This window comes from Hevea brasiliensis, chromosome 8 (assembly GCF_030052815.1).
Source record: "Hevea brasiliensis isolate MT/VB/25A 57/8 chromosome 8, ASM3005281v1, whole genome shotgun sequence".
NCBI classification, from domain to species: Eukaryota; Viridiplantae; Streptophyta; class Magnoliopsida; order Malpighiales; family Euphorbiaceae; genus Hevea; species Hevea brasiliensis.
The window spans coordinates 14,875,173-14,947,261 of NC_079500.1; the positions used below are offsets into that span (position 1 = coordinate 14,875,173).

At 37.1% G+C, this 72,089-nt stretch overlaps 1 protein-coding gene and 1 pseudogene across 1 annotated transcript; one reads left to right on the forward strand and one right to left on the reverse strand.

Annotated features, from left to right (window-relative positions):
* Positions 1-4,627: 4,627 nt before the first annotated feature.
* On the forward strand, positions 4,628-33,266 carry LOC131182308 (uncharacterized; annotated as a pseudogene).
* A 19,160-nt stretch (positions 33,267-52,426) lies between these two features.
* On the reverse strand, positions 52,427-57,597 carry LOC110647205 (probable receptor-like serine/threonine-protein kinase At4g34500). Its single transcript, XM_058150704.1, has 9 exons — positions 57,537-57,597; positions 56,899-57,182; positions 56,335-56,417; positions 56,095-56,159; positions 54,358-55,074; positions 53,998-54,108; positions 53,836-53,909; positions 52,976-53,098; positions 52,427-52,555 (listed from the first exon to the last, which is right to left on the reverse strand). The coding sequence occupies exons 1-9, from the start codon at positions 57,595-57,597 to the stop codon at positions 52,427-52,429; spliced, it is 1,647 nt and encodes a 548-aa protein (XP_058006687.1).
* Between the last annotated feature and the right edge of the window lie 14,492 nt (positions 57,598-72,089).

A 72,089-nucleotide genomic window follows, 5' to 3' on the forward strand; every position in this document is an offset into this window, starting at 1 on the left:
AGAGTTCATCAGTTTTTGATGGGCTTGGATGAAGAAGGATACGGAACAGTGCGCTTTAATATTTTGAGCACTGAACCCTTACCCAATTTGAATCGTGCCTATGCTATGGTTGTTCAGCAAGAGCGGGTGCGAACTATGACACGAACCAAGGAAGAAAGAGGCAATCCTATGAGTTTTGCAATTCGAGCAGGTAGTCGAAATTCAGGGGGGGATAAAGAAAAATCCTCAATTTGTTCTAATTACAACCGAGAGGGACATGATGCTGAAAGTTGTTTCCAGCTGATAGGTTATCCAGAATGGTGGGGTAATAGACCACGTCGAACTTCTGCTGGACGAGGAGGTGGTCAAAAGCGTGGCAATGGAGCAGGACGTAGCAAGGGAGGAGTTGCTTGTGCCAACGCCACACAAGCAACTGGAGTTGATAGTGGGTGTGGAATTGTGACAGATTCAGATCGAAAGGATCTTAGTGGATTAAATGAAGAGCAGTGGGCTACTTTGCTGGGCATGTTGAATTCTTGTCAGAATGGTGGCAATGAGAGGCTGACAGGTACGCAGAGGATATTTTCTTGGATTATTGTGTGATATTATGCCATGCTCAATCGAGTTACCTAATGGAGAAAAGACCTTGGCGGTGAAAGAAGGAACTGTGTTGCTTGGAGGAGACTTGAAATTGCAACGAGTCCTTTATATGCCAAATTTGAATTGCAATATGATCTCTGTATCACAACTACTTAATGATTCAAATTTGGTTATTCAACTCACTAATAAAATTTGTGCTATACAGGACCTAAATTCGAGGAACCTGATTGGAGTGGGTGAGTAATGCGAGGGGCTGTACTTTCTCAAGGGAGTGACTTCGGTACATGCTTGCAAGGTAACTGATGTGGGGTCTTTTGAGCTTTGGCATAAGAGAATGGGTCATCCTTCTTATAAGGTGGTAGAGTTAATTCCAGAAGTTGGTAGCATAGTTAGGAAAACTAATAAAACTTGTGAAGTTTGTTTTAGAGCAAAGCAAACAAGAGAGATTTTCTTTTCTAGTGACAATAAAGCTGATGGTTGTTTTGAATTGATACATTGTGATTTGTGGAGACCTTATAGAGTCCCAACTTCTTGTGGAGCAATTTACTTCTTAACAATTGTTGATGATTACTCTCGTGCTATTTGGATATATTTGCTGAATGGAAAACAAGAAGTAGCTTGTGTTCTTAAGAAATTTGTTTGATGGTTAAACGCCAATTTGAAAAAAATGTGAAAATTGTCAGAAGTGATAACAGAAGTGAATTTATGTGCTTGAAAGAATATTTTGATGAACAAGGGATGTTGCATCAGACTTCCTGTGTAGGAACACCTCAACAAAATGGCCGAGTGGAAAGAAAACATCGCCATATTCTTAATGTGGCAAGAGCCTTGCGTTTCCAAGCAAATTTACTCATAGAATTTTGGGGAGAATGTGTACTATTTGATTAATAGGACTCCATCTATGTTATTAAATGGTAAAACCCCATATGAAATGCTCTTTGGGAAAGTACCTTCTTACAAACATGTTCGGGTTTTCGGTTGTTTGTGCTATGCGCATAATCTGAATCAGGATAAAGATAAATTTGGTAGTAGAAGTTGTAGGTGTATTTTTGTTGGGTATCCATTTGAAAAGAAGGGATAGAGATTGTATGATTTAGAAACTAAAGAATACTTTGTATCAAGAGACGTGTTATTCGCTGAAACAGAATTTCCATATGCAAATGAGAAAACAATGGGTGATGAACTCATTAAAAATGGAGTTGAGGAGTTGGGTGATGAAGTTGATGGTTTAGAGAACAACTTGGGAAAGGAGCACGATGAAAGTGTGGGTAGAGAAAGTGAGGTGAATCCCGAAACGGAAGAATTGATCCATGAAAATTGTGAGGGAGTGGATAGAGGTGAAGTTGTTGAAGAGCAACTAGGTAGGGGACAAAGGGCCAAGTAACCTAGTATTCGTTTGAAGGATTATGTGACAAACGCCATCAAAATAAGCCCCTCGGTATGCTCACCTTCCCAATCTGATTCCTCAGGTACGCCTTACTCTATAGCACATTATGTGGGTTATGATAAATTCTCTGCACAACACCGATATTTTTTGGCAGCCATTACTACAGGACATGAACCAAGCTCTTATGCAGAAGCAGTTAAGGATGAATGGTGGAGAGCGGCTATGAGAAAAGAAATACAGGCTTTGGAGGATAATGGTACATGGACAGTTGAAAATCTGCCATTTGGGAAGAAAGCAATAGGAAGCAAGTGGGTATACAAAATTAAATACAATTCTGATAGAAGTGTTGAACGATGCAAGGCGCGGTTAGTGATATTGGGAAATAATCAAGTTGAAGGCATAGATTATCAGGAGACTTTTGCTCCTACAGCAAAAATGGTTACTGTGCGCACCTTTCTTGCCCTTGCAGCTGTAAAGAATTGGGAACTCCATCAGATGGATGTCCAAAATGCTTTCTTACACGGTGATTTAGAGGAAGAGGTTTACATGAAGATGCCGCCTGGATTTGCTCCTCAATCACCAGGGAAGGTTTGTAAACTCCGGAAATCTCTATATGGTTTGCGGCAAGCACCTAGATGTTGGTTTGCGAAATTGGCTGCATCTCTGAAAGCTTATGGATTTTAGCAATCATATTCAGATTACTCTTTGTTCACTTTTCGAGCTGGGGCTGTTCAATTGAATGTGCTTATTTATGTGGATGACCTTATTATCTCCAGCAATGATGTTTCCGCTGTACAAAAATTCAAGAACTATTTGAGTCGTTGCTTTCATATGAAAGACTTGGGGAAGTTAAAATTTTTCTTAGGGATTGAAGTAGCCAGAAACTCGAATGGTATTTTCTTGTATCAACGTAAGTATGCATTGGATGTAATTTCAGAAGTTGGATTACTGGGTTGCAAGCCGGCTAAAACTCCTCTTGAACAAAATCACAAGCTGGCCCTTACCGAGAGTGATGATGTGGATGACCCTGCTCAGTATAGGCGTCTGGTGGGACCGCTTATTTATCTAACAATAACTCGGCCCGAGTTGTCTTATTGTGTGCATATTCTTGCTCAGTTCATGCAACAACCGAAGAAAGCTCATTAGGAGGCAGCTGTTAGAGTTGTGCATTATTTGAAAGGAAATCTAGGTCAGGGTATACTACTGCATGCCAATTATGATCTCAAATTGTCTGCTTACTGTGATTCTGATTGGGCTAGCTGTCCTTTGACGAGACGGTCTTTGACCGGTTATTTTGTTCTTTTGGGTAAATCTCCTATTTCGTGAAAGACTAAAAAGCAACAGACAGTGTCTCGCTCATCCGCTGAAGCTGAATATCGGTCTATGAGTACTACAACTTGTGAACTTAAGTGGTTGAAAGAATTATTGAATTCTCTTGGTGTGGCGCATACTGAACCTATGAATTTATATTGTGATAGTCAGGTAGCTTTGCATATAGCTGCTAATCTTGTCTATCATGAACGTACCAAGCATATTGAAGTGGACTGTCATTTTATCCATGATGAGATATTGAATGGTAACATTCGAACAGATTATGTACGTAGTTTAATGCAACCTGCGGATATCTTCACAAAGGCATTGGGAAAGGATCAGTTTGACTTTCTTCTTCATAAGTTGGGCATTCGAGATCTCCATGCTCCAACTTGAGGGAGGGTATTGGAAAGGCAGCTGTTAGCTGCCACTTATTTTGCATTTATTTAGGACATTTGTTTATGAATTTCTGTGTACATATCTATTCTTACCTTTTGTTGTATGATTCTGATACAATTTTGATAGTTTAGCTTGATTAGGAATCTATTTGTTAGTTGTAATTTTTTATATATATCTTTGATTTGTGGGGCAATAAACATAAGAATTCTTATTCCAAAATTTCTTAGTTCTTTTACAGTGTCCCTTGGTTGGCTAAGTTTTATATGTAATAACTTAGCGTTTGAATTGTATAGTATGTGGTAACTTGTTTTATTTGCATTTCTTTTATGACATTGTTGACTATCAGGTGATTCCATGATCTCTTGGATATGTCCAAGATAATGAATCTTATACTCTTAGACTTGCATGGGAATCTTCAATATAATAATAACTATTTTATGTCGACTATCATATAGTTGTGATAGAAACATGTATTATTGTTATTATTATTTTAAAAGAAATATTGGATTAGAAAATATAGTCAGATAATGCTAAATCAATCAAAATTTAATTAAAATGTTATTAATTTAATACTGGCTTCTCAAAACTGAACCAGGGGAGCGGTCATGGGAGGACCAAGCCTCCAGTGGAGCCACGGAGGCATAACCAGCTGGGACGGAGTCAAAAACAAGCAAGCCCAGAAAACCTCAAGGCCGTGAACCTCAATGAGCTATGCTCCTTCTGCCACTCTGTGCTCCTCGTGTTGTTGGAGTAACTGTACTCAAAGAGCGCTGGGGCGGAACCACTCAATGGCTCCAAAAATTTTTTAGAAGCTCTAGGCTACATACCCAACATCCAAGCCCAAAAAGAGATGAGCCCAAGCCCAAAACATACCATTGCAGAAAACCTCAATTTGAGTCAAGCACAAGCGGGTCGTAGAGTGCTACATACGACATATCGTGTTAACGCAAGAACAGAAAATGAAAATCTTTAAACCCAAAGCAAAAGTGCAAAACCCTCTAGAAAGGAAAGAGAGAATTCCAGACACCTAAGCAGGAATAGAGAGAGCTGAGAGCAATAGACCCAGAAGACATTGCTCAGCTAATGTTTTAAGTTGGTTTTTGGGAAATGCAGATGCAAGTTCTACTACCAATGCGACCTCGTTTTGCTGAGCTCTTGAGTCGTCAATGGCTTAAACCTTCCGGCCTCCGTGCATTCTCTTCTTGATCAGATTACTCGAACCAATCCCGTGGCGGCCTCCCTCGCTTCTTCTCCGAAGTTCTTCCTTCTTCCAAAGTACTCTCTCGCTCTCTGTCAACACGCAATTCATTTTTATTTTGTGTTTCAGGCTATATGTTGAATTGGGAAGTGATTATTTAGATCAAGGTCGGTGTTATTGCTAGTCAATGTGGGTTTTGAGTGAATTTGTTGTTTCTGCACAATTTTTTGGCCTTTAAACTCATGGTGCAATTTTGAGTATTCAATGTGAACTCTTTTGCTAGTTTTTTTATACTTTATTGGGTGGTTAAGGGGTTTCCTTGTCTTGAAAAGCTGAAAATAATATTTCTCTTGGTAATTATTCAAATGTCTATGCTATTTCAAATCCAGTGCGAATTTGATTGCACATTTTGGTCTGGCGAATTAAATTGAACCCTTATCTGAAAAAGGAGTTTTAGATTGGTTGTGAGATTTGGCTTTTGCAACAGACTGAGTTTCCAATGACTGTAGTCCTTGTAAATCCATAACGAGTATACGAAGGTTTTTCTCCATATTAGAAGCCACATGAATCAAACACATCATGTTAATATGAGGATCAATTACGGAATCAATGAGAAAGCCATGGGTGGAATGGAATGGTATGGTGTCAGATGGATATGCTGGCACAATTATTGAAAAATGGAATCTTTGCTTGATAAACTCTATATGACATGGATTTGTTTGAAGTGATTACCTTCCCACTGCTAATCAATGGTGGGGTCAAATAGTTCAATGAAAAGGCAAATCCTTTTGGTCAGGTAAATTAGGCATGCTAAGTTGTTCTTTTTTTTTTTTTTTTTTTTTTTTTTTTTTTTTTAATTAGAGTAAAATTTCCATGCTAGTTCAAGTTAAACAATCAGACATAGCCTATATAGTCTGCACAACTCCAATATTTTTTTCCAGTACTATTTTTTGATGGTACCAGTTCTCTTACCTAGGAATGATTCTTTTTTTTTTTTTCAATTACTTGTCATAAAAGATCAAATATATTGTCAATTTAAACTCTTATAGCTGATGCACTTTTGGTAGCTAGTTCTAATTGACATCTCAGCAATGCAGGGTCAGAGGTTGTTTTGTAGAATATAGCTAAACTTTTACTTTTATGGAAGCATATTAGTAAATTTATATTGATTCAATGCATATGGCATTCTTATTATTTTCCAAGATTATGCAGGGTGATGTTGTTCGTATACAAGATGATGAATTCTGGCATATGACTAAAGTTTTAAGGTTGAGCAAGAACGATAGGTACTTTTGATAATTATTGCTTTTGAGTTTTATCTTCCAGTACATGCACCCATGTCGCTATAGGCAATCAAAATCACATTCGTCATATCTATGACATTATTGGCATGTAATTCTTCCGTTGCTTACATCCGATGTATTATTGTTGCTCTAATTCTTTTAAACTTTCTTTCTTAGTTTGATTCTCTGATTGTTTTATCAAGTTCTATTGTGCTTCCAATGGGGAAGAATCGAATTTTTCATCCTTCTCTATGGCATTCATCATTTTAGAAAAGGTTAGTGTCGCAAGGTATTTTGCGGTCGCCTGGACGAAAGCTCTTCACTGAAGTGGGAAAGAGTGAGGAATCGCCACTTTTATTTTGAGGGAAATTAAAGAAAACCATTTATGAAGATAAATTAAAAGAAAACCACTTCGAAAACAGAGATTCTAGGTTCAGGGTCCATATACGGGCGGGGAAGGTGCTAGGCACCCCGCCTCGTCCCTCAATGAGGGCAAACAGATTTAGTGTTATGCACTTTCATAAATTAAAAGGGTAATTAGGGAATTGGGATAGTGATGATGTTAATCCTTTGTGCAAAAATAAGGAATATTTGATATTTCACTCGTTATAGATTACCCAAGAACACGAGTTCATGAGATGACCCTTTAGTGAATAAGTGTTCGAATTAAAATAGCCTTGTGTATTGTAGTTGTGTTGTTAAATTTGAATTTTGTTAAGAGAGCTCGGGGTGGAATGTCTCCCGATCCCTAGGTATGTTTTAAAAATTTTAAGCTGGAGATTTCGGATAAGAACTCTCCTCCGATCTCCGTGTTTTATTTGAATGAGAATCGGGTAAGAACTCTTCCCCGACCTCTTAAAGTGTTCGGTTTAAAATTTTAATGAAGAATTTCGGATAAGAACTCTCCTCCGATCTCCGTGCTTTATTTGAATGAGGATCGGGTAAGAACTCTCCCCCGACCTCTTAAAGTATTCGGTTTAAAATTTTAATGAAGGATCTCGGATAAGAACTCTCCTCCGATCTCCGTGCTTTATTTGAATGAGGATCGGGTAAGAACTCTCCCCCTACCTTTTAAAGTATTTGGTTTGAGATTTTTAATGAAGGATCTCGGATAAGAACTCTCCTTTGATCTCCGTGTTTTATTTGAATGAGGATTGGGTAAGAACTCTCCCCCGACCTCTTAAAGTATTCATGACATAAGATCGATCTTTTCACCGATCTCGTATATGACTACCTTGTCCGAACCCTTTGGCTGGCTACATCCGACGTCTCTCGGTTACTAGTCTGAGATCCAACCTTATTTCGGTTCCCACACTAATATGCTATTTCCTAGACTTGTTTAGTAACCCGAACTCACGACTTTTCTCCTGATTCTCTATTCATTCTTTGATTATTTTGCTCATTTCAAAAGACACTGTCACGTTAGGATATTGCTACCAACACTTTGCTAAATTACCTAGAAGTTACTCGTAACCGGAACAACTATATTCGAAGGAAATAAAAACTGAGAACAAGTAAATAACGTGAACTGGAGAATAGAAAAAGTAAACTTAAGAGAGTAACTATCGGCCTGAAGAATCTACGTGGGGATTTTTAGTATAACTGAGCTTTCGAGAATAAAAACAAAGAAAGTAAAAACGCGAGCATTCGGCAAGGTGACCGTTTAGATACTTACCTATGTGAGGTCGAGATTATCGAACTAACTTTGGAGGCCACAAATATTGTTACGTTGAAGGCTGATGGTTCCGAGACCAATGCTTACTTTCAGATTGCGAGAACCAGGTTGAAATGCAGTTAAGTCGAAGCTACGGCTACCTGGTCTGAATAAGGTCAAACTGAGAGAAGAATATGTAGATGATGGGGTGATGAAGACAAGACTGAATGAGAATGGTTTGGCAGAGTGATGAACAACTGAAAATGAAGGATTTCAGGGTTCGACAACTCTATCAATGGAGACACTCGAGAAAACTAGTTTCTGAAGTTTTTCAATTTTTATGCAAGTTTAGAATGGCAAAGCAGCAAGACTGAATTAAGTTTCAGAGCTTTTGCACTATAATCACCACCACTTTCTTTTTTGTCTGTCCCTTCTACAATATTGCATGCAGGTATTTATAGGGAACGGGTGCTCCCAATGAAAGGTCAGGATCTCTCCTGTGGAGATGGAAGGTCTGGATTTCAAAGGACATGATCCGATGTCCTAGAATTAAAGAGAATGAAAAATGGATGGTTGGGATCTTATACAGAATATCTGTCATTTCTCTTTCTAATCCAACGGCTCAGGGTCTTGCCTTACAAGATGTATCCGAGGGCTGAGAATAAAAGGCGCCGGACCTGTCGCCTGTTTTTGATCCAAGGGTTCCGAGTCCGTCCTTGCAAGTATGATCAATGGTGGGGATTGTGATGTACAGAACTGTCGTAACTGTTTTGGCGTCTGTCAGCAATGTCGGCGATTCTGCAAATGAGGCATGCGGTGAATATTTGATTACGCCTGCAACGCTTTAACTACCTTGGCTCTGATTATGTAGAGAGTTATTGGAAGTTATCTCATCCTCTTCGTGCTTTCCGATCTCTTATTCGTTCCGATCTCTCTATTATGACCCTTTTCCGATCTCTCATATCGGGCCCCTCTCCCGATCTCTCCCATTCCAGAACCTTCCCCTCTATCCGAGCTGCCTTAATCCTTCGGTTACCGATGCATCCGCTTCGATTTCCGCTAGTAATAAATGCTCAGACCCCATATATATATGCCTCAGCGGGGCATCTCTCCCACATTCCATTTCTCCTTTTTCCATTTCTCCTTTTTCCATTTCTCACTTCTCCTGTTCTAGTTTCTCCGGCAACAATCCCGGCCATGGTGACCGCTTTTGATCTTTTTCCGACTGTTCACTTTGTTCCTCGACTGAAAATTTATAATCCCGGTGATCGGAGAATCATGATAACCACATCTGATGACAGTGAGAGAACCAGACTAATTTACCGATCAAGATCGAAAATATCGATCGTGTCGATCTCGAGCCGGTCTACCGATATAATCGGTGAACCGATTTCGGGCGAGAAGACTGCTAATTTCTCTCTTAACATCGGTGACCGCCTTTTGAAGTTCATTTGGCTCCTCACCATATCGGGCGTCCCGACTGCAGCTCGGTTCTGGTCGATGACATCGATGATGACTCCACTCATCATCATGAGAGTCATAGTCACTCCATCTGAGCTGCACATCTATCCAATGCCTATGGCTGGCTTTCTGATCAGACACATCTTTTGATTCAGCCACAAGACTAGGCTTTGACATAGGTCCTTACTAGGTAGAATGTAGTGCCGATCTTTAGAGATCACCCAAATGATGTAATCTGACCTTTAGAGGTTCTTAATGATGTAATCCGATCTCTTGAGATCGCCCAAATGATGTAATATGACCTTTTGGAAATGAAATGAAATTTTATTTGACGGTTATCATTTAATTATTGCACTGGTTGTTTTCCGATCTCTGATGTTCATATCCGATCTTGTTTCTAACTAAATCATCCTTAGCCCATCTGTGGCTCTAAACATCCGCCTTAATCCGACGATCTTAGCTAGCCGATCTCCTTTTATTTTATTTATGGTGTTTCTGGAATCTTCCTGCGACGTGTCAGAAAAGCGGGCGGATTTCGCTAACCAATGCGTCGCTTGGGACACTGTGAGCATTGAATGCTCAGACGGGTATAAATAGGGGAAGGGTCAGTCAGTTGCTCTCTTATGTCATTTTCAGCACTTTGCGAGCGATTTCGAAATTCTTTCGTTTCTTCAAGTTTTTCCGATACCGATCACATTCCGGTAAGGGTTTTGATCTTTCTTTAGTTAAACTTCTTTGGTCTCTTTGAAAATTAGCGCCGAGGATCAGAGAGCTGCGAGTCTGTCTCCTGTGCACGTTTCGTGGACCTTGGAAGAGGGTGACGTGATTAGATCGGGTGGTCAAGCCAGCAGAGCCCTCTTCTCGGTAACTAGTTCGGGTGCCAGACCGAGGCGGGGGGCATCTTTGAGAAGAGACAACTTGCCAATTGATGCGTTGTCTTCAGTCTTGAGGGACGCCGATCTCCAATCTATAAGCCAGGAGTACAATCTGCGGATCGACTCCTTTGAGCTGATCAAATGCCATGGCGATCATCGGGCCGACCATTTCTTTGATGAGGGCGATCTCATCATGGTGTATGAAGAGCAACTGAAGGCCGAACTCCGCTTTCCCTTGGACGAATTTTACAAAGCTGTCCAAAAATTCCACCATGTCTCGGTAGCCCAAGTGCATCCGAACTCTTGGCGGACTCTAATAGCCTTCCGGGGCCTCTGCCGAGCTAAGGGACTAGAACCCACAGCAATGAGCTTAGGCTTAGAGGCCATTGCAAACCAGCATATGCTCAGAGAGAAAGCACATGGCTTGAAGAAGGAGATCCTCAAGGTGGTCCAAGATGCCTCTGCCGCACAAGCTCAGCTCTCCTTTGCTAACGAGTACATCGCCAGGATGGAGGATCAAATGAAGCGTTATGAGGAGAGGATCATTGAAGTGGAACGAGAACTCGAAGACTCTCGGGTTAGTTGGTCTGCCGATCTCGCTCGCTTTGCTGAAGACCTTCGGGCGAAGGAGGAAGAGCTCCGAGCCAAGGATGAAGAGCTTCAAGCTAAGGAAGAAGAGAGCACAACGAAGGAGGCCGGGGCTTATGTGAATGCTCATAACGACCTTATGGCCGAGCTGAAGAAACGGTATCCTGAAGAGGATTTTTCCTGGATGAACGAGCTCGCCCCAGAGGCCGAGGACGAGAGCGACGAGGAGCCCGAGGTAGATAGAGAGGGTGAGCGAAATGTTGATGTAGGACAGGCTGGGGGTGATCCTCCAGTCGAATGATTTGTACTTTTTATTTTGAAATGAAATGAAATAACTTTTGCTCAATTTCTTGATGAGATCGGAAAGGATCCAAATTGTACAAGCGCTTGATTGTTTGAACATGTTAGAACATCAAACTTAAAAGCGATTATTAATCTAAGTATGAGAGATCGGAGAAACATTGTAAGCACAAGATCGGCCTAAGGCGGAACCAAACACCGAGTAGAACTTTAGATTATTATAATTGGAAACTTGATTTAACTTCATATGCTCGGAAACACCATTAAGTCGGACTGCAACCTTAACTTTATTAAATGATTTTCCACAATATTTATAAAGGAGAGATCAGAAATAAGACTGGATGACACGGAGACCTGATATTGGTTTGATCTCTTTTGACGAAAGATTGAAAATGAGATTGGACGGCATGGAGACCTGATATTGGTGTGATCTTCTTTGTCGAGAGATCGGAAATGAGATTGGACGGCATGGAGACCTGATATTGGTGTGATCTCCTTTGTCTAGAGGTCGGAAAGCATTCGATTAGATGCGGGATCGGTTTATTTCCTGATCGAGTTACTTGTAACCGAAGAATGTCGGTTGGGGTCAATTTTCAAAGTTCATTGATTTCGGTGATCGGCCAAAATATGGTGTCGACAGCTGCCCCTCTTTACATAATTTCTATTGAAGGGAATAAAGTTTTTCCGTATAGGAATTATGTAAAGATTCAGACCCATACTTTGGGTGATTGGGCATCGAAAATTAAAAACATCAAGACTCAAAATTCGACTTGGAAGTTGAAGTTGGAAACTAAGATCAACTTAGATCAAGGAATTAGAGGTTGATGACTGGAATTTAAATGTGAAAATAAAAATCAACTCGGGAATTTAAATGCACGAAATTAAAATCAACTTGGTAATTTAAATGCACGATATTAAAATCAACTTGGTAATTTAATTGTACGAAATTAAAATCAACTTGGTAATTTAAATGCACGAAATTAAAATCAACTTGGATCAAGGAACCAGAGGTTGATAGCAGGGAATTTAAATGATGGAAATTAAAATCAACTTGGATCAAGGAACCAGAGGTTGATGACAGGAAATTAAAATGCGAAAATTTAAAATCAACTTGGATCAAGGAACCAGAGGTTGATGACAGGAAATTAAATGCGAAAATTAAAATCAACTTGGATCAAGGAACTAGAGGTTGATGACAGGAAATTAAATGCGAAAATTTAAAATCAACTTGGATCAAGGAACCAGAGGTTGATGACAGGAAATTAAATGCGAAAATTAAAATCAACTTGGATCAAGGGATCAGAGGTTGATGACAGGAAATTAAATGTGAAAATTAAAATCAACTTGGATCAAGGGACCCGAGGTTGATGACAGGAAATTAAATGCGAAAATTAAAATCAACTTGGATCAAGGAACCAGAGGTTGATGACAAGAATTAAAATTAAAATCAACTTGGATCAAGGAACCAGAGGTTGATGACATGAATTAAAATCAACTTGGATCAAGGAACCAGAGGTTGATGACAGGAAATTAAATGTGAAAATTAAAATCAACTTGGATCAAGGAATCAGAGGTTGATGACAGAAAATTAAATGCGAAAATTAAAATCAACTTGGATCAAGGAACCAGAGGTTGATGACAGGAAATTAAATGCGAAAATTAAAATGCTTACAAAGCAAGCCTAACCTGACACAAGAAGTTCTTCCGCGACGAAGTGTACTTAACAGGATCCCGAAGATAAACGATTAATGGAGGACTAGTCTCAAGATTTAAACCCATAACTTTCCCTTTCTTACTCTCTTCTCAGGAAGCCCTTTCTGTTCTCGACTTGCTTATTTTCAGAAAGCGCCCTTACGTGTTTTCACCACTAGTTTTTTTTTTTTTTATCGATCATTTCTTGCAAATCTCTTAGCAAAGTGCATGAGGTTATCAATATCCAAATCCTAATCTTATGACGAAATTTTAACAGATTAATAGCGCACAAAATAAAGATGTAGAAAAAAAAAGGATAATGTCAGAATGTGGGTATATATAAGAAAGATGAATCTGAATGTAAGTATACAGTAAATTAAAGTGTAAATATATAAAGAAGATAAATTGAAGAGAAAGAATGACTTTATTACGGCTTGAGAGGAAAAAGGTACAGTAGCAAAGAAAAATGGTACAAGAATGGATCTCACAGATTCCTTGTAGTTAACTTTGAAGTCTCTTAACTGCTAATACTTCAAGTACTCTGTTGACGAACATTTGTGCCGTGGTTGCTTATTTCCTTTTCTTGGTCCCATACTCCCTTCCTTATTTCTTCATTTTCTGGTTCTAAGGGCGCCCTTTCGGGTTTTCACTCCTAGATTTTTCTTCTTTTTTTTTTTTTTTTTTTTTTTCAGGGTGCCTTTTCGGGTTTTCACCCTCCACTCATTTTACAGAAAGCTCTTTTCTGGGTTTTCGCCTTCTTTCGCACATTTTGCTAGGAGCGCCTTTTCAGGTTTTCACCCCTACCCCTTTTTTTTTTTCTTTTTTTTTTCTTTTTTTACGCATAATACCTTTTGATAGAGTTGGCATTCACGGGTCTTGGAAATTCTTCGCCGTCCATATGGGTCAAGATCAGGGCCCCTCCGGAAAACGCCTTTTTAACCACGTAAGGTCCCTTGTAAGTTGGCGACCACTTACCCCGGGCATCGTTTTGATTCAGGAGCACCTTTTTTAGGACCAGATCTCCTGGTTAGAATTTGGGCGGTGCGAACGCCTTTGTAAATGCCCTAGCCATTCTTCTCTGGTATAGTTGCCCATGACACGCTGCTGCTAGCCTTCTCCATAGTAGTCCAGAAGTATCTCGTCTCATGATTTGCTTGGCCATCATATGTCCATTAGCATGGGTTGCACAATTTCCCTCATGAGTCTCGAAAAGGATTTTTCTTGCCTCTTTCGCATCCACGCATCTCAACAGTTCGCCATTGAAGCTCCTTTTGTACAGGATTTCACCACTGGAGAAGTATCCCAAAGCCAATCTCCTGATCATTCTCTTTTCGTTTCTGGTTGCCCCTGAAGGGTATCCCCTGATTCTGACGTAGACCTGGATATCATGGTACCAGGGCTTGCCATTAATTTCTTCCTCGGCCATGAAACAGTAAGCTGGCTCACTCCTTGCTTTGATTTGCAATATTTGAGTTGTTTGCTCCTCTTCCATTTGAGCCATGACAGCTAGAGTGGCTAAGGCATCTGCGAATTGATTCTTGTCCCGACTGAGGTGAGTAAAAGAAATCTCTTCAAATTTCTTGACTAATTCCAGCAGGTACTTTTGACATGGGATCAGCTTCGGGTCCTTGGTTTGCCATTCTCCCTTGACTTGATAAATGATCGAGGTCGAATCTCCATATACCTCCAATTTCCTGACTTTCATTTCGATGGCAGCCTGTAATCCCATCACACAGGTTTCGTATTCTGCGACGTTGTTGGTGCAGTCAAATCTTAACTTGATAGCTATAGAGAAGTGTTTTCCATCAGGGGATACCAACACAGCCTCGATTCCATTACCAGACAAATTGATAGCTCCGTCAAAATATATTTCTAATACATCAGCGGTTCTTTTTCCTAACCGTCGACTTCGTTAACATGCTCATCAGGGAACTCGAAATCCAGGGCTTCATAATCTTGGATAGGGTTTTCTGCTAGGAGATCAGCGATTACGCTACCCTTTACTGCCTTCCGAGTCATATAGACAATGTCATATTGAGAGAGTATGACTTGTCATTTCGCTATCATCCCTGGCACGAAAGGGCTTTCAAATACATACTTGATGGGATCCATCCGCGAAATGAGCCATGTCTTATGATTCAACATGTAGTGTTTAAGCCGATTCGCCATCCAAGCCAACGCACAACAAGTTTTTTCTAGAAAAGAGTACCTTGACTTGAATCATTGAATTTCTTGCTCAGGTAATAAATAGTCCTCTCCTTTCGGCCTGTCATCATGCTGCCCCAAAACACATCCCATCGAACTTTGTTGGACTGCCATGTATAGAATTAGCGGCCTTCCTGCCACCGGAGGAACCAATATGGGAGGGTTTGACAGGTAATGCTTAATTTTCTAGAAAGCCTCTTGACAAGCTGAATCCCATTGAGAGGTGTTGTTCTTTCTGAGTAGTCTAAAGATGGGCTCAGCTTTAGCAGTGAGGTTGGAGATAAATCTCGAAATGTAGTTCAGCTTCCCCAGGAAACTGTGCACCTCCCTTTCTGTTTTTGGGGATGGCATTTCTTGAATGGCTCGAACTTTGTCCGGATCTACTTCTATTCCCTTCTCACTCACTATGAATCCCAGCAGCTTTTCAGATCTAGCTCCAAACACACATTTGACTGGGTTCAACTTCAGTTGATACTTTCTGAGTCTCTCGAATACTTTCCTCAGCGCCTGTACATGGCTTTTTCCGTCCCTAGATTTGATGATCGTGTCATCCACGTACACCTCCACTTCTTTGTGCATCATATCGTGGAATAACGTGACCATAGCGCGTTGGTAGGTAGCCCCAGCATTCTTTAACCCAAATGGCATAACCCGATAACAGAATACCCCCCACTAAGTGATGAAAGCGGTTTTCTCTGTCTTCTTCATCCATAGGGATTTGGTCGTATCCGGATGCCCCATCAATACGTGAACATCTATCCAATCCTGCAGCATTGTCCACTAGCACGTCTATGTGTGGGAGAGGGAAATCATCCTTCAAGCTTGCTTTATTGAGATCCCTGTAATCAACACACACCCTGACTCTCCCGTCTTTCTTCATTACCGAGACCACATTAGCTATCCACTGAGGGTACTTGACCACTTCCAAAAATCCGGCATCATACTGCTTTTTGACTTCATTTCTAACCTTGAGCAGGGTGTCGGGATTCATTCTTCTTAACTTCTGTTTTACCGGAATTGTCCCGGGGATTAGGGGAATTTTGTGCGTCACTATGTGAGGGTCTAAGCCGGTCATATCGTCATAGCTCCATGAAAATACATCCAGGAATTCTTTGAGCAAACTGACCATATTTTCTAATTCTCCACTCCTCACAACCTTAAGTTCCCTTCTTATTTCTTCTGTGTCTAGATTTATGGTGTGCGTTTCATCCCTACAAGGCACTAGGGAAGGTTCGTCTCTTTCACCCCTCTTTTCTGCAAGTTCTTCTTCAGAATCACTTGAAATAATGACAGTTATGGGAGTTTCAAAATTAACGAGGAATTTCTGAGTCTATTGAATTATTAGGCGTTAATTGATGAATGGTTCTGAAGAAATGAAAGTGGAATATATTATAAGAGTGAATTTCAAGGAAAAGATAATTGGATGCAAAATGCGCTATTAATTCATTAATATTTGAATCATAAGAAAAGGGTCTATTTACAGCATTGCACTTGTCACCATGGACGAAATGATCAAGTGTAGATAACAAAATGTACTTTACTCGAGATTAAGTTCAGGAAGGTCCTCTATTTCCCAGTTGTCCAGTTCTTGTACCTCGGCAATTGGTGAGATCAGGGCTTCATATAGGGAGTCCAGTTGTATGACATCAACAGATGGTTCTTCAGGTGATTCTTTATCCTTCTCGGGATTCTCAAGGATTGGTTTGGTGAAGACATCTGCGATTTTAGGGACAACTTTCATTTTCCCGATCCTCTGGTCAAATCTCTGATCTCGAAGCGTGTTCCTCCTCCAAAATCGCCCATCCATAAGGGCATCTTCCTCAAATCCCAGGCCGAAACAACCAATCTTTTGGATAGCCGGTATTGGTTCAACAATCCCCTGTAATGTGGCGCCTAGCCCCTTGCCTATTTCATATCCGTTCTTAAGCATCACCTTTGCAACCATAGCTATAGCCCCTTCATCTCTCAGGATAGTTTCTTGCAACTGTAGAGTCTGGAAAGAACTTTCCAAGGACTTTTCGGCTGCTTCCACATAAGGAAGTGATTACGGCTTGGTGACCAGCATGGCTTCCTCTCCCCTTACAGTGATGATTCTGCCGTCCATAATGTATTTAATCTTCTGATGTAGGGTCGAAGGTACGGCATTTGCTGAATGGATCCAAGGCCTCCCTAGCAGCATGGTGTATGCAGGTTCAATGTCCATCACTTGAAATGTGACGTTGAAAGTGCATGCACCGATTTGAAGCGGCAAGTCAATGTCTCCCAGTACCTCCCTCCTTGTGCTGTCAAAGGCTCTTACCACCATGGCACTTTGACGTATGTTTGACCGGTCGACCGGTAGCCTAGCCAAGGTGGCATTGGGCAAGACGTTAAGCACAGATCCATTGTCAATGAGGACTTTAGCAACTTTGCAGCCATTGCATTTTACTGTCACATGTAAAGCCTTAGTGTACTTTAAGCCAGCCGGGTCCATCTCCTCTTCCGAGAAAGTGACAGAACTGGATGCCTGAATTTATCCCACTATCTTCTTGAATTGTCTCGGTGTGATGTCGGGGTTTACAAAGGCCTGATCCAGAATTTTCTGTAGGGCTTGGTGGTGGACCTTCGAGCTCAAGATCAATGACAGCAATGAAATCCGAGCAGGCTTCTTCCTTAGTTTCTCGATGACATCATATTCACTCTGCTTCATTATTTGAAGCAACAGTTCCTCTTCTCCATTTGATCCAGCAGGTTCTCATTTCTCAACTTTCTCAACCTCCTCTTCCGTGCTCTCTCGCGGCTCTCCCATTTTTACTTTTCCTCTCTTTTTTTTCTTCTCGTCATCCCCGTAACATCTCCTACTTCGGGTTATAAATTCTACCTCTTGCTCAGGTGGGGAGGGGTTGCTGGTAGTGACAGGTTCGGGGTTTGATTGGGGAGTAGCATTACTGGAGGGTCCTGTGTAAGTCATTCTGAAGTGCTCATGGGGAGCGAAGCACGGTTTATGAGGTGTTAAGGGTGGGGCATGGGTAAGGCTAGGAGTTGATGTACTGCTTGATGCTCCTTGAGTGAAGACTTAGAAATTATAGTTCCAAGGCACAACATGAGTGTTTGTGATCGGGAGCTGAGTAGGGGTTCAGATGACTGTTACTGGTGGTGGTGGTGTTGGGGCGTTGGGGGCATAGAAGGTTAATCTAGGATTGGGGGTTGAGGCATTCTGGCCGAATCTGGCGGTATTTAATTCGCCCTCCACTTTTGATCTTTTCTGGCATCTTAAAATTTTGAGGGACAGCAAGTTCTGGACCTCTTGCCGGAATCCCTCACAGTCTCGCAGCTCGTGGTCAGCTGCCCCTCCATGGTAGGGACATCCCATGCCCCTTTCTGCTCCTGATGCCTGGGGAAAAAGGTAGCCCTCCCTTACTGCCATAACAAAAATTTCCTCAAAGTGAGGAACCAGTCGATCCATCTCCGCAGTTAACTTTTCATCCCCGGATTCTACCATGTTCGCACCACTGCCTGTACCATGATTGGGCAGAGGGTTCGAAGTGACGTTGGGGAGGGAGCCATTCCCTTCAATCTTCAACTATCCATTTCTAATCAGGGCCTGTACCCTTCCTCTAAGGGCCCCGCAGTTGTCAGTTGAGTGCCCGAGTGCCCCTCCATGATACTCACATCGGGCACTGGCATCATACCACCTGGGGTATGGTATCTGAATTGGGTCAAGGGGGATTGGTACTATTTGATTTATACCGACGAGGTATCGGTATATTTCGCTGAGTGGAAGGGGAAGAGGTGGATCAGGATGCCTCTGCAGTCTAGAATTATTTCGGGGTGGTCTTGGTTGAATAGGTTGAGGAGGTGGTCCAGGTTGGTAAGTTGTTGGTGGTGGATACTGTGGGCGTGGATGAGGATAATTTGGGAAAGGGGGTGGAATGTTTGCAATTGTTGGGCCATGAGAAGGTGGATATGGTCGGAAATTATTCTGAGGGAATAAAGGTTGGGTTTGTCGGGTGATGGAGTGCACATCACCTTCTTTCTTTTTGCCAAAACTGACAGTTTTCTTTGCAGGATTCTCAGTCACCTCTTGCAATCGTCCTAACCTGAGGTTAGTCTCGATTCTCTCGCTAGCTTGAATGATGTCTGAGAAGTTATTGGAGGTGTTTTCAATCATCAGATTGAAATATGGAGCCTTCAACGTCTCAATAAACAAGGAGCAGAGTTTATTATCAGTAACCGGAGGATACACCTTTGCTGCCTTTTCTCTCCACCTCTGGGCATACTCCTTGAAACTTTCCGTCTCTCTGTACCAGATTTTGGAGGTCTCTCCTTGTGGGGGCGACGTCACAGTTGAATTTATACTGTTTTAAGAAGGCGTCGGCCAAATCTTTCCAAGAGCGCAGCTTGCTCCTGTCTAACTGAATGCACCATTTCAGGGCTGCCCCGGAGAGGCTCTCATGGAAGAAGTGGACCAGGAGTCTATCATCTTCTGTCAGGGCGGACATCTTGGCAATGTAAGTAGCTAAGTGAATGCGAGGGTCTGAGTTCCTGGTGTATTTATCGAAGTCCGGGACCTTGAATTTGGGTGGTATCACCACATCTGGTACCAGTCTCAGTGATGATATATCTACTGAACCGTACATATTCAGTCCCTTTATTGCTCTTAATCTCTCTTCTAGAGCAGACAACTTCTCATTCTCTCTTACTTTACTTTCTCCTCTTACTACGTGAGCTATTCCCCCAGTTGGGAAATAAGGGGCAGGATGAACCGGAGGGATCGGGATTGAAGGGTGTGTCTCGGCATTTGGGACAGTCGGGTAGTAGGGGAAGGGTAGGTCATTATTCAGGGGGGTCGGATTGACAGCAATTGTAGGGTCCGGAATAGGTTGAAAAGTAAAAGAGGTCGAAGCTTGGTGAGAATCAACCGTTGTAGGAGGTGGGGGAGGTAGTGGTAAGTTTGGCTCTGATGCAGGCTTATTTTGGGACATCTCCCTCATTAGTTTCATGAGCTCTGAGACTTAGTCTTTCAATTCGGGAACTTGTCCCTGTAGGTTCTGGACTTGCTCCTGATCTTCCATTAGTTTCTTCATTTGTGATCTTGTTAAGTACACTCGTCTTGGTCGAACTGCTTGTTCGGTCAGGCTTGCTTTGCTTGAAGCAATGTTGATTTTCTGTGTGAGAGAAAAAGAAGTCTTTAAAATGAATTTTCGAATTTCGTAAAAATTTAAAGGTCCTTTCTTGGACAAAGGATACGGTGGCATCTGAAAGCTAGAAATGAGATCTACAGAAGAATAATTACATCCATTTTATCATGGCATCGCTCGATAGTCTGACTGTGAATGACTGGATTGAATGCGTGTCTATGATACTTGTCCATACAGTGCATTCAACTTTTCGCATAACCCTAACGAGGATAGTCCCTACGGGAGTCATACTATTCATTCACAATTTTGCTAAACAGTGACCCATAGCTATTTCATTAATTGAATATTTCATACATAGCACTCTTTACATTGGTCTGGGCTCAGGGAGACTTTTTATAATGTAATGACATCTTTTGAGATACTCATAAAGCCTTTCTTCTTGTCTGGCGGGGTCAAATATCTCCAGGGCATACTCGGATTCTAGCAAGAGCTCTTGTTTCCCCTGTGCTATCATTCTCTCCAGATGGTTAACATTTTCCCTTAGCTCTTGATGGAGAGTAGCTTGTCTTTCTTTTTCCTTTCTTTCTTTAGCACATTCTTTTAAAATGTCATTGATAAGCTGTGCCTGTTCTTTTAGTTCAAGCTTCGTCTTTTTCCCCTATTGTTTGTATTCTTCCATGAGTATCTCTTGGTATTCCATTTTCTCTTAGAGCTTGCTATTCCGAACTTCTGCCTCTCTAATTGCAGCTTGGAGGGAGATCTTTTCCCTTTCCCATCATGTTTCTTATTCCTTAAACTCTGTCTTTCCGGTAATTGCCTCTTCCCTGAGCCTTCTTATCTTTCTTTTGAGGATCCGCTGTTGGTCCTCCAACTGTCTTATTCGTTCTTGTAATTGCTGGTTCTCGGTGTCCACCTTTTGTAGAGAGTCGACCGAACGAGCACTAGCTTCTTCTGAAAGCATGTTCCGATGGGGGATGCTACCTCCGAGTTCGGTTGGATCGGCAGTTAGGTGTCCTTGATCCCTGCTGGCTCTCCATTTAAGATAATCTCCTGTGGTGCTTGGACCTTTAGGCGATCTCTCTATCATAGTGATGCTCTCCCAGGATTTGCGGGCTATTTTCAATTCTTCCTCACTACCGAGCTCATGATAGAAGTGACCTTGATGGTATTCTTCAATCACGAATACGATTGGGTTGGTGAGCGCCTCATTACCAATGCTGGGATGTAACTCGTGTGTCCGGTCACTCCGATTAGAGATACTGAACAATTACCCCCTGTGCTGAACAAAATGGGTTGACCCGACGTCCACAATTTCTTCCAGCAGTAGTCATGGCTGTTGAAGCTCAGAATCCGCTCTTGCCACTGCAGCTCATCCTTTGGGCTGATTATTAATCTGGTCATTTTCTCAATAAGAGGCTGGTCTGGGTACCAAGTTAACCCCTTTTTCTCTATAGGGCACATGTGACTGATGATCCAGAGGTGCAACAATTAAGAACAGCACTTAATGGATCCCCTGCCTTGTTGTCTACAGTAAGTAAGAGTCAATAGAGTCTCTGCAAGGATTGCCGGTATTGGGTTGACCTTCTGCTTCTCTACTGTCCAGAATATCTCCGTGACACTGCAGGTTATAATTCCCAAAGGCCCAGGGAATAAGATCAGGCCATAGATCCCCAAAGCTAGTGCTAATGAAGCTTGCTCCCATTGTTCATCTTGGATGTACAGGTCCAACTGCTTCTTGAGATAGGTCCAATACCACCCATGTGTGTTCCCTTTGGTAGTTTCTCTTGCTTTTGCTTCTTCCGGGGGAATCCCCAACATATGTGCGAACCGTTTCCAGGTCTGCCTATGCTCGAGGTGTAGGTAGATCCGATTCTGGGCCACGTAAGGAATTTCCAGTAGCGCCTGATATTCCTCCATAGTGGGGGTTGTATCAATGTCATTGAAGGAGAACACTCCATACCTGGGATTCCAAATTGACAGCATGGCCTTTAGTGCCGGAACTTGGATTTTGACTCGTATCAAGGTCGCAATCCTTCCGTATTTTTCCTCGAACCTTGCCTTGACGTGATCAGGAAGCGACCTCCAACTACTAGATAGACCCTCGAAACCGGTCATTCTGACCTCGACTTTGTTTAGGTCTAATGGGGGTATCAGGCTAGTATCTGCCCTGGTGACATCACTTTGCGGGGGCATTGAACCACGAGGCGGTCCGGACCACGAGGCGGTCCGGACCACGAGGCGGTCCGGACCACGGTTTAGCATTCTGTTCTGGTTTAGAAACTTTTTCCGCCGACTAACTCGAGGATGCCATGTTAAAATTGATGATTATTCTTTTACAGACCCTAATTCTGTGGAGAAAACTTGTTAGCAGGATAAATTCAGGTAATTTTGAATTATACTGTTGGCGGGGTGATACCTATACATTTATCAAAGTAGGAAAATATGTAGGTCCTCCTAACGGTATAATTCAAAATTGCCCTTCAAAATAAAACATGAGAAAACACAAACCGAGTAGGGTGAGAGCAAGTATGTCCCTTTTGTCCTAAAATAGGGAAAACCCTAGTACCGGGTAAGCGCTATCTGATCGGATAGTTCTATCTTAGGAGGTAGCTTGCTACGGTTTCTGGCTATTGTGATAGTTTAGCTCAAGGTCTAATTTTCTAAAAGCCACAGGTTCCCAAATTGTCCCTACTGTCACTAGTAGAGCCCCATTCCATCACCATGATACTAACGGGAGAGTTCCACGGGTATCATAGTAAATAGAACGAGTTTCAATCTAGGCAGAAGCCTTCACGGATATTAACGGGGTAAAACCCACGGGTACCGCTACATGACTCCCTCCTACTTTCCTAGAGGGAAAGAAAGCCCGGGTATAGGGCTGAAGTGTGTGAGGACATTGTGTAAGTATTCAGTGTGTGAAGGGACACATTTACCTCTTCCCTTCGTGGGGGAGTTTTTTGCACATTTTTTGTTTTGACGAAAGTTGCTGTGTGAATAAGACAAGCAAAAATAGTTAGAATAATAACAAATTGATATATTAAGACTTTCGAATTTTGCGAATAAAAAAAACCCCTAATTACGATTTCAATTTATAAGAGCATAGAACTAGATCTATTTTTGGACCTCTAAATGATGAGTAAAAAAAAACACCCCAGCGAAGTCGCCAAGCTGTCGCAAGGTATTTTGCGGTCGCCTGGACGAAAGCTCTTCACTGAAGTGGGAAAGAGTGAGGAGTCGCCACTTTAATTTTGAGGGAAATTAAAGAAAACCATTTGTGAAAATAAATTAAAAGAAAACCACTTCGAAAATAGAAATTCTAGGTTCGGGGTCCATATACGGGCGGGGAAGGTGTTAGGCACCCCGCCTCGTCCCTCAATGAGGGCAAACAGATTTAGTGTTATGCACTTTCATAAATTAAAAGGGTAATTAGGGAATTGGGATAGTGATGATGTTAATCCTTTGTGCAAAAATAAGGAATATTTGATATTTCACTCGTTATAGGTTGCCCAAGAACACGAGTTCATGAGATGGCCCTTTAGTGAATAAGTGTTCGAATTAAAATAGAGCCTTGTGTATTGTAGTTGTGTTGTTAAATTTGAATTTTGTTAAGAGAGCTCGGGGTGGAGTGTCTCCCGATCCCTAGGTATGTTTTAAAAATTTTAAACTGGAGATTTCGGATAAAAACTCTCCTCCGATCTCCATGTTTTATTTGAATGAGGATCGGGTAAGAACTTTGCCCGACATCTTAAAGTGTTCGGTTTAAAATTTTAATGAAGGATCTCGGATAAGAACTCTCCTCCGATCTCCGTGCTTTATTTGAATGAGGATCGGTTAAGAACTCTCTCCCGACCTCTTAAAGTATTTGGTCTGAGATTTTTAATGAAGGATCTCGAATAAGAACTCTCCTCCGATCTCCGTGTTTTATTTGAATGAGGATCGGGTAAGAACTCTCCCCAGACCTCTTAAAGTATTCATGACATAAGATCGATCTTTTCACCGATCTCGTATATGACTACCTTGTCCGAACCCTTTGGCTGGCTACATCCGACGTCTCTCGGTTAATAGTCTGAGATCCAACCTTATTTCGGTTCCCACACTAATATGCTATTTCCTAGACTTGTTTAGTAACTCGAACTCACGACTTTTCTCCTGATTCCCTATTCATTCTTTGATTATTTTGCTCATTTCAAAAGACACTGTCACGTTAGGATATTGCTACCAACACTTTGCTAAATTACCTAGAAGTTACTCGTAACCGGAACAACTATATTCGAAGGAAATAAAAACTGAGAACAAGTAAAAAACGTGAACTGGAGAATAGAAAAAGTAAACTTAAGAGAGTAACTATCGGCCTGAAGAATCTACGTGGGGATTTTTAGTATAACTGAGCTTTCGAGAATAAAAACAAAGAAAGTAAAAACGCGAGCATTCGGCAAGGTGACCGTTTAGATACTTACCTGTGTGAGGTCGAGATTATCGAACAAACTTTGGAGGCCACAAATATTGTTACGTTGAAGGCTGATGGTTCCGAGACCAATGCTTACTTTGAGATTGCGAGAACCAGGTTGAAATGCAGTTAAGTCGAAGCTACGGCTACCTGGTCTAAATAAGGTCAAACTAAGAGAAGAATATGTAAATGATGGGGTGATGAAGACAAGACTGAATGAGAATGGTTTGGCAGAGTGATGAACAACTAAAAATGAAGGATTTCAGGGTTCGACAACTCTATCAATGGAGACACTCGAGAAAACTAGTTTCTGAAATTTCTCAATTTTTATGCAAGTTTAGAATGGCAAAGCAGCAAGATTGAATTAAGTTTCAGAGCCTTTGCACTATAATCACCACCACTTTCTTTTTTGTCCGTCCCTTATACAGTATTGCATGCAGGTATTTATAGGGAACGGGTGCTCCCAATGAAAGGTCAGGATCTCTCCTGTGGAGATGGAAGGCCTGGATTTCAAAGGACATGATCCGATGTCCTAGAATTAAAGAGAATGAAAAATGGATGGCTGGGATCTTATACAGAATATCTGTCCTTTCTCTTCCTAATCCAACGGCTCAGGGTCTTGCCTTATAAGATGGATCCGAGGGCTGAGAATAAAAGGCGCCGGACCTGTCACCTGTTTTTGATCCAAGGGTTCCGAGTCCGTCCTTGCAAGTATGATCAACGGTGGGGATTGTGATGTACAGAACTGTCGTAACTATTTTGGCGTCTGTCAGCAATGTGGGCGATTCTGCAAATGAGGCGTGCGGTGAAGATTTGATCACGCCTGCAACGCTTTAACTACCTCGGCTCTGATTATGTAGAGAGTTATTGGAAGTTATCTAATCCTCTTCGTGCTTTTTGATCTCTTATTCGTTCCGATCTCTCTATTATGACCCTTTTCCGATCTCTCATATCGGGCCCCTCCCCCCATCTCTCCCATTCCAGAACCTTCCCCTCTATCCGAGTTGCCTCAGTCAAAGCATTTAATCCTTCGGTTATCGATGCATCCGCTTCGATTTCCGCTAGTAATAAATGCTCAGACCCCCTATATATATGCCTCAGCGGGGCATCTCTCCCACATTCCATTTCTCCTTTTTCCATTTCTCACTTCTCCTGTTCTAGTTTCTCCGGCAACAATCCCGGCCATGGTGACCGCTTTTGATCTTTTTCCGACTGTTCACTTTGTTCCTCGACTGAAAATTTACAATCCCGGTGATCGGAGAATCATGATAACCACATCTGATGACAGTGAGAGAACCGGACTAATTTACCTATCAAGATCAAAAATATCGATCGTGTCGATCTCGAGTCGGTCTATCGATATAATCGGTGAACCGATTTCGGGCGAGAAGACTGCTAATTTCTCTCTTAACATCGGTGACCGCCTTTTGAAGTTCATTTGGCTCCTCACCACATCGGGCGTCCCGACTGCAGCTCGGTTCTGGTCGATGACGTCGATGATGACTCCACTCATCATCATGAGAGTCATAGTCACTCCATCTGAGCTGCACATCTATCCAATGCCTATGGCTGACTTTCTGATCAGACACAACTTTTGATTCAACCACAAGACTAGGCTTTGACATAGGTCCTTACCAGGTAGAATGTAATGCCGATCTTTAGAGATCGCCCAAATGATGTAATTTGACCTTTAGAGGTTCTTAATGATGTAATCCGATCTCTTGAGATCGCCCAAATGATGTAATCTGACCTTTTGGAAATGAAATGAAATTTTATTTGATGGTTATCATTTAATTATTGCACTGGTTGTTTTCCGATCTCTGATGTGCATATCCGATCTTGTTCCTAACTAAATCATCCTTAGCCGATCTGTGGCTCTAAACATCCGCCTTAATCCGACGATCTTAGCCAGCCGATCTCCTTTTATTTTATTTATGGTGTTTCTGGAATCTTCCTGCGACATGTCAGGAAAGCGGGCGGATTCCGCTAACCAATGCATCGCTTGGGACACTGTGAGCATTGAATGCTCAGACGGGTATAAATAGGGGAAGGGTCAGTCAGTTGCTCTCTTATGTCATTTTCAGCACTTTGCGAGAGATTCCGAAATTCTTTCGTTTTTTCAAGTTTTTCTGACACGGATCACATTCCGGTAAGGGTTTTGATCTTTCTTTAGTTAAACTTCTTTGGTCTCTTTGAAAATGAGCGGCGTCGAGGGTCCGAGAGCTGCGAGTCCGTCTTCTGTGCACGTTTCGTGGACCTTGGAAGAGGGTGACGTGATTAGATCGGATGGTCAAGCCAGCAGAGCCCTCGTCCCGGTAACTAGTTCGGGTGCCAGATCGAGGCGGGGGGCATCTTTGAGAAGAGACAACTTGCCAATTGATGAGTTGCCTTCAGTCTTGATGGACGCCGATCTCCAATCTCTAAGCCAGGAGTACAATCTGCGGATCGACTCTTTTGAACTGATCAAATGCCATGGCGATCATCGGGGCGACCATTTCTTTGATGAGGGCGATCTCATCATGGTGTATGAAGAGCAACTGAAGGCCAAGCTCCGCTTTCCCTTAGACAAATTTTACAAAGCCGTCCAAAACTTTCACCATATCTCGGTAGCCCAAGTGCATCTGAACTCCTGGCGGACTCTAATAGCCTTCCGGGGCCTCTGCCGAGCTAAGGGACTAGAACCCACGGCCAAAGTCTTTGCCGAGCTGCATAGGCTCGCCCGAAGGAAGGATGATAAGTTCTGGTTCTTCCAAGCTAAGCCCCATTGTTCTCTCTTTACCGATCTTCCTTCTTCATTAAAGAATTGGAAGAACCGGTTCTTTATTTTGAGGAGCAAGATTCGGAACGGCTTTGAGGGGATCTCCCGGAGTTGGCAACACCTAGTCTCTCCGATCCCAAAAAGGATCACCTTAAACAAGGACGAAGACGCCGTGGTGAAAGAGTTAAATTCTCAGGCGTCCACTCAAAAATTCTCTTGCTTAGACGCAGTGATGGTCGAACTGCAGCATTGGATGATGCGGCTGGTTACTGGCGAAGAACACGAGCTTCAGCTCTCCGACCTCGACCCTGGTACTATCCATATCTCTGGTCTCTGAACCTTAGCGAACTCACTGACTTTCTTTTTTGTGCAGGTATGGCTGGCGGTGATGCTTCCAGGGAGAGCCGCAAACGAAAGAGGGAGGTTTCTAGAAAAGTGAGGGCGATGAAGGGGGCCAACACTGTCGATGCTCAGACCCTTCATCGTGAATCAATAGAGGTGCCGAGCTCTCCCCCCCGACCTCAGGAGCAACCGATCCCTGAGGTGGAAGTCCTTCCCCCGGCTCCTCAACAGGTCGAGCTTCCACCTCCCCCTCCTCCTCCGACCTCTTCCCATGTAGAAGGGGAGTCTTCCGGTCCTACGGTCAGGGCACTTTCTCGGGGCGCACAACTTCTGATCCAGTCATTGGAAAGGAACCGCTCTACTAGGGGAAACCCCAACCTAGCCAAAGTCTTGGGAGCTTCCATTTGCTTCCAAGAAGATCAGAACCGGTTGGCAGAGGAGAGCTTTGATGATCTCTTGGCTCAGACAATGAGCTTAGGCTTAGAGGCCATTGCAAACCAGCATATGCTCAGAGAGAAAGCGTATGGCTTGAAGAAGGAGATCCTCAAGGCGGTCCAAGATGCCTCTGCCGCACAAGCTCAGCTCTCCTCTGCTAATGAGTACATCGCCAGGATGGAGGATCAAATGAAGCGTTATGAGGAGAGGATCATTGAAGTGGAACGAGAACTCGAAGACGCTCGGGTTAGTTGGTCTGCCGATCTCGCTCGCTATGCTGAAGACCTTCGGGTGAAGGAGGAAGAGCTCCGAGCCAAGGATGAAGAGCTCCGAGCTAAGGATGAAGAGCTTCAAGCTAAGGAAGAAGAGAGCACAACGAAGGAGGCCGGGGCTTATGTGAATGCTCATAACGACCTTATGGCCGAGCTGAAGAAACGGTATCCTGAAGAGGATTTTTCCTGGATGAACGAGCTCGCCCCAGAAGCCGAGGACGAGAGTGACGAGGAGCCCGAGGGAGATAGAGAGGGTGAGCGAAATGTTGATGTAGGACAGGTTGGGAGTGATCCTCTAGCCGAATGATTTGTACTTTTTATTTTGAATTGAAATGAAATGAAATCTCTTTCGCTCAATTTCTTGATGAGATCGGAAAGGATCCAAATTGTACAAGCGCTTGATTGTTTGAACATGTTAGAACATCAAACTTAAAAGCGATTATTAATCTAAGTATGAGAGATCGGAGAAACATTGTAAGCATAAGATCGGCCTAAGGCGGAACCAAACACAGGGTAGAACTTTAGATCATTAGAATTGGAAACTTGATTTAACTTCCTAAGCTCGGAAACACCATTAAGTCGGACTGCAACCTTAATTTTATTAAACGATTTTCCACAATATTTATAAAGGAGATATCGGAAATAAGACTGGATGACACGGAGACCTGATATTGGTTTGATCTCTTTTGACGAGAGATTGAAAATGAGATTGGACGGCATGGAGACCTGATATTGGTGTGATCTTCTTTGTCGAGAGATCGGAAATGAGATTGGACGGCATGGAGACCTGATATTGGTGTGATCTCCTTTGTCTAGAGGTCGGAAAGCATTCGACTAGATGCGGGATCGGTTTATTTGCTGATCGAGTTACTTGTAACCGAAGAATGTCGGTTGGGGTCAATTTTCAAAGTTCATTGATTTCGGTGATCGGCCAAAATATGGTGTCGACAGTTAGTTTATGTGAGATTTTTTTACTCATGACAATGACTCTCTTACCATCCTGCCCCTGATGCCTTTGAAGATATTTGCGGTAGGGTTGGATGCTGGCTGTTCAAATGCTTAAGTAATCCTTGTTGTTTTTGCTTTTCTTCTTCTTCTTCTTCTTCTTCTTCATTCTTAAAATTTTGTTCTTTTGTATACGCACATAGTTGAATTATTGGTTTGGAAGTTCATATGGTACACTGGCACCTTAAGCGTAAATATTGTCTTTTTAATTGGAATTTTTTTTTAAATGGTTTTAACGTTGGAATACAAGTTTAACGTGCTATTTTATTGAAAGCTAATGTGAAGAACTAATTGTAGGCAGGCAGAGGACATTATTTTTAGCTGTATGAAACTCGGTTTTTATATTATGCGGTTTAAGCTCAATTTTTAATGGATTGGAAATGGAAATTCATGTAGATCTAATGCGGAACTTCCTTGGCTGCATCAGTTATGGTCTTCTCGGATTTTTAAAATTTTGTTATTGCATAAATAATATCATGTATGAAGATATCATGTGTGCTTTCTGTCAAAATATTTATAATTTTCCAAATGATGAAATGCAAGGGTAGAGCTCTTCAATGGGAAAGGAGGTCTGGTAGAAGGGTGCATTCAGAGGATTGACCGTACTGGACTTGATTTTCTGGCATTAGGAGATCCAAAGTTAGTTACTCCTGATACTACAAAGTGGCATGTATTTGCAGCATTTGGTGAGCTTTAGTAGAATATGTTCATAAAAGTTGTTAGGATCTTTTAAGCTCATGCATATTTTATCACTTAACCTTTCCTCCGTAGGTACTCTAGAAGGTGGTCGAGCTGACTGGCTTGTTGAGAAATGCACTGTATGTCTTAAATGCATACATGAACATTATATGATTTGATGTTATTTAATTTTATCCCTTTTTCTTTTGTAACTGCTAAGTTACCACTTTTCTTTTCCCAGGAGTTGGGAGCTTGTAGCGTGACCCCTCTGTTGACGGAACGCTCTTCATCAATCTCAGAAAACCGAGTGGACAGATTGCAACGCGTCATTCTAGCAGCAACTAAACAATGTAAAAAATTGATATAGTGAATTTCTCCATGCACAACTTATTATCATCTTCTTAAATTTCTGAGTATTTAACGCACTTCAGTTCATATATGGCTCTTTAATCTAAAAATGTTCATTCAGCTTCAGCTTCATCTTCTTTTCATTTCTTTCATGCATACCTCTATACTAGGTCAAAGGCTGCATGAAATGATTCTAAATCCTCCTACAAAAATTGATGGACTCTTACCTCTAGTGAGTTGTTCTTCCCTCTTTTTATACTTAAAAGATTTGCTATTATCTTAGTTGAAGCACAAAAGGTTTATTAGACCTATCTTATGAGCTTGTGGTGTGTTAAATTAGAGATTTAAGGGGCTTATAGTTCAAGGAAAGGTATTCATCCTGTTGGGGCTTATTTTCATTGATGTTCAGGGCAAAAACCTGCCATTTTCTGGCTGGAATAACTGGTTCTGTTTGTAGGATCTTTTGGCAGCAGGAAAATCCAGGGTTTTTAAGCATTCTGTTGAATAGCTAACAAAGAGAAATTTCTAAATAAATGTGAAGGGTTCTAGGGTTTTGGATGGTGTGTTGATGGCTAGAATTTTAGGTAGGGATAAGTTTTGGTTATGTATTGATTGCTGTGAACCATGTGGCAAATAGTACCGTAGGTCTTTTGCAGTGGTAGTGATAAAGAAAGAGGAAGAGAGTACCTCACACAACAAACTTACTCATGTATGGATAGGTCAGGCTGGGTTAGGCTCAAGGCCTCAAGTAAAAATATGTTGCCCAAGCCTGGGTCTTGCAGTTTGGTTGGGTCAGGTCAGCTAATCTCCAGGCTGATGTCAGGTCTTTACTCTTAACCATGGAATATGTACACCATCAACATTTTTTGTTTGCCAAAACATTAAGGAATGCTATAATATGTACTGTTCCCATGAATGTGCAAATCAGTGTTTTAATATTCACTTGTTTATAGTTTGTTGAAGTAAAAATCCTTGTTTCTTGTTATATAGCTTGCCCAGTCAAAGCTATCCTTTCTGGCAGCAGCAGAAGCTACTCCTGTTGTTAGTGTATTGGCTTCATCGAGAAAAGAATCAAGTGGATTAATAATAGTGGGACCAGAAGGAGGTTAGCATGCATGCTGTGTTAGTACTTTTGTAATTTTCTTCTTCTGTATCTCAGCTTCTCTTATTTTCTCATTTTGAGTGATTTCTTACACATAAAATATGTGTAACTAGTGTTAAAGATTACCAGTTTAGTTTTTAGGTCATCCTTTTAGGATATTTAAGATTTGTCTTACCCTTTGTTTGAGAACATGAGAGTAGAGATAAAAGAAAATAGGTGGTGGGAAAATATGAGAGTAAAGTGATGTTCTTATGTTTGGAAAGAGAGGAAAATATCAACTGAACTCAACTAAGCCTTTATCCTAAAAATTTATTGGGGTCGACTATATGGATTCTCTTTCTCCACTCTAAACGATTTTGGGTTAAATCCTCGAAAATGTGTAATGCTTTTAGGTCATGTTGTGCTACTCTCCTCCAAGTCAGTTTAGGTCTACCCCTTCTTTTCTTTTTATCCTCTAACCCAATGTGCTCTACTTGTCTAACTGGAGCCTCCGTATGTTTACGCTTCACATGACCAAACTACCTTAATCTCCCTTCTCTCAACTTATCCTCAATTGGCACCACTCCTACCTTTTCTCTAATATTCTCATTACGGACTTTATCTAGTCTAGTATGGCTACTCATCCACTTTAACATTTTCATCTCCGCAGCTCTCATCTTAGACACATACGGCTTCTTTATTGGGTCTACATGGTATTGATCTTTCCAATTTGGGGAGAAATGAAAAAGGAGTGGTGAGGAAAGAAATGTAGGTATCCTTGCTTTTATATTCCTTCCATCCAAATAAGAGTTGTGGAAATAAATGAAGTAAATTTCCTCATATTTTCCCTCTTCACTCTCTTTCCTCCCTCACTTTGTTTCCCTAACAAAGTGAAGATTTATGGGTCTTCTTTGATAGCATACTAGTATTACTGAATATCAAATTTGCTTTTGCCATATATTTTACTTTAGAAGGAATAACTAAGAATTAGGAAGGAAAACCTATTCCTCATTTCAGTATTTTTTCATGTTAGATTGGAGTTCCTCCTAAATTTTCGTAAGAGAAGCAACATCAATGGGCCAATTAAGTGGTTTATACTTGTGGAGAATGTAAACAAATTCTTTTTTGACGTCATGTTCCAATTGAGTTGTCTAGTATGTTCTATAGCTAAGTAATTTATGAATTGTCTAGGCAGACGTAATAGAAAAATGTTTGTGTTTGCTTGGTTTTATGTGTATACCATTGGTCACACACCCATATTATGTTTTTCTTGATTAGAATATGTAAAAAATGAAGATTTTGATGAAAAATATTTATTTCAAAGGTTTATTGTTTTCAAGGAATTGATGCTATCCCAGATGGCTATTACATACCCAAATTCTGATATTTTGATGAATCACATCCAATATGTTGTAGTTCTCGCTTAAATTTTCTGTCAATCAAGATTTTTTTTTTTTGGAAAACAAAGTCAATTATGTTAGTACAATGCTTCAGACTTCACAGAGAGAGAGTTGGCCATGATGATGGAAGCAGGTGCTACAGCTGTTGGTCTTGGTCCACTTCGTCTGCGTGTTGAAACTGCAACAATGGCTCTTTTAGCAACTCTGATGTTATGGTCTGATGCTCAGCAATTGGCCAATGACTAGATGCATTTATAGGTAAGATTTATATCAGATTTTGCATCTCACAATGCTCCTACTATCTGTCAGATTCAGATATATCTCAATGAAATGGCTTATTAGGACTAGGAGATAACTGTCTTTAGTATAGGATACAAGCAAGGATGCAGCAAATTATACCGTGTAAGTGACTGAAAGAAAGAAATGAATTACACTACTTGAAACCTAAGTTCTCTTTTCAGTATCAATTTTTATCGTGATGTTAACTTATCATATATTGGAGGTCTTGCTAGTTCTCTAATTTTCAATCCTAATGTTGACCATCTAAAAGCAGTTGTAAATTTCCAGTCTCATCTATTCCCATGGTCTAAAAGGATCCTTACAGGATTGTTGAACATTTATTAAGCTTGAAGTATAAACAGCAAAGGAAAATAAAAATAATTCCCTGACTGAAGATGGGATTTGATTGCAAGGCCTCCATTGTGGCACTAACTTTTGGGACATTCGCTTCATTTTAGTCACTGATATGAACTATTTCCTTCAAGACATCCATGAATGTATTTTAGATTTTCTACGGGGAATAACTCATATCGAAGCCCTAAACTTTAATGAAGAAACATACGCGGCCCTTCTAACTTTTATTTTTATTGAACCTTTAATCTTAATTTTTGTATTTATTGAAACTAAGTTATCCTTTCATATGTTTAAAAAGACTATATGGCAATGCATATCATCATGCCTTGTCAGCGTCTAATCGAAACTTAAAAACTTCAAAATAACAAAATTAAAAGAAAAACAAATTAGCACCCAAGAGCTGATTTTGGAGAAGTTAATAGATTAGAAAAAATTATTAGAAAAAATTCGAGGTTAAACTAAAAGTTGGAGGACTTCATAGATTTTTTTTTTCCTATTAAATTTTAGGGGCTTCTGTATGGATTATTCTTTTCCACAACATTGAAGCCCTTATATGGTTCTACATTATTTCTTTTAGAGCTAGAGTAACCTGGCTAGGTTTGCGTTGAGCATTATCCATTGTAGTTAGTTGCCCAATGTGAAGATAATCTATTTGCTGAGAGGTTAGATAATCCTGCATGCACTAAGACCAGCCAGACTACTTGAAACTGGACTCACCTTGCATTCTGTACAAAACCTGTATTCCAATCCTCCTTTTGATGGGGGAAAAAAAGCAGGAGTTATGCATTGATAGAAATAAAAAAAAAAAATGTTAAAGACGAAAAGGGAGGGGAGAGAATAAACCAAGGGGAACATCTGCTGCAGAATAGTGCTGGTATTATATTATTGTCTAATGCTTAGATCTCATAATTGCATCATATTTACATTTCAATTGCAATGAACTACATTTAGTCATATTTGCACTTCATTTTCTGACTATGCTTCCCAGGCTTCCTTTATTATGACTTCACTGCCTTCCTTTCAATTTGAGCAACATCCCAATATGTAGCCTGTGTCTTATAATATTTGAACTAGTAAGTAGACAGATATTCGCAACTTTTAAATTTTATTATTTTATGTAAAATTTTAAATTTTACGAATTTTCAGTAAGGGGGAAGAATGTAACACCTCAAAATTTTAAATTTTATTATTTTATGAGCATTATTGGTATTTTAATTTTATTTAAATTTTAGGAAATTTTTTTGAGATTTTTCGGATTTTAAAAATCGGGTTCGATTCTCCAAAAATATAAACTTTGATGATTTTTAAAAATTTATTTAAAAACCACGTGGCAAAACTAAAAATATATTTAGAATCTACGAATTTTTTTGAGTTTTCTGAAATTTTTTCGGAATTTTTGGACCTCGTTTTCGGTTCCGAGACAGAGTAAAAATTCAAAATTTTGTATTCTGAATCGAACCGGCCGAATCGAACAGGACCTGATCGGACCGGTCGAATCGGACCGGCCTTCTTCTTCCTTTTTCTTCCTCTCCCGCGCGCGTTTCTCCTCTTCCCTTTCTCTCTCTTTTTCTCTCTCCTCCCTCCTCCCCTTGCCGCGCCGCCACCTCCCCTGCCACCCCAGCTCGCCGGCGTGCCGCCTCACCCCTCCCCCACGGCCGGCCGCCGCCTGGAACGCATGACGGCTCCAAGTGGCCAGCGCCTTGTGTGACACCGACTTCCCGGCCAAAATCCGGCCGATCCGGCCACCAATCGGACCGGGTCTTGTGTCTAAACTCATCTACTCGTCAAGAGCTTTCCATAGACACCAAGAACACCGAAATCCATTGAGCGGTTTGTCTAATTTTTGCCCGGGAAGATTTAGCCCATTTTGACTTTTGGGCTAGATTTCTCACAAACCGTAAACCCCACGAGAAAACCGAGAGTACCAAAGCGCTCCACTCGTCGAGAGCTTCGCGGTGACATAAATTTCGAATTTTTCCGACACCGTTTTTCGGTGGGTCCCACTGAACTTCGCAGTATTTTTCCGAGCAGTAAATGAGCCTAGAAAATTCTGAAAAAATTTATGTGCTAACCCTCGTGTTATGGGCTTCGTGTAGGTATCCTCAATTCGCGGAAATTCGACAGTTGTCCGATCTGTGAATTTTCGGCCAGACAGACCCGTTACCGGAAAAGTCTCCGAATTGGATCGAGGTTTTGGCTACTTCCCCATTGTCAGACGTCCCGAGCGCGTCCCCGAAGTCGGAATCGGCAAAGGTAAACCCGAACCTTGCTTTTTCGTAATTTTCTAGTGCTTAAATAGGATTAAAAATCCATAAAATATTCGTGGTAGCTTAGAAAATTATGATTCTTTTTGCAATAGTTTAGTAATATTGCTAAGGACCGCGGGGCAAAATTTTAGAATTTTTAGAGCTTATTTGGGCAGTTTTTGCAAAAATGATCAATTATAAGGACTAAATTGAAATTTTACATATTGTGATGGATGACTGATTTGATGGGCCCAGGAGCGGCTGTGTGATGTGATTGAGTTGTGGATATATGGATTGTGAGTATAGAAGTGTCTTTTGAACCCTTTTGCAGGTTGGGTAGGTCCTAGGTATAGGGGAGACTCTGCCAGATTTTCGGCACGACTTAGGACGTATTTGGTCTTTTCTTGATTTGTATTGAGTCATTTGTATTAAATAATTGTAATGTAATTGTCAGGTGAGCCGGGACAACCTTCTTCCTCCGCCCAGCCGCCACAGTGACCGTTGTCAAGTCTGTGAGTAAAATATTAATTTTAATTGTAATTTCGATATTATTATATGTTCAAGCATGCCCATGCATCACTTATATGCATATATTTATGTAGTTAAACTCTAGGCACGATTTATGTTGCATTCATAACTGTTAACGTGCCATGGATGTTGTTGTGGTAATTTGGAGGCGGTGTGCGTCTTGTTGGCGTGCGTGTGATGTGGTGTGGACTATGGATAGGACGGATAGTCACGGCTTGAGTTCTTCGCTGGGACCCGATCCTTCGGGGTAGTCACGGCTTGAGTTCTTCGCTGGGAGCCCCGATTTGGTTTATTAAGCCAAAGTCCGGCTTGAGTTCTTCGGCACGGAAGTTGGATTTAAGAGAGTCGTATAGGGATCGGCTCCATATATTATGATTGATGCTACAGGGTGCGTGAGTGCTCCGAATTACTTTTTTGATGTTATGATGTGAAAATGTTGTTGATGTTGCATTTCACTCTACAGGGTGCATTAGTTTTAGATAGTTATAGAGATTATGGTTAAAATTGATATTTTACTCTCTGAGTCGACGCTCACTCTGTTCAATATTTTTCACTCTGAGGAGGATTTTATTGTGGTTAACCTGCTTTTCTCCTTTGCAGGTTGTTTTATCAATATTGTGTAATTTTATTTACTCCTAGAATTTCCGCATGTGTTAGAAATATTTAAATGATTCGGGTCTGTAATATAAATTGTCATGTGGACCTGTAAAATTATTATATGCATGTTTGATGGACTGGATGAGGGAGCTGAGCTCCCATTTATCTTTATGTTGATTTGAGTATGTGGAGGGTGAGCTGAGCTCCCCAATTGATGATATATTTTGTTTACAGGTCGGGTGAGTCAAAAACTCCCCGTTGAAAGGTCCACTTTATGGCCGGACTCTGTCCGGATGATTTCTTGAAATTGGGCCCAAATGGGCCTTAAGGTTGAATTAAGGAATAGTTAGGCTTACTACGGGCCTCGGGGGCTTTATCTTTGGCCAGTCCTAGTCTTGGTCCTACCATAGGTTGGGTCGTGACAAATGTGGTATCAGAGCTTAGGCTCCAGATTCATAGGGAATAATTGTCTAAAGTGTTGGGAAGAGTCTACTAGGAGTCACATGCGGAAAATAGGGTTCACATTCGTCTTGCATTGTCATCTTTGCTTCTGGTTTCTGCTCCATATATTGTGTATAAATATGAGTCTATAGAGCTGTGTAATGTGCAGTTTTGAATTTTGTGGGCTAACGCTGCTGAATTTCAGGAAAATGCGTAAAAGCAGGAGAGCTGCCACTGCACCAGAACCAGATGTGCCTGACGAGGTGTCGGCACAGGATGAGGCGCCTGCCCCGAGGAGGTGGGGTAGGAGGCCTAGAGCTGCTCAAGTAGAAGAAGCGGTGCCACCCGATCTGAGATCGATCTTTTATGGCATAGGGTCCCATGGACCCAATGGCGACTACTCTAGGAGTTGCAGAGAACCATCGACATGATGGCGCGATATATGGTCCACCCTCCACACGTGATGATCCACCGCACCAAGAGGAACTTTACAAGCAGATAATCAATTTCAAGAAGTTGGTGCACGGTACTTATGATGTGTCGGGCGATGCATATCGATTTTTGGATTCCTGTGACGGCGAGAAGCGAGTTCTGATTGACTAATAGAAGACTTATAGAGTATATGCAGCATGTTATGGGGCATATGCCTAGACAATGGATGAATGATTACATATTACCTCGAATGGAGGGTTTGTCGTGGACTCAGTTTATGGAACTGTTCATCAATCGGTTTGTGCCAGAAAGCTTCACAGATTAGAAACAGTGGGCCTTTGAGGCCTTAAGACAGAATGGCAGGTCTGTAGATGAATATGCTACAGAATTTCTAGAATTGAGCAGATATGCCCCTACAGCAGTAGCTACAGAAACTATGAAGGTGAAGAGATTCCTAAAGGGGCTTGACAGGAGGTATGCAAACCTGGCCATGATGTCGGATCAGTCTTTTGATGTGGTGGTTGATCGAGCCAGACAGATAGAGATTAACTATGCTGTGGATGACAGCGGAAGAGCAAAGAAAGACAGAGCAGAGGTTTCTACCGGTGTTCCCCAAATGGGTACTCCGGATAGTGGTGGCCAGAGTAATTACAGAGGAAAGAGTAGGAACAAGAAGAGTGGTTTTAGACACAAACCTCGAGGATTCAGACCAGGGTACGGATCTAGTAGTGGTTATAGTTCGGGGTACAGCAGTTCTGGGTCTGGTTCAGGATCCTCCTTAGCACCTTATGCACAGTGTGGAAGGGGACATTCAGGACCTTGTTTGATGGGATCAGGAGTATGCTTCAGGTGTGGCCAACCAGGTCACTTTGCTAGGGAATGCCCCGTGTTCAGCGAGCCACAGATGGGGTCACAAGTTTCTGTTGCAAATGTTTCTCGACAGTTGTATCCTGGTGCTTCCAGCATGGCAGGTAGTCGATTCGATGGCCAGAGGCGAGGACAAGGGGCGTGGATTTGGAGGCGGTCAGAGGTAGAAGTCGATGTCGAGTTACGCTACTCAGGGTAGGGGTCAAGCTCGGGTTTTCACCCTGACCCACCAGGATGCTCAGGCTTCCAATGCAGTTGTGGCAGGTATTCTTCTGGTTTATTTCTATGAGGCCTGTGTTTTGATAGATCCGGGTGCTACGCACTCATTTGTCTCCCCTGTGTTTGCCATGAGATTGGGTAGAAACCCTACAACTTTAGAATGCCCTTTGTCTGTAGCTACCCCGCTTAGTGACAACATAGATGTAGATATGATTTTTCCGGGTAGCCCAGTAGTAGTGGATGGAAAGATCCTCCTAGCAGACTTGGTTCCTCTACCGGTGATAGATTTCGATGTAATTCTGGGAATGGATTGGTTAGCAACTCATTATGCCACTTTAGACTGCAGGAACAAAAAGGTGTATTTCCACATGCCTGGTGTGGAAGAGTTTAGCTTTGATGGTGACAGGAGCGTGGCTCCATATAACTTGGTGTCAGCAATTAGTGCTAGAAAAATGTTGAGACGTGGATGTCAAGGGTAATTGGCATTGGTGAGAGATACCTCTGTAGAAGGTGTCAACATGGAAAATGTTCCTGTTGTCAGAGAATTCATGGATGTCTTCCCTGAGGAGCTTCCAGGATTGCCACCAGGAAGGAAAATAGAGTTTTGCATTGATGTTGTGCCGGGTACAAATCCCATATCAATGCCGCCTTACAGGATGGCACCAGCAGAATTCAAAGAGCTGAAGGAGCAACTACAGGAGCTTTTGGACAAGGGTTTCATACATCCTAGCACTTCACCCTGGGGTGCTCCTGTTCTATTTGTGAGAAAGAAAGATGGGTCATTGAGGTTGTGTATTGACTATAGACAGCTGAACAGGGTGACTGTGAAGAACAATTATCCACTTCCTCGAATCGATGATCTGTTTGATCAGCTCCACGGGGCTAGATTCTTTTCTAAGATAGACCTGCGGTCAGGCTACCATCAGTTGAGAATCAGGAATGAGGACGTGTCCAAAATGGCATTCAGGACAAGATATGGTCATTATGAGTTCTTGGTGATGTCTTTTGGACTCACTAATGCACCAGCAGCCTTCATGGACTTGATGAACAGGGTGTTCAAGCCATTTTTGGACTGTTTTGTCATCGTATTTATAGATGACATTTTAGTATACTCTCGGACCGAGGAAGAGCACGTGTGGCACTTGAGGATGGTGTTGCAGACTTTGAGGGAGCACCAACTATATGCCAAATTTTTGAAATGTGAATTTTGGCTAGAAAGCATCTCATTCTTGGGACACGTGGTTTCTAGTGAAGGTATTCCAGTGGATCCCAAGAAAATTAAAGTTGTAACTGATTGGCTTAGGTCTACAACAGTCACTGAGGTGCGAAGTTTTCTGGGTCTAGCTGGCTACTATAGGCGTTTTGTGCAAGATTTTTCCAAGATAGCGGCTCCCCTAACTAAGTTGACCAGGAAGAATGTTCCATTCATTTGGACAGATGATTGTGAGGAGAGTTTCCAGAAGCTTAAGGAGTGTCTAACCACTGCCTCTGTGTTGACACTACCTATGAGCGGTGAAGGATACGCCGTGTATTGTGACGCTTCCAGGGTTGGCTTAGGGTGTGTTTTGATGCAGAATGGAAATATAGTGGCTTATGCTTCAAGACAGCTGAAGAGGCATGAGCAGAACTACCCCACCCATGATTTGGAAATGGCGGCTGTAGTCTTTGCACTAAAAATCTGGAGACACTACCTATATGGTGAAGTGTGCGAGATATACACCGACCATAAGAGTTTGAAGTACATCTTCCAACAGAGGGATTTAAACTTGAGACCGAGAAGATGGATGGAGCTTCTGAAGGACTATGATTGCACCATCCAGTACCACCCTGGGAAGGCCAATGTAGTAGCAGATGCTTTGAGCAAAAAATCTTCTGGCAGTTTGTCGCACATTTCAGCAGAGAAGAGACCGTTGATTCAGGAAGTACATGAGTTGATGGATCAAGGTTTAATCCTAAATCTTTCAGATGAGGGGGTCTTGTTGGCTCATTTTTCAGTGAGGCCAGACTTGCGAGATAGAGTTAGAGTTTCCCAGCACAGAGACCAACAATTAATGAAGATCATAAAAAGAGTACAGCAAGGTGAAGGTGGTGAGTTTGGATTTGCCAATGATGGCGCCTTAGTGCAAGGTTCTAGGATATGTGTGCCCGATGTGGACAATCTCAGAGATGAAATCATGCGAGAGGCACACTATACACTGTACAATGTCCACCCAGGTTCCACCAAGATGTACCATGATGTGAAAGATAACTATTGGTGGAATGGCGTGAAGAGAGACATAGCAAATTTTGTGTCCAAGTGCTTGACTTGTCAGAAGGTGAAGGTGAAGTTTGAACACCAGAGACCGTCAGGGAAGCTGCAAGAGCTCCCTATCCCAGAATGGAAGTGGGAAATGATTACTATGGATTTTGTGACTGGGTTGCCTCGTACCACGCGAGGATATGATTCGATATGGGTAATTGTAGACCGTCTAACCAAATCAGCTCACTTCTTGCCCGTGAAGACTACATATTCTGTTGCACAGTACGCCCGACTCTACATTCGAGAAATAGTCAGATTGCATGGAATTCCTGCTTCCATAATATCTGATAGAGGGCCCCAGTTCACTTCTCGATTTTGGAGGAAGTTGCAGGAAGCACTTGGTACACAGTTGAACTTCAGTACGGCTTTCCACCCTCAGACAGACGGACAGTCCGAAAGGACAATCCAAACACTGGAAGACATGCTTCGCATGAGTGTCTTGGATTTTGGAGGTCAATGGGATGATCAGCTAGCTTTGGTGGAGTTTGCCTATAACAACAGTTACCATTCCAGCATAGGGATGGTACCCTATGAGGCACTATATGGAAGAAAGTGTAGGTCTCCTATGTGTTGGACAGAAATGAGGGAAGCGAAGGTGCATGATGTAGACCTAGTGCGGTACACTTCAGAGATGGTTCCTTTAATCAGGGAACGATTGAAAACAGCTTTCAGTAGGCAGAAGAGTTATGCAGACCCCAGACGGAGGGATGTGGAGTTTGCAGTGGGCGACTATGTATTCCTGAAGGTTTCTCCAATGAAGGGAGTCATGAGATTTAGAAAGAAGGGCAAGTTAGCACCTCGGTATATTGGACCTTTTGAGGTTACTGACAGAGTTGGAGCAGTTGCCTACCGGTTGGAACTACCACCCAACCTTTCTCACGTTCATCCCGTGTTTCACATCTCCATGCTCAGGAAATACATTCCCGATCCTTCTCATGTACTACAGCCGGATGTAATAGAACTAAAAGAGAATCTGACATTTGAGGAGCAACCTGTAGCCATAGTGGACTACCAAGTGAGACAACTAAGATCAAAACAGATCCCTATGGTTAAGGTTTTGTGGAGGAGACAGTCAGAGGAAGAGTGCACTTGAGAGTCAGAACGGGACATGCGTAGCAAGTACCCTTATCTGTTTAATGTATAATCATGTGCTTTATTCTGCCTTGTGAAAAATTCGACGAATTTTCTGTAAGGGGGGAAGAATGTAACACCCCAAAATTTTAAATTTTATAATTTTATGAGCATTATTGGTATTTTAATTTTATTTAAATTTTAGGAAATTTTTTTGAGATTTTTCGGATTTTAAAAATCGGGTTCGATTTTTCGAAAATATAAACTTTGATGATTTTTAAAAATTTATTTAAAGACCACGTGGCAAAACTAAAAATATATTTGGAGTCTACGAATTTTTCTGCGTTTTCTGAAATTTTTTCGAAATTTTTGGACCTCGTTTTCGGTCCCGAGGCAGAGTAAAAATTCAAAATTTTGTATTCTGAATCGAACCGACGGAATCGAACCGGACCGGATCGGACCGGTCGAATCGGACCGGCCTTCTTCTTCCTTTTTCTTTCTCTCCCGCGCGCGTTTCTCCTCTTCCCTTTCTCTCTCTTTTTCTCTCTCCTCCCTCCTCCCCTTGTCGCGCTGCCACCTCCCCTGCCACCCCAACTCGCTGGTGTGCCGCCTCACCCCCGCCCCACGGCCGCCACTGGAGCATGACGGCTCTGAGCGGCGCCTGCGCGCACGACTTTTTGATTTCCCGGCCAAAATCCGACGGATCCGGCCACCAATCAGACCGGGTCTTGTGTCTAAACTCATATACTCGTCAAGAGCTTTCCATAGACACCATGAACATCGAAATCCATCGAGCGGTTTGTTTAATTTTTGCCCGGGAAGATTTAGCCCATTTTGACTTTTGGGCTAGATTTCTCACAAACCGTAAACCCCACGAGAAAACCGAGAGTACCAGAGCGCTCCACTCGTCGAGAGCTTCGCGGCGACATAAATTTCGAATTTTTCCGACACCGTTTTTCGGTGGGTCCCACTGAACTTCGCAGTGTTTTTCCGAGCAGTAAATGAGCTTAGAAAATTCTAAAAATATTTATGTGCTAACCCCCGTGTTATGGGCTTCGTGTAGGTATCCTCAATTCGCGGAAATTCGACAGTTGTCCGGTCTGTGAATTTTCGGCCAGACAGACCCGTTACCGGAAAAGTCTCCGAATTGGATCGAGGTTTTGGCTACCCCCCATTGTCAGACGTCCCGAGCGCGTCCCCGAAGTCGGAATCGGCAAAGGTAAACCCGAACCTTGCTTTTTCGTAATTTTCTAGTGCTTAAATAGGATTAAAAATACATAAAATATTCGTGGTAGCTTAGAAAATTATGATTCTTTTTGCAATAGTTTAGTAATATTGCTAAGGACCGCGGGGCAAAGTTTTAGAATTTTTAGAGCTTATTTGGGCGGTTTTTGCAAAAATGTTCAATTATAAGGACTAAATTGAAATTTTACATATTGTGATGGATGACTGATTTGATGGGCCCAGGAGGGGCTGTGTGATGTGATTGAGTTGTGGATATATGGATTGTGAGTATAGAAGTGTCTTTTGAACCATTTTGCAGGTTGGGTAGGTCCTAGGTATAGGGGAGACTCTGCCGGATTTTCGGCACGACTTAGGACGTATTTGGTCTTTTCTTGATTTGTATTGAGTCATTTGTATTAAATAATTGTAATATAATTGTCGTGAGCGGGATGACCTTCTTCCTCCGCCACCGCCACAAATGACCGTTGTCAAGTCTGTGAGTAAAATATTAATTTTAATTGTAATTTCGATATTATTATATGTTCAAGCATGCCCATGCATCACTTATATGCATATATTTATGTAGTTAAACTCTAGGCACGATTTATGTTGCATTCATAACTGTTAACGTGCCATGGATGTTGTTGTGGTAATTTGGAGCAGTGTGCGTGCGTTGGCGTGCGTGTGATGTGGTGTGGACTATGGATAGGACGGATAGTCACGGCTTGAGTTCTTCGCTGGGACCCGATCCTTCGGGGTAGTCACGGCTTGAGTTCTTCGCTGGGAGCCCCGATTTGGTTTATTAAGCGAAAGTCCGGCTTGAGTTCTTCGCTGGCACCAGGTTGGATTTAAGAGAGCTGTATAGGGTATCAGCTCCCATATATTATGATAGATGCTCCAGGGTGCGTGAGTGCTCCAAATTACTTTTTTGATGTTATGATGTGAAAATGTTGTTGATGTTGCATTTCACTCTACAGGGTGCATTAGTTTTAGATAGTTATAGAGATTATGGTTAAAATTGATATTTTACTCTCTGAGTTGAACGCTCACTCCTGTTCAATATTTTTTCAAGCTACACGAGGATTTTATTGTGGTTAACCTGCTTTTCTCATTCGCAGGTTGTTTTATCAATATTGTGTAATTTTATTTACTCCTAAAATTTTCGCATGTGTTAGAAATATTTAAATGATTCGGGTCTGTAATATAAATTGTCATGTGGACCTGTAAAATTATTATATGCATGTTTGATGGACTGGATGAGGGAGCTGAGCTCCCATTTATCTTTATGTTGATTTGAGTATGTGGAGGGTGAGCTGAGCTCCCTAATTGATGATATATTTTGTTTACAGGTCGGGTGAGTCAAAAACTCCCCGTTGAAAGGTCCACTTTATGGCCGGACTCTGTCCGGATGATTTCTTGAAATTGGGCCCAAATGGGCCTTAAGGTTGAATTAAGGAATAGTTAGGCTTACTACGGGCCTCGGAGGCTTTAGGCTGGCCCATGTCCTAGTGCTGGTCCGGCCCATAGGTTGGGTCGTGACATAGTCAAATTTAATTTTTCAAAAAGTGGGTGCACAAGTATTATGAGTTCGATATCATGTGAGAATAAAAATTTATTTGGTTTAACTGTTAAATACAGCTGATAACTATTACTGTTAGCTGATAATTAATGATAACTGATTTATATTAAGTATTTGATAAAATTATGTTTAACTATTGTTGTTGATATGTGAAATGATAAATAAGGGTATGCATCATATAATTCATTTTATTATTGAAATAAATATAAAATTATAAATTTATTATATTATATTATTTATTTTATTATTAAATTAAATATATAATTATAAAATTAATATATTACATCATTTATTATATTATTAAAATAAATATATAATTATTAATCTATTATATTATATTATTTATTTTATTATTGAAAAAAAAAATAAAATCTTTTAAAATAATTAAATAACATCAAAAATATAAATAAAATAATAAAGTAATTATTATTGTTGATATAAATAAAATAATAAAGTACTTATAGTTAATTTTAAGTTTTTAGATATAAATAAGTATTTTATATTTTATGTTATTAATAAAAATATATTTTAATAAAGTTAAAATGTGAATTAAAATGTTAAAATTATAAATGAAAAAGATAAAATTATTAATAATATTAATTTTTGAATTAAATAAAAAAGGATGATACGATCAAAATAAAAAATAAAATTAAATCAACTATCGGCTGATAAGAAATAGTTATAAAAATAGAGCTGATATAAACTGCAGCTGATAGATACTAAATCGGCTATTCAACAACTATCAGTTTTATTTTTTTAAACTTATCAAACACACAAGTTCACCTGTTTGGGTGTTTACTAGCTATCAGCCGTACACAACTCAACAGGTGAACTAAATACCCTCTACGTTTAACAATCATGAGTTTAGATATTTATATTTATATTTGTTCATTCATTATATACATTTTAATTATAAATCTCGATATAAACATTAAATTTAGTCATTATAAAACTTGATTTCAGATGGATTAAATTTATAATAGATGTACCCATTAAAAAAATGAAATATCAACCATTGATTTTCAAATAAATGGTTAAGATTATGCAAACATGATACATATATATATATATTTCTCTGTTTTTACGGAATATGTTATATTCATCTAAACTTGAGAGGATCTAAATACTATTTATGCTCCAGCTGAAATTTGGCATAAGTTTAAGTTCTTGAAGATTGGATTTCTCTTTTTCTCACCTAATCACTTGTTTACTCTCTCTCTCACAACCAAAAATGAGGGAGAGAATCGAGTGTAAGAGAGTCTCAATTATCGTGTCTCCTTGAAGAACAAAAGCAAAGGTAGTAAGAGTCAAAGGAAGGAGGGTTAAGGTGCAATGACGAGAGAAGGGGAATCCCTCAATTGGACGAGAGCAGAGAGAAGAGATAAGGTTGAGTAAATGTAGCATATGTATCTCATTAATTTGCACATGGTTTTCACTCATGATGGCTCGACTATGAGAGAGAGAGAGAGAGAGAGAGAGAGAGAGAGAGAGAGAGAGAGAGAGAGAGAGAGGGGGAGGGAGGATGATGATGATGATGATGGTGTGTATAATTAATTAAAATGTATATACATAATATATAAATTTATGTATAAATATTTAGTTCAACAGTAATCTCCATGATAAAATTTATTAACTATAAATTATTATTATTATTATTATTATTATTATTATTATTATTATTATTATTATTATTATTATTATTATTATCATCTATCACCGTTTAAAGTGGAAAAAATTTAAAATCTCTCATAAATTGGAATGTAAAGTTAAAATGTTGGAATATAATTAATAAAAACGTTGGCCTTTTCTGTCCAATAAAATGTCCATTCTTCCTTTCTTCGTTCTTCTTTTTGAACTTGGCAATATATTTCTTTAAGAAAAATTTGTCAATGATTTAATTGATCAGTTAATAAAATGTATATTTTTTTAATATTTCAAGTCAATTTAAAGAAATATATTCAATGTTTAAATTCAATAAAATTATATTAAAATTTAAATAAATTAGTTTATTAATATTAAATTAATAAATATTTTCTTCTCCCCATTTCAAGTAATATTATTAAAAAAAAAACTTTCATTTTTTTTTTTTTTTAGAAATTAAGAAAGTATTAATTTTTTTTTTCAATTTTACCCTTGTCTATTGTTATTCCTATTTCATTTATCTTTTTTCTTATCATTTTTTCTATTTTAATTATATATAAGGATATTTTAGTTAATTATTAGTATTTTTATTTTATTTTTTTATAAAAATGAGGTTATTTAATTTCTTCTTTAATTCTTGTGAAAAACTTAAAAAAAATACTTGAAATGAGATGGAGGGAGTAAAAAATAATTCCAAATGAATTTAAGTTTTGGTTTGAATTTATAATAAATTGTTATTTATTTGATTAGGTTCATAAACTACTTTAATTAAGTCATGTAATGCTTAAACTTGCTATTCAAATTACTCGACTTGAAACAATAGGGGAGCTAGATGATAATTTTTGGAGTGGCAGAAGAAAATTATAAATTAATTTATTAATTATCTATATTTACTCATAATGAAAAATATGTATTTTTATATTTATATATACTTAAAATATATTATAAAATATTTTTATTCTAAATATTACACTTCAAAAATAACATAAATTTACTAAATTATTAATCTAATCTATTTTATTTATTAATTTCTTTTTTAAAACATTATTCATTAATTTTGTAAAAAAGCTAGCAAACATGTTTTAAATAAAAATAAAAAATTAAATATTTTTATTTAAATAAAAATAAAAGCATATTGAGAATGCTCCTTAATAGTTTTTTAAAAAAATTATTTTATTTAAAATTATCTGCCATTTTAAGAAAATTAAAAAGCGTTCATTAAATTTTTCTAATTTTATCCTTATTTCAACTAAATACAACAACCATTTATATAATTTTTTAAAATTTATCTTATTAAATCTCTTAATTAGATGAAATAAAGAGTAAGTTAGTCAAATTATGAATTATTTTTTTAAAATTTAAGTGATTTAATTACTTTGTTAATTATTATATAAAAATTTGAAATGATAAATAATAAAGACAGATAGTAGAGTAATAAATTTAAAAAAAAAAAAAAATTCTTGTATAGTGAGCCTACATGGGGCTTGGGGGCCATGGCTTCTTCTAGGCTCATGTAGGTGCCCCTGAGTTGAATTCTATGTGAATTGAATTTAAATATTTTCAAGTACTAATTTAAAAAAATAATTTAATGAAATAATTTTAGTCAAAAGAGAAAATTAAATTATTTTGAAAGAAAATAATTTTTTCTTTTTAAAAGATAAAATTATTTTTTATTTTATAAACTTTAATAATTTTATTAAAATGTGAAAATGTTTGTATATATATATATAGATAAATATATATTATTAGTTTAATATCATAATTAAATAATAAAAAAATTTTAAAAATATTTATAAAAAATATTTTCTATATAATAAATTATTTTTCAGAACATTAAAGATAGAAAAATGAAATAAGTTCATCTCAAAATCAAATTTTATAATAAAAAAATTAAATATTTACATTAAACTTTATATAAAATTAATTAAAAAATATATAATAAATATATAAAATTAAATATAAATATAAAATTTAATAATTATTAAATTTATTCTCATACAATTGCACCTAATTTTAAATTATGAGTTTTAATTTGTTGTGAGTGATTAATGGAATGTGAATCCACGAACCAATATTTTGACTCTTGAATTCTGTGGGCCATGCATGTTTGCTTTTGTTCTACATTTCTGACTCTATGTATAAAACCAAAGACTTCATGAATTGTCAGCCTCAATATTGTTTTAGGGGAATCTTTCATATTGCGAGTCCATTCGGATGGCCGGTTTTATAATTATTCTAAGTTAATATATTAATTATTTTTTAAAAAATTAATTAAAAATAATTTTTATTTATTAAATTTTCAAAATAAATTTAATTAATAGGTTCAAATCAAAATAAATATTTTTTAAATCAAAGAATTCCTTATTCTTTATCTGTGTGGCCTATTTCCAAATTGACTGAAAAAAATAAATTTAATGCATATTTATTAATTTTTTTTAACTGAATTACAAAAAGAAACCTATAATTAATCAACTTTACAATGGGAATTTGTAACACCATCGTGCGGTGCATATTCACGAAACAGATACACATAAGTACACCTGATTCCAACCCAAATAAGAGAGTCAAAAGAAAACAGCAATGGCAAAATCGTAATAATCTTAGAAGACAAATCCAATTTTGAACTTCAAATCAATAAAAACTCAGTAACTGGGAAAGCATCACAAAAGCCAGAAAAAAAGAAACAAGATTCATAGAGAAAACTCAATTCTCTTCTCTTATAGCCAGCTAAATTCTTGAGATATAGAAAGCCAAATGGCAAACCAGCTAGAGAATCTAGTGCAGTCAATAAAATCAAAGGTTCGAGCCTTGAAGAAGTCGAAGAAACCATACATCAAAATGGACAAAAGTTCCAGTGTGAAGGTTGAGATCCGTAGTAGAAAAGCCAAACAACTTATTGACAAGACTCTCAAAGTAGCTGATCGTCCTGGCAAGAGAAGCGTTTCTTAATTTTTTTTCCTTATTTAAATTTTCCTCTGTATATAAAGCTGGACTAATATTCAGCTTTTTCTTCCCTGTTTTCGTTTTCAAGTGCCTTCCGATTCTGTGTTTTTCTTTCTGGGGAAAAGCTTTGAAGGGTAAATGGAACCGTTTCGGGTTTGGCTTAACAGAATTTGTTCTTGTTTTGTTTTGTTTTTTCTGTAGTTGTTCTGTTAATGAATATTAGAGTTTTTAAGTTTTGGATTTTATTATGATTATTTTTAATATTTTTTTAATAAAAAATTAAAAGAGTAGAGAAGTTGAAGTAATGTACTGATAAACAAATTGAAATCGTTGTTGTTGGAAAATCAGAGGGCTATTTCCGAATAACTACTAATTCGATTGATTTTTTTGTAATTATGTGTTTTTGTTTTGAATGAGATTGGAATTATGTGGAGGAGATTAGAATGGGTGGATTTGAAAATTAAGTTGGAATCTATTTTATTGGTGTACCAAACTCTTTTATGGTAAGATGTGAAGTTAGACTTTCTTTTTTTTTTTTTTTTTTTTTTTTTTTAAATTATAGGGATAGCAATGTGTGTAAGGTATGCGAAAATTATTCCATATTAATATTATTAAAATTTAAATTTATTTTAAATTTAATTAAAATTTATTTTTAATTATTTAAATTTATCTCAAATTTAATTATTTTTATTTAAAAAAAATTAAATCTATTTAATTTTATATATTTTAATTAATATTTTACATAAAAAATTATTTTAATTAATAATTTATATTTTAAAAATTTAATAATATATTTAAATTTCATTTTACATAAAATAAAATATATAAAAATTTATAAATATTATTATAAAAAATATATATTTTATATTTAATTAAATATTTATATAAATGAGTTCGAATAATAAATATTAAATATTCAATATGTAAAATTTGAATTCGATTCGAACTCGTCATGAATATTATTTTTTAAACTTAAATTTATTTTAAACTTAATTATATAATATCCAAATTTATCCTATTAGAGTTCATGGATATTCGTAAAAATCCAACTGTTACCGGTCCTAAACTTTTGGACTGCAGTGTGCAACAGCAACAGAACAACTGAAACTAATCTCACTGACCAGATGTGGAGAGCACTGCCAATTGTCTCTATTTCTTTTTAGGATTTGATTTAAAGATACTTCATTTTGGTTAATTTGTACTTCCCTTCAGTTGATTATGGATTCTGTGACCCATAAGGAGACTACTGGAAATGCAGAGTAATGACCTAATAGCCAAGTGAAATTCTGATGAAAAAAATTAAAAAAAACCAAGTGATTTTTTGTTAAGTAAGAGATTTAGAGAATGGAAACTCAGGACATAAATTTTAATTTAGGTGTCAAGTGAATGATTTAACTCAGCATTTTCAGTAAAGTTGCTTTAAATTAAGCTAAAAAGTTACTTTAAATTAAGTTAAAGTACTATCATTATTGTTTAATTGATTTTTATTCTTGTTTTAAATTAAATTTATTTTATTTATTATTGTTTAGAGTTTGATAATTAAATCATAAATAATTTGTGATCAAGAAGTTTGTAAGTTAATTTTTTTACTTAGCGATTTTGAACAAATTTAAATATGTACATTTCGATTCAGATTATTATTATTATTTAATCTTTTTTACAATATTATTATTTAGATTATTTCTTGTAATTATGAGTTTGTATTTGCAATCATATGTTATGTGGGGGAAATTAAAATGGGGATTTGAAGATTAATGTGGAGTTGATCATATCGGTGATATATCCTTAGGCTCTGTTTGGATGGGTTGAGGGAAGGGTAATTAATGAAAGGACAAGGGAGGGTAAGGAAGGAAAAGAGTGAGGAAAGTTAAAAAAAAAATTTTCATGTTTTAAAAGAGGTGAATTAATAGAAAGGTAAGAGAGGTAATGTATATTTTTTATATTTAGAAAGAAGTGAAAGAATGGTAAATAATTATTAAAAGTATAAAAATATCATTTTCTATTAGATAATTTATTAAATGATAAACTCATTATGACAAATATTAAATTTACAAATAATAATGATCCACTATAAATAAATCATAAAATTAATAAATCAAAATAATAATATACAAATCTAACAAAGATTGAATAAAGAATGAATTATTTAGAAAAAAAAAATTGATAATTGAAGCATAATAATTAGAACAAACTATTGAAAGAACAAATAAAAAAAATTGATAATTGAAGTATAATAATTGCAACAAATTATTTAAAAAATAAATGATTGAGAGCGGAGAAAACATGTATGGCTACTTGAGAGAGAAGACATTTATTTGTAGTGATACGCTAGGTTTATTTTTAATGGGTATAATTGAATTTTTAATAAAAAAATTAAGGATACAATAGAAAAATAAAAAATAAAGTAGTTTTTAGTTCTCACATTCCCCTACTTACACCCTAATTTTGGGGTGTAAAAAAAATTGGGATTTGAGGGGTAAGAAATGGTAAGCTTTACCCTTACTTACTCTTACTTACCCTTACCCTTTATTAACTCATATCTTCTCAAACAGAAGCATAATAGTTACTTATCCCTCCTTACCCTTATTTACCATTCCCTCACCCCCACTCAAAGAGAGTGTTAATTTCTCCGGTCCAAATTCATTTGTGTTTTGAAGTTAATAAGACTTTTTGGATTGGGGCTATATATAAACAAGTACTTCTAATGCACTGGTATATGCCTCGAGAACAATTTATCTGAAAATACAAAAATCAATAAATCAGATACAAACACCTTACATCCGGAAACAGATCAAGGCCTAAAATACTCACCTCCTTACAGATATACTAATAAATCCAAGATATCTGCGCATATTTACATTCTGCACAACTTCCTTTTGAAGCGAAGCTCAACTTGCCATAATCTTGGGCTTGGGCAGAGATTCCAAGCCGAAGGTTGGCTCAACTTGCTTTGTTAGCTGTTGTTCCCCTTTGTAGAGATCTTGCAGATCGAGTTTTCCTTTAACAACTTCAAGTATCTGCTTTGAACATAAATGTAAAAAGATTGTGCAGATTGAGATTCATTAGAATATTAGCTCGAACTATAGACTACTAATTAGCGAATGAACAGCATTACTTCTATTCATTTAGAGCACTGAACATCTATCAACATTATTCTACATAATTTGAATATGTGAAGCTATTTGTGGAATTACCTGTCGCATTTCTGGTCAATCTTGTGGATTATCATGTAAACAGGCTAAGGCACAAGCAATCATTCGATTTATTTCAATTTTGCTATGCTTCTTTAATCTATTGTCCAAAAAGTCATAGTTTCCGTTGGACAAAGCTCTTTTTCCCAAAGCAATTAAGCTTTAATTTTCAAAATTTTTTTTCCTATACATTATAAATGTACAACAATATCTATAGACTATATTAATTGAGCAACAAGTACATACCCATTGAACTATATCATCAAAATGTTCTTCTCCAGTTATCATCTCCAGAAGCATTACACCATAAGAATAAACAGTAGTCTTCTCAGTAAACTTAAGGGTACTAGTGTACTCAGAGCCATACATCTACATTTGAAATTGTAAGAGGTGCTAAAATATGAGAAAAAGTTCAACAAAGATTTTCCTAAGGTGTAAACATGGTAAGATGCTTTCTTCCTTTATTATATATATATATATATATAATTTTTCCTAATATGCCAAAGGTGTATCAAATGGCTGCAATTTAATTTAGCTCAGGCAACAAAATAGAATTTTCGTCTTCACCTAGCGGAGTTGAGAATAGCTTGGAAATCTGAAAAAAACTTTTCACGTCCATACTCTGCAAACTGAACAAATGTGACCCAAGTAAATTTATTGCATCTTATAGTTTTAATATCAAAAACAAAAACACAGTTTATTTAAATAGTTTGATCTTCCGGTATATGAGTGACACATTCAACATCAAATCTAATTAAACCAAAAAAAAAAAAAATTGTGGCTTCACCGTCAAATTTATCTATTAATATGATTCCCATTTCAAATGGCTTATACAAATTGATGACTATAAGATTTATAAAAATACAGATAATAATTGTCTGTTGTTGTCAGCTATTACATGGAGATATATGTATAATTAATTATACACTGAATAATAAGCTGACCATCTATTAATTAAATTTTTTTATATGTGAAGTTAAATACAGTTAAGATCGTCGGCATAAATATAAAAGATATTAAAACTTCAAAACTTCTTATATATATATATATATATATAAAAAGCCCAAATATGTGCAAACGATTGCCGAAATATGTGTAATTATTACCTTGTGTTGATGATGATCATAAAAAAAAAATGCGTCCTTCCAATGCACTGGCATATGCCACGAGTAAATATTTTCTGAAAATACATAAATCACAAATCAGATAGAAACACCTTAAATTTGGAAACAGATCAAGGCTCAGTAGCCAAGGCCTAAATTACTAACCTTTCGCACGTTCATTTGCCAAGGCTTCTGCCGATAGTATGCAAGCTACATGAAATATGCACCAACAACCGTCCTCACCTAAACGCTTTAGTTCTGCATGCCATGTATCCACTTGTAATTAAGAACATAAAACATATAAAGCATATATTTAATTGTTAGGACAACATATCGCAAACTGAAATGTCCAAGTAAATATTCCAAAGTGCAAAAAGGAATAGAATATGGGTTATTGTCTTCAGATTTTGGGATAGACATGGTCTTTGGATATCACACCACAAGAATAGTTTCCTGCAAAGCCTTGCTAAAAATAGTACAAGTTCGTTAGGGGCATTCCATCAAAATAATGTCTCAAGGATTTGCACTGCGGAACAAACTCATAAATAAGCAGTCTATTGGCTCCTTCTTCGCAGCATCCAATAAGGTTAACAAGATCTTTGTGATGGTATCCACTAGCAATAGCTTTCATCTTTGTGTATTCTTCTTCTTGCTTCCTAGGATTATTAAATTTCTTAACTGCCACCTTTTCACCATTTAGGTCTCCCTTATAAACTTGGCCCAAAGCACCCTCGTCAAGACGGTTGTCCTCGGAGAAACCTCCAGTTGCCGTTGTCAGTTCTTGATAAGTAAATCTTCTAGGCTGATAATCTTCTTGAAAATTAATTTTCCTCTGCTGATGATCTTGAAACCTCTCAGTGCCATTAGTGGTATCGGAGGAACCATTAGTTGCGATTGCGAGTTCTCGAGAAGTAAATTGCCTCTGTTCAATGCCATTATAAGCTTCCAAATTGACAAGAGGCTTGGGTTTCTGAGATCCATTGGGCTCAACATTATGAGATTCATTAACTTCTGAACTGATAAGAGGCTTCTGCTTCTGAGATCCATTGGGCTCAACATTATGAGATCTATTAACTTCCGAACTGACAAGAGGCTTCGGCTCTAGAGATCCATTGGACTCAACAGTATGAGCTTCATTAGGCTCAAAATTATGAGATTCATTAGTTTTTGAACTGACATGAGGCTTTAGTTTCTGAGATCCATTGGGCTCAATATTATTAGATCCACTAGACTCAGGATTATCTGGTAAAGGAATAGAATGATAAATTAGAGTAGTGATATAATTAAAGATAGGATTTGTTAAAGGAGAATCACAAATAAGTTGATCCAAAGAAAAGAGGAAATTTAATATATGAATTTTTATGGCAATCGTGTGCGTAGCATATAAAATTTCCATAAGAGACGGAAATTCACATGTAGTATCTTTCAGGAATATGCGGTCATTCTTCTCATTTCATATTTCTTCTATACACATATATCCTTTAAGAACTCGAACTATATGCATGGCATAGCAATAGTGAAAAGGTTATACACGAATGTAATATTTCTATTTTTGTTTTTTTAATGTTTAATGTATAACTAATGGTATCTCTTCACTTTTTACATCTTTTAAAGATAGTGAAAAACTAATCAAACTATCCTTTTACGTATTTTCAAAAATACTTTAATAATAATTAATTGTGAAAATAATGAAATATGCCAACTAATAATGCACTTGAATTTTAACCTGATTCATTTTTGGACGAGAATTTGAAGGTTTATACATGCATGTTGCAGCACAATAAATCATTGCTTCCATTTCTTTTTTGTTATAGCTCATTTGCAATAATTTGGAATCGACAAGATTTGTATAGTCTTCACTACGCAAAGCATATTGAATCCGAAGTTTTGCCTGAAAATCGATAAATACAAGTAGTTATTATTTTTTGATCAAGAGTTAATTTTCTACCATTATTTTCCCTTTATTTGATAAGAGAAAAGCAGTATTTAGTTTGAGAAATTTGAAAGAATCCATAAATTTCAAAAGGTATTAACTACTATAGATGAGTGTCATACCTAAGCAATAATATCAGTGTCTTCAAACTTAGTTTTTTTCCCAGATATTAGCTCTAGAAGAACCATACTGTAGGAATAAATATTCGACTTTTTAGAGTCTCTTTGAGGATGATGCTCTTGATCCGCATAACTGGATTGAACAAGTAACCATATCAGTGCCTTCAAGCTAAGTATTTCTCTCAATTATTAGCTTTAGATGAACCACACTATAGGAATAAACATATGATTTTTTGGCAACATTTTGAGTAGGATAATGCTCTGCTTCTGCATAACTGCATTTAATAACCAAATTAAAAACTTTTATCAAAAAATGAAAATCTTTGATCGAGAAGCCCCAAAAAGGGGCTTTTTCTTCATTCTTATTTAAGTATTTCAAATCAAACTATAATATTAATGTATTCAACCCCTTAAATAAAAAGAAAGAAAGAAAGAAAAAAAATATCTTACAATTCATTTCCCTTGTTTAATCTAGTGATGTGAGTGAGGCTGCCAGTTTCCGGAAAAAGAAGTTCAAGCCCAAAATCTGCGACCTGAACAAAAATAATCTAAGCAGATTTAACATATTTATTGTAGCATTTTTTTTTTCTTTAAATTGTGGCATATAATTTAATATGAAGGACAACTAAATATAATAAAATTGATATCCAAATATAAAATTAATATCTTCTAAAAAAAATCCTGGCATGCTTGTATACGCTGCCTTTGGCTCATATTTATCGTCAATAAGTATATTATCGGCCTTAACATCACGATGAATGATTTTGGGTATACCTATATGGACAGAACAAATACTTTTAGATATAAATAAATTAATAACAGAAAAAAAAAGGAAAAAAATAGCACTCACATTTTTCATGTAAATATTCCAACCCTTCAGCTGTGCCTTTGGCGATTTTCATTCTATTCTCCCACTCCAAAGTCGTCTCTCCTACGATGTCATTTATTGTGAGTAAGATCGATCTTAACATCATATTATTATTTTTATATTTCTCAGAGCACAAAAGGACTCACCATATGTAAATGATGTCTCAAAGATTTTTTTGGAACGTACTCTAAAACAAGCAATATATCGTCTCCTTCAATGCAGTATCCAAACAGCTTAACCAGATTTTTGTGACTCACTTGGCTAACAACTTTAATCTCCTTCTCCGATTCTTCTTTCGACTGCGGCCTTTCATCCCGACCAATTTTAAGTTTCTTAATGGCAACTTTTTTGCCACCTAGTGTTGCCTCGAAGACTATACCAAAACCACCATCGCCGAGGAGTTTGCCGTTGGAAAACTTATCAGTTGCTTCTGCCAGTTCATTGTACCTATATTGCCTCAGCCCAAATCCTTGTCATGAGGTAGAGCCTTCTGGTGAGGTAAATCCTTTTCAAAGTGAAAGGAAACAAAACGCAAGAATTAGAACACACACACACACACACACACACACACATATAAGTAAGTCAACACCAGAAAATTTTATTAAAGACCTGAAAAAAACGAAGACCGAGATGGAGAAAAGAGTATATATTTTCCCTATCCATCAAACATCTAGACAACTACAGGACTAAGAAATGGAACCCATAAAAATAAATTAAAGGAGGATCAGTTTTGTCATGATCTCATAAATAAAAGTATAATTCAAGAACCTCTATGGAGCTATACCTGCAGTGTCAGCGCGGTGATCTGCCTCGTTGCTTCTGAAACAATTCATCACGCAAGCCATCGAGATTGCAAGTAGATACAATACTATGATTAGGGTTGAGAGAGAGAGAAAGAGAGAGAGAGAGAGAGAGAGGGTAAGGTTCAGACTTTAGAGAGAGAGAGAGAAAGAGGCATCGTTTCCTGTAGACAATATTAGAGGGTAAGGCAGCCTCATTGTTTAGACGGAATATTTTCAAATATTTTTTCTGGGCTTAAAGACGGCAGGTGAAGTAAAGCGGGCATGACCTTTCAAAAGTCCAAGAGAAATTTCGCAGGAGCGTGAGAGAATGCTTTAATAAAATTGCCTTGAATTTGTTAAAGCTGTGTTCCTTCCTAAGTCTAAATTAATAATATTTGCTTTTTGATAGTAAAAGCAAAGATGCAAACTAATGAATTCTAACTGGCAAAATTTCATTCAAATCTTAATTATAATTTTATTATTAATAAATTCTAAAATTTGATCAAATAAAATTTAATTTGAAAAATTATCATTTCATTATTAATAAATTTTAATAAGAGGTATCTTAATTAAAATAAAAAATAAAGTTAGAAGATATCTTAATCTAAATAAAAATAAAATTAAATTGACATAGCTATTAGTTAATAAGAAAGGACAACAAAATGAAGCATAATTTAATTTTCATATGTAATATATATTTTATGATATTATTTTTTTAGTAAGAAATTATATTTAAAGCAAAGTTATTATAAAATATTAACGTTAAAACTATTAAAAAAAATTAAAATTCTTAAATTATGATATACATTTCCTTAATTATATCAAACTACTCATAATAAATACATTAGTTAGTCACTCTTATTTTTCTTTTAGATATAACAAAATAGATTTACTATTTTAACTATATTATGTATGCATTATGAAAAATTTTATCTAATATAAAAAATAATCATCCATAACTTATTGAAAACATTTCTCACACTCTAATTAAAAAAAAAAGTCTTTTTAAATTCTACTAAAATTTTAAGGCATTGATATAACACTTTACTTTTATCCTCTTTTCATTTTATTCAACGTAACCAAAGAGTTAGGGAGAAAGGAAAGGGAAGGTTCCTTTCTTGTAGAGTACGTTAGCTTTGATTTTATTATTTTTTTAAGCTAAAATATTTTTTTTCAAAAAAGGAAGATGTAATTTATTTTGAATTTAAAAGCAGTGATTAAAAATAAAAATAAAAGGTTGAAGAGTGTGGAAGACTTGTCTTTGCAAGTCTTTGCCCCATAGCAAGCCCATCTACCGACGGTCATTGGATGGAGAAATTGTCTAAAGCCTTGATTGCCTCCAGTTTTCAAGCTTGTTATTGCATGGGTCCACTCATACATGAGAAATTATTAGGTGCATCAGGTGTATATGTATCGTCTCTAACAATTATGTGAGACCTATTCTTTATATTATAGGAAGGGGCCAATTTTATATGAGAAAAAAAACACTATTTTTTAGCCCTCATTATATTAGGTTACAAAAATAAAAGGTTGAAGAATGGTCGGAAGACTCGTCTTTACAAGTTTTCGTCACACATTAAAAAAAGTAAATAAAAAAAAAAAAGAAAAGACTTAGCAACACTTCAAGCTCACGGTTCCATGGTGGAGAAATTGTGTGAAGCCTCGAAATGCTGCTGACGAGGGAGATATAGAGAGGAGGGTTGTTGTCCTAAAATAATCCAAGTGGGGGGTGAATTGGATTTAAATAATTTTTCGGCCCTTGTTTGTAGCCTAATGAAAAATTGTGACTTTGTTCGACTAGGTGCTCCTTTATATATAGTGAAAGTGATATGTGTTTCAATAATGTGTCCCTAAATTTCAGTTCAAGTTTCAATCAATATTTATAGCAATTTTGACATAACATGCATCACAAAATATTCAACTAATTTTTCAACCAACTCAATATATCTTCAAGTGTATTAACTCAATCTATTCAATCAACATTCAATATCATGCATAGAAATTAAATTACACAAAAGTAAAGAGATTAAGGTTAGAGAAATCAAACACAATGATTTTTATAGTGGTTCGGCTTAACTAGCCGACATCCACTCTATCAAAGAACCCTCTTTTAGTCTTCTCTCCACTATTTTCTCTTTTAAAGGCAAGAGACCAAAAGCCCTTTACAACTTTTTCAACACCAAGCTCTTACCAAGGTAGCTTGAACCCTTAACAAGTGCTATCTCAAATACTCACACTCTCAAGCTTAAATAGGTGCTTGTACAACCTCTCTTGAATGCAATTTAATGTTTTAACACTCCCTCTCACTCAATACAAATCAAACTATAAAGAAGAGATGAGTTGATTTGTCAATGGTAGCTCAAATACTTTTAAAGCTCTTGAATGAAAGCAATAAATGAAAAATCAAGATTGGAGTGCAATTGTAAGCTTTCATCAAGTGTAAAATGAAGTAAAAAAGGTGTATTTATAGTTTCAAATCATTTTAAACTGTTTGAAACCTTTTTGAAACGTTATATACTCTGTTTTAGGCAAAATAGCCGTTATTTTGTCTTTTTGTACGAAGTTGAACAACTCTGATCATTTAGCAAACTAATGAAATTTTTGGCGACAGTAGTAAACTAATTAGCAAACTAATATTTTAGCAAACTAATATTTTAGCAAACTAATTTACTAGATGCCTATTTCAAATTGTAATATTTAAAAATCTAATTTAGACTTTAAAAAAATATATATATTCTAATAGCAATATCCAAGGTCATGATGAGAGAAAATTTTATAAAATAATTGAAAGAAAAATAAATTTTGAGCTCCATTTGACTAAAACTTTTATCTATTCTTTTTACACAAGTCCTAAGACTCAATTTCTAACTCTATGACTTTCATACATTTACTTTGAGTTTTAGCTTTCATAATCTTGTTCTTTCTCAACTTTAATTCATCTTGAGATGCCTTTTAGTGCTCTTCCTCCTTTAATGCAACCTCAAAGATTCTTCATGAATAAGAGAAAGAATCTACACATCACTTAAAATTGAGTTAGATAGATTCTATTTGAGTTTTGTTATTATCAAAATCAATGCTGATTTTGAGCTACACAGAGTCAATAAGGGTATAGTTAGAATAAACTTCAAACTTGAATTTTTAGATATATCATTCAATTGAATTTTATTATGATGTATTTATTATTATAATTAAATTTGAGATGAGTTAAGATTTAGTGAATAATATTTTATTGAATTTAGATTTTATATGTTTGGTATTTATTATTTGAACTTATTTATATGAATAATTAATTATATATATATATATAATATAATTTATTAATAAAAAATATATTTTTATTGATATTATTAATTAAAATATATAATTTTAAACATACTCAGATATTATTCAGATAATTATAATAAGAATTAAGACAAATATAAGTAATTTTATTAAATTTGGGTATCAAAAATATTGATTGAGAGATAGAGACAGAAAGCAAGAAGTATAGTTTCTTGTAGAGTTGGTAACTTTATTGCTTATTATTTTGGGAAAATAATTATTTATTTTGGTATTTTAATTAAATTATTTATTTGATTTCTATATTTTAAAAAATATATTATTTAATATTAATATTTTATTTTCATTAAGCTATTTAATTCATCTATTAAATTTTTTGTTGGTAAAAAATTTTAATTTCAGTCAAACTATTATTTAGTCTTTTTATTTTAATAAAATTAATTAGTTAGTTCATATATTTTGGTTCCGTTAATTTTTTAGTCTCTCTTATTATTTTTTAAATATCCAATCTGTCTTGATCCATTGCCTCTTATTTCTCTCTTCCCATGGTTCTTTCTCTTTACATCCACCTTTCTTCTCCTCATTCTCTCTTAATTTCTCATCTTTTAGTTGAAATTGGTACAAATTATATGCGTAAAAAAGTTAATCAATTTTCTTAAATATCTAAGTAATCAAGAAATTAATCTAGGAAAATTATTTTCTAATAGAGAAAAATAAAATGATGCCTAAAGAATAGAATGAAAATACTTCAATAATTCTTTTTAGAAAAAAATGTAAAATTATATTTATTCTCTATAAAGTAAAATTTTCATTTTCATTCAAGAATATGCTTTTTTAAAATAATATGTTTTCAAAATATATTGACTAATTAATTAATTTCACTGAAATAGAGTGACTAAATAGTAATTTTTTAAAAAAATACATAGACTAATAAAATAGTTTCAATAAAATAAAGGGATTAAATAGTAAATTAACATGTATTAATTAATGAAATATTTGATAAATAGACTAAATAGATCAATAAAAATAAAATATAATAACTAAATAGTATATATATTTTAATATATACATATACAGACATAGCACGAGATGGGAAATTTAGGGTTGAATGATAATTATCGTAAACAATCATCTAATGACAAAACGTAGCAAAATCAAAGGCTATTGAATCCTTGAATATTGAAAATATTACAGTAAATAAATGGTTAAATAAATGAATAATGATCTTATAATATTAACATAAGATCATTATATGAGACTCATTTATAAATAAATAGATAATAAATAAATAATATATATATTTTTATAATATTTTACATTTTTAATATGAGAGTCATTTATCTATTGAATATAATATACTTGGTGTTTCCATAATAATATACGAGCTAGACCATGGAAAGAATTTTCCATACGTTGATCAATCCCTGTCACATCTATTAATTGGGTAAGGATTCTTTTTTTTTTTTATTATTATTAAACAATTTGATTGATTACAACCTTTAATAATTTAAAATATCAGATAAGCCCATAATGGTAAAAATTGAATAGATATAAATGGATATAGTTTAACCATAATAAATTATCAAATTTAATATTTCAAATTGATTTTACCATTAATTATGAAAATAAATTAAAAATTAAAGTTAGAGAATCTAATTTATTGTGGCATAAAAATTTGTATTTATTTGTTTTATTTCTATAGAATCAAAATTTTCGGTTATTATTTATTATCATAATAATAAATTATTTTTTATAAAATATAAATTATTATTTTAAAATGATAATTAATTTTAAAATATATTTACTCATACTTAATGTAACGCCCTCACCGTAGGTAGTCCGTACATTTCTTATCGTTCGACGACTAATGTCCATTGGACAATGTGATGTCTGGAACTACACTTAAACTATAGTGAGGAGGCATAAATTAATGAAATAAATATTAAAAAAATATAGGAAAAATTTTGAGAAATAAAATAAAATTTAGAGAATTTATTCATTGGTATAAAAAATAAAAATAATCCGATGAACACCATGAAAGGCATTTTGGTCATTTCACCCCTAGAGGTAAATTTTGACTTAAATGTCAAATTAAAATTTGGAAATAGAATAATTAACATAAATTAATTTTATGAATTTGAATTTGAAAAATGAGAAGAGAAAGAGGAAGAAAAGAAAAGAAAAGAAAAGGAAAGAAAAGAAAAGAAAGGAAATAGATTTATGAAATTTAAAAACAATAAAGTACACATAAATGTATATATATAAATAACCACAAGAGACAAAATCCCACAAATCCCAAGCTTCTATCTTCTTCTTCCCTCTTCTCTCTCTCTCCCTCTCTTAGAAACCGTCCACCATGGGAGCTCTCTCCCTCTATTTTTGTTCTTCTTAAAGCTTGATTTCCCAAGCTTTCTCCTCCCCAAAACCCATAGATCCCTTCACAAAAAATTTAGCCCACTTAGATACCCATAAGAAGAAGAAAGATTAAAGTTTGAAGTGGGTCACAAGAGGTTAGTACACTAATCCCTCTTCTTCTCTTTATTAAACATGAAAAGCATGTTTAGCTAAGCATAAATACCATTAAAACAAAAAGAAAATCTAGAGGAAAGAACCCTTGAATTTTTGGCAGCCATGGAACTTGAAGTTTATTGCTTTTAAGTGATGAAAAATGGTTCCATGAGAATGTGTAATTAGTTGAAATGTTTGGGTGTTTGATTGTGTAGTGTTTGTGTAAATTTAAAACTTTGAAAACTAGGGTTTGTATAAATGTTGAGGACTTTGTGTAAAATGTTGAAATTGACCTATTGGGATGAGATTGTTGCTTATAGAAGTGTATTGCATGCAAATTGAAGTAAGAAAGTTGGAGAAGATTGAGTTTTGAAAGTATTAATTTTCTGCAGGTTGTGTTTGTTGAGGGCAGTGTACATTTTAGGCCATAAATAAAATTGTGTGACCCCAATTAGTATGAGGCCAATTGGAGGTGAAACTAGACCCAAAATAGCCCATTTTCCATGAAGAAACCATGCCCAAATTCTGTCCAAAACCTGAGCTAAATACTGCCCAAATTCGGATTTCCCTGCACCCAACACAGAAAATGACCAAATGAACAGTACGTGTTCATTTGGTCATAACTCTCTCTATACTGGTCCAAATGAACTAAAATTTTACCCATGGAAAGTTTAGACATAGGGCTACACTTTTCATGAAGATTACTTAACCCATTTTTGCCTTTAACAAATTCAAATTGTTAGCACAAGTTGGGTCACTGAAACTGCCAACCAAGAAAATGACCAAATGAACAGTACATGTTCATTTGGTCATAACTCTCTCTATACTGGTCCAAATGACCTAAACTTTTACCCATGGAAAGTTTAGACATAGGGCTACACTTTTCATGAGGACCACTTAACCCAGTTTTGCATTTAACAAATTCAAATTGGTAGCAAAAATTGGGTCACTGAAACTGCCAACCCAGAAAATGACCAAATGAACAGTACATATTCATTTGGTCATAACTCTCTCTATATTAGTCCAAATGACCTAAAATTTTACCAATGGAAAGTTTAGACATAGGGCTACACTTTTCATGAAGACCACTTAACCCAGTTTTGCCTTTAACCAATTCAAATTGTTAGTACAATTTGGGTCACTGAAACTGCCAACCCAGAAAATGACCAAATGAACAGTATATATTCATTAGGTCATAACTCTCTCTATACCGGTCGAAATGACCTAAAATTTAATCAATGGAAAGTTTAGACATAGGGCTACACTTTTCATGAAGACCACTTAACCCAGTTTTACTTTTAACTAAATCAAATTACTAGCACAAGTTGAGTCACTAAAACTGCAAACCCAGAAATTGTTCAAAATACTGTTCCTTTGGTATGCTTGACCAGTTTTGGCAAAAATGTCATAACTTGGTCTCCAAAGCTGAAAATTGAGTGAAACTAGTGCCAAAAGTTTTAGAAGACATAGCACAATAATTTTTATGTTTTGACCATGCTCTAGAAACCATTGCATCCTAGGGAAAATATTAGCCAAAGTTAGGAATTGAAATCTAGAAAATATTAAGTTGAACCCAGAATGCCATTTGATACCTGTGTGTTCATTTGGCCATAACTCCCACTAGGAAATTCCATTTGAGATGTGCCAATATGATCTAGAAACATGATACTTAGGGCTACAACATTGATTTAGACACCTTTGCCAAATTCTAAGTGTAAAGACCCTAAAAAGAGGGTCAAACATACTACCCTGAAGTTGGTTATTGCCCTTATAAGACTGAGAGTCCAGGTTAATTCACTGACTATAACTCACTATACCAAGCTTGAAAAATTATGAAATTGTACCTGGGAGTCCCTAAGACATAGAGGAACATATCTTGTGAAGGAACCTAAGTCTAAAAATGACCATAAAATGATCAAATGACTGGTCAAAGTTTATTGACTAGGAATTGTAAATTCTGGACAGCATAGAGGCAAAGGGACCAGTTATGGTATTTTGACCATAACTTGAGTTCTATAACTCCAAATTCAGTGATTCAAAAATTGAAATTCAAGTTTAAACATAGAGGAGCAATTGTTATGAAGGAAGTGTGACTAAATAGACATCCTAACCTAATCAAATTCCTAGATAAAGATAACACATCAACATGAACCTAAAGAAAGGTTCATGGGAAAAATGCTATATATGATAATTAAAATACTCATAAGGAAAATTAAATATTAAAAATGATATGAATATGTAAATTGGGAATAATGTCCTATTAATATGAAATTAATGGTACTAATGAACAGTACTAGAAAATAGTAACAGTGAATAGTGCTAAATTAATTAAAAATGTTTAATTGCCCATAGTATACCTAGACTTATTTATTTAGTTTGGATAAATTGGTATACCAATTAGGGACTACAGATAGCAGTACTGCCTACCGAGAAAATCATGAACTGACAATATATGTCTGGTATGATTATTCTACAGGCTATATGCCTACTTACGGGCCATTGTGCCTACCTTATTTCTGGCTTTACAAGCCTGACAGTGGGTCTCGTGCCCGACAGCTGGCCTCGTGCCTGACAGATGTATACAGGGTAGACATATGGCTGTCTAACCCGTATACTCCCGTGTATCCAGCTTTTATAATTTGTTATAGGTTTCTTGGGCATTGATAATAATTAATTAATACTTAATATACAATAAGTAAACAGGAAAGATCCCAATAATTTTAATTGTTTCCAAAGTGTATTAAAAAAAATGTAAAAGACCCAGAATTTATGATTTGTAAATATTAATTCAATTGTTTAATTATTGTTATTATAAATTATGCACCACTAAGCGTTATGCTTAGCGCGTTGGTTTTCCATCGCGTAGGTAATGAAGATCACAACGCCACAAAGAGTATTTGGACAGAGTTCCAACCAGATCTGCCACCGATCAGCGTCACCTCACCAGTCTTTTGTATTTTGGTAGGGCCCATGTGTAGACTAGTATTTTGGTTCATTATGTCTAGTCATGATGTAATTACTAGTTTATGATGTATTTTATTTTGGACTTGAAATGAAAACTTATAATTTATTATCTATGAATTTCCATATGAATGCAATAGATGACACTTCATTTTGAGATCTCATAAATAGTTGTGAATGATATGATAAAAGAGAATATGATATGAAAATATGTGAGATGACTATGAATATGTTAACACGTGATAGTGGAACCCGCCAGATGCTAATAAAATAGAGGAGGATCTGTCCGGGTCTCCATAGAAATAAGATATAAAAAAAAAAATTCTACACATAAATTACCTGTTTTAAATGACATTAAATTTATAATAGATATGACAAGACAAGAGAGGGTGCTCTGGCACCGAATGTGGTACTTCTTGCTCGGCTATACAATAGACGGGTAAGGGGCGTCACATTTAGTGGTATCAGAGCAGAGGTTTAGGCAGTCCTAGACCTAGATAGATAGAAAGAAATAGTTGCATCACATGCATGGGCCTTTAGATAGAGTCGAGGTGACACTAATGCAGATCTGTTCTTTGTCTATTTTATAGGATCGATGACATCTGATCCTTCAGAGCATGAACCTCCAAGACCGATAGAGGAGGAAGTAGAGAGTCACGCACCTGCACCTGCGTTTAATCAGGGGCGCAGTAGTAGTAGAGCAGAACTATCGTTGGGTATTTTAGTAAGGACACAACAGGCCTTCCTAGAGCAAATGACTCAATTGCTCTGTCAAGTCACTGGAGCTATGCCACCACCTCCCCAGCTAGTATATAGGACCCCAGTAGAGAGAGTTAGAAATGATGAGCAGTTTAGGAGAGACAGGCAGTGCAAGAGAGGGTCTGGACCTGGGCAGTCCAGCGTAGCTGCTACAGAGAGCAAGAGACCCAGGGGGTCTTAGGGGTAGATTCAGAGCAGAGAACAGAGGCAGAGGTTCCTATTTTCCCCGAGGAGAGGAGGTCAGATGAGTGTATCAATTGACAATTCTGTGGGTCCTATAGCACGGAGATCAACCCCGATGCAAGTTTGTACAAATTGTAGTAAGAACCACAAAGGAAAGTGTAGATTGCTAACGGGTGGATGTTTCAGATGTGGGTCCATAGAGCATTTTTTTTTTGAGAGATTGCCCACGGAGGTGCTCCCACAGCTCCACCAGAGACTCAGAAGTCTGCCCTAATAGTACAGAGGGGTAGAAGACCGATGAGACCAGAGGTAGCTGGTACATCACAGAGAGCTTCTAAGACTATAGAATACCCTGAGGCTGAAGTAGCATCCCGCGTGTACGCTATGGCTTGAGAGGAGCCAAATCCGGTAGATGTTATCAGAGGTACATTTCCTAATTATAATACCTTTAAGTATGTATTGATAGACCCTAACTATGTTCACCCCTATATATGCATTGTACCTCCTATTGAAAGAGGATACCGATAGATGGGTCAGAAGATGACATACTTGTCACCAACCCTTTAGGTCACCAGGTGATTGTAGATTATCAACCGAAAAGGATCGTGTTAAAGATAATAGATGGAAATGAGAAGGAGGCTATATATGAGATGAAAGAAGATGAGTACAGAACTGGTTGAAAAAAAAAAAAGAGTTAGTTTATTGTGATATACCGTAGTAACTATGCAATGCTCTTGATGTTTGTGCTGTAAGCTACAGATTACAGTACCGACATGAGACTATTGTGTAGAGCTACGTATTTTCAATAGTAAATCAAGATAAGGAAAAGATTGTAGAATAAGGATTAATAAGACAGACTAAAAAAAAAAAAAAGTAAAGTATTATAACACAAAAAGGTGAAAAGACAAGGAGATAGCGGTCCCTCGATTAATTACACTATGTAAATTTCGAGGATGAAATTTTATTTAGAGGGGAAGAATTGTAACGCCCTCACCGTAGGTAGTCCTTACATTTTACTGTTCCGACGACTAATATCTGTTCGGACAGTCAGGATGTCTGGAACTACACTTAAACTATAGTGAGGAGGCATAAATTAATGAAATAAATATTAAAAAAATATAGGAAAAATTTTGAGAAATAAAATAAAATTTAGAGAATTTATTCATTGGTATAAAAAATAAAAATAATTCGATGAGCACCATGAAATGCATTTTGGTCATTTCACCCCTAGAGGTAAATTTTGACTTAAATGTCAAATTAAAATTTGGAAATAGAATAATTAACATAAATTAATTTTATGAATTTGAATTTGAAAAATGAGAAGAGAAAGAGGAAGAAAAGAAAAGAAAAGAAAAGGAAAGAAAAGAAAAGAAAGGAAATAGATTTATGAAATTTAAAAACAATAAAGTACACATAAATGTATATATATAAATAACCACAAGAGACAAAATCCCACCAACCCCAAGCTTCCATTTTCTTCTTCCCTCTTCTCTCTCTCTCCCTCTCTTAGAAACCGTCCACCATGGGAGCTCTCTCCCTCCATTTTTGTTCTTCTTAAAGCTTAATTTGCCAAGCTTTCTCCTCCCCAAAACCCATAGACTCCTTCACAAAAAATTTAGCCCACTTAGATACCCATAAGAAGAAGAAAGATTAAAGTTTGAAGTGGGTCACAAGAGGTTAGTGCACTGATCCCTCTTCTCCTCTTTATTAAACATGAAAAGCATGTTTAGCTAAGCATAAATACCATTAAAACAAAAAGAAAATCTAGAGGAAAGAACCCTTGAATTTTTGGCAGCCATGGAACTTGAAGTTTATTGCTTTTAAGTGATGAAAAATGGTTCCATGAGAATGTGTAATTAGTTAAAATGTTTGGGTGTTTGATTGTGTAGTGTTTGTGTAAATTTGAAACTTTGAAAACTAGGGTTTGTATAAATGTTGAGGACTTTGTGTAAAATGTTGAAATTGACCTATTGGGATGAGATTGTTGCTTATAGAAGTGTAATGCATGCAAATTGAAGTAAGGAAGTTGGAGGAGATTGAGTTTTGGAAGTGTTAATTTTCTGCAGGTTGTGTTTGTTGAGGGCAGTGTACATTTTAGGCCATAAATAAAATTGTGTGACCCCAATTGGTATGAGGCCAATTGAAGGTGAAACTAGACCCAAAATAGCCCATTTTCCATGAAGAAACCATGCCCAAATTCTGTCCAAAACTTGAGCTAAATACTGCCCAAATTCGGATTTCCCTGCAGCCAACCCAGAAAATGACCAAATGAATAGTACGTGTTCATTTGGTCATAGCTCTCTCTATACGGGTCCAAATGACCTAAAATTTTACCCATGGAAAGTTTAGACATAGGGCTACACTTTTCATGAAGACTACTTAACCTAGTTTTGCCTTTAACAAATTCAAATTATTAGCACAAGTTGGGTCACTGAAACTGCCAACCCAGAAAATGACCAAATGAACAGTACGTGTTCATTTGGTCATAACTCTCTCTATACTGGTCCAAATAACCTAAAATTTTACCCATGGAAAGTTTAGACATAGGGCTACACTTTTCATGAAGACCACTTAACCCAGTTTTGCCTTTAACAAATTCAAATTGGTAGCACAAATTGGGTCACTGAAACTGCCAACCCAGAAAATGACCAAATGAACAGTACGTATTCATTTGGTCATAACTCTCTCTATAGTAGTCCAAATGACCTAAAATTTTACCAATGGAAAGTTTAGACATAGGGCTACACTTTTCATGAAGACCGCTTAACCCAGTTTTGCCTTTAACCAATTCAAATTGTTAGCACAATTTGGGTCACTGAAACTGCCAACCTAGAAAATGACCAAATGAACAGTACATATTCATTAGGTCATAACTCTCTCTATACCGGTCCAAATAACCTAAAATTTCATTAATGGAAAGTTTAGACATAGGGCTACACTTTTCATGAAGACCACTTAACCCAGTTTTGCTTTTAACCAAATCAAATTGTTAGCACAAGTTGAGTCACTAAAACTGCCAACCCAGAAATTGTCCAAAATACTATTCCTTTGGTATGCTTGACCAGTTTTGGCAAAAATGCCATAATTTGGTCTCCAAAGCTGCAAATTGAGTGAAACTAGTGCCGAAAGTTTTATAAGATATAGCACAATAATTTTTATGTTTTGATCAAGCTCTAGAAACCATTGCATCCTAGGGAAAATATTAGCCAAAGTTAGGAATTGAAATCTAAAAAATGTTAAGTTGAACCCAGAATGCCATTTGATACCTGTGTGTTCATTTGGCCATAACTCCCACTAGGAAATTCCATTTGAGATATGCCAATATGATCTAGAAACATGATACTTAGGGCTACAACATTGATTTAGACACCTTTGCCAAATTCTAAGTGTAAAGACCCTAAAAAGAGGGTCAAACATACTGCCCTGAAGTTGGTTATTGCCCTTATAGGACTGAGAGTCCAGGTTAATACACTGGCTATAACTCATTATACCAAGCTTGAAAAATTATGAAATTGTACCTGGAAGTCCCTAAGACATAGAGGAACATATCTTGTGAAGGAATCTAAGTCTAAAAATGACCATAAAATGATCAAATGACTAGTCAAAGTTTATTGACCAGGAATTGTAAATTCTGGACAGCTTACAGGCAAAGGGACCAGTTATGGTATTTTGACCATAACTTGAGTAACTCCAAATTCAGTGATTCAAAAATTGAAATTCAAGTTTAAACATAGAGGAGCAATTGTTATGAAGGAAGTATGACTAAATAGACATCCTAACCTAGTCAAATTCCTAGATAAAGATAACACATCAACATGAACCTCATGAACCTAAAGAAAGGTTCATGGGAAAAATGCTATATATGATAATTAAAATACTCATAAGGAAAATTAAATATTAAAAATGATATGAATATGTAAATTGGGAATAATGTCCTATTAATATGAAATTAATGGTACTAATGAACAGTACTAGAAAATAGTAACAGTGAATAGTGCTAAATTAATTAAAAATGTTTAATTGCCCATAGTATACCTAGACTTATTTATTTAGTTTGGATAAATTGGTATACCAATTAGGGACTACAGATAGCAGTACTGCCTACCGAGAAAATCATGAACTGACAATATATGTCTGGTATGATTGTTCTACAGGCTATATGCCTACTTACGGGCCATTGTGCCTACCTTATTTCTGGCTTTACAAGCCTGACAGCGAGTCTCGTGCCCGATACCGCCTCGTGCTCATGTGATGTATACAGGGTAGACATATGGCTGTCTAACCCGTATACTCCTGTGTATCCAGCTTTTATAATTTGTTATGGGTTTCTTGGGCATTGATAATAATTAATTAATACTGAATATACAATAAGTAAACAGGAAAGATCCCAATAATTTTAATTGTTTCCAAAGCGTAATAAAAAAAATGTAAAAGACCCAGAATTTATGATTTGTAAATATTAATTCAATTGTTTAATTATTGTTATTATAAATTATGCACCACTAAGCGTTATGCTTAGCGCGTTGGTTTTCCATCACGTAGGTACTGAAGATCAAAGCCACAAGAGTATTCGGACAGAGTTCACCAGATCTCGCCACCGATCACCTCACCAGTCTTTTATATTTTGGTAGGGCCCATATGTAGACTAGTATTTTGGTTCATTATGTCTAGTCATGATGTAATTACTAGTTTATGATGTATTTTATTTTGGACTTGAAATGAAAACTTATAATTTATTATCTATGAATTTCCATATGAATGCAATAGATGACACTTCATTTTGAGATCTCATAAATAGTTGTGAATGATATGATAAAAGAGAATATGATATGGAAATGTGTGAGATGACTATGAATATGTTAACA

Excerpts from the sequence above, each read along its gene's own strand:
- LOC110647205 (XM_058150704.1), bottom strand. The coding sequence starts at position 57,597 with ATGGCTTGCGTGATGAATTGTTTCAGAAGCAACGAGGCAGATCACCGC. Across the intron at positions 57,183-57,536 it reads TCACCGCGCTGACACTGCAG|AAGCAACTGATAAGTTTTCC; the intron begins GTATAGCTCCAT and ends ATGAACTGGCAG. Across the intron at positions 56,418-56,898 it reads TGAGACATCATTTACATATG|GTCGCAGATTTTGGGCTTGA; the intron begins GTGAGTCCTTTT and ends ATTTTTGTTCAG.